This window comes from Schistocerca piceifrons, chromosome 8 (assembly GCF_021461385.2).
Source record: "Schistocerca piceifrons isolate TAMUIC-IGC-003096 chromosome 8, iqSchPice1.1, whole genome shotgun sequence".
In the NCBI taxonomy this organism is placed as follows: Eukaryota; Metazoa; Arthropoda; class Insecta; order Orthoptera; family Acrididae; genus Schistocerca; species Schistocerca piceifrons.
Window position 1 is genome coordinate 220,421,965 of NC_060145.1, and position 72,089 is coordinate 220,494,053.

Here is a 72,089-nt window from a genome sequence, read left to right on the forward strand (position 1 = left end):
TCTCCGTACCCGTACGCGTCCATTCGCTCGGTACAATTTGAAACGAGAGTCCTCCGACCAGGCAACGTTTCCAGTCATCAACAGTCCAATGTTGGTGTTGACGGGCTCAGGCGAAGGGTAAAGCTTTGTGTCGTGCAGTCACATCAAGGGAATACCAGTAGACCTTCGGCTCTGAAACCCCATATCGATGATGTTTCGTTGAATGTTTCGGGTGCTGACACTTCTTGGTAGCCCAGCACTGAAATCTGCAGCAATTTGCGGAAGAGTTGCACTTCTGTCACGTGAACGATTCTCTTCAGTTGTCGTTGGTCCCATTCTTGCAGGATCCTTTTCCGGCCTTAGCGGTGTTGGAGGTATAATGTTTTACCGGATTCCTGATATTCGCGGTACACTCGTGAAATGGTCCTACAGGAAAATCCCCACTTCATCGCTATTTCGCCCATGCTATGTCCCATCGCTCGTACTTCGTCTGTAACACCACGTTCAAACTCACTTAAATCTAGATAACCTGCCGTTGTAGCAGTAGTAACCGACCTATGCCAAACACTTGTCTTATATAGGCGTTGCCGACTTCGGCGTCGTATTCTGCCTGTTTACGTGTCTTTGTATTTGAATACGCATGCCTATACCAGTTTTTTGGCACTTTAGTGTATAGTAAAAAAAATAAAATAAAATAATTTCTGGGTTTCATATCCATGTAAAATCAGTATTTAAATTTAAAAAACGACATATTGTAACCACAACAATTGGCAGTAGAGTGCGTGATTACCATATTAAGACAATAAACATTTTTTAAAATAGACTAATATTTAAAAACAACATTTGTGTATGTGACTTTCGAATTTGCAGCTAAAAAGCTCACGGTGGCCTCGTGAAGTGGGTAGAGGACTGGCGGGGTGAGGCAATTAATGCGCGTATCCAGGTGCTTCGACGACAGACTGCGATGCGAAGCATGGGATTCCAGGCAGGTGCGTCCACAGGATGTGCTACGGAGAGGGGAGGAAGGAGTAGGGAGAGAGATAGAGAGAGAGAGAGAGAGAGAGAGAGAGAGAGAAAGGTGTGATGAGTCACACCGCGCCCGCCGCTAACAACGTCAGCCAATTTCATGGGCCCCTTTGTGACGCAGTGCCGTGTATGATGACGGCCCTCTTCTCTCGGTTGCTTTCTCCTCCAGCAGTTACAAAGCCAATAATATAATCGCCGCCGAAACTAGCGATGACGACTCGTTGCTTCGCAACCAGTGATGACACAGGTAACAGTATTCTGATCGAGTCTTGGAGAGAAAATAAATGATCTAAATTCTGAGGATCTTAGAAAATACCAAAGGTTTGCTCTCAACTTGTTTGAGATACCTAACTAGAGACGAATTATACTGAGGAAAAAACCGAAAGAAAGGAAAATTCAGAATTGTAAATCTACCGATACCACGCTCAATAGTGACAAGCAAAGATACACTGACGGCGACGCAATGTCACACCACGAAGGAATTGGCCGTACGTTGTCGAACTAGTACTGCATTATTTTCATGTATGTGCGCTATGCTGATCAAATTACGTCCTTATACCAACTTGTTTTCAGTTTTTTCGGTACAGAAAAAGACATTCCTATTGAAGAATGCAGTGAGCTCGTGATGCGTATTGGGTATGTTGTTACTGGAACATCGCAGGTGTAGACTGCAATCCAACATTTCTAGAGAAAGCGCACGTGCAACTTGTCCAAAACTTTCAGACTCTGAGAAAGATCGAATCATTGGCTTCATGAAAGCATCATACCGTCAGATCGCTGTTGATTGCAGTGCAACGACTGCATAAATTGTGACGAGATAGTCTCTGGACAACAGTGTCGTATGAAGAGTAGACACGGATTCTTTCAGAAGGACTAAAACATGAGAAGATCAGATAGTTGGACTATCTCTGATGAACAAACTGATGACAACAACTGACTTGCGGATAGATGTTGCAGGTGGAATGTAACCATCAGGAAGAGACTACTGGCAGCTGGAGTGAGATGACCAGTTGCTAAGTCTCGTTTAAAGCTGACACCACACCACAGGCAACAGAGACTTGTGTTGTGTAGAATGAGGCTCAGCTCGGACATTGAGTGGAGTTCTGCAGTGGTCATCGGAGAACCTCTCTCTTCGTTTTGTGTCGGTCAGATTGGTGTCAAAGCATTCCTAGATGGCCTGTTGAAAGGTTACAGAAAGGACACACTCTACCCATACCTCTGCAACGCCTGGATTCGTAGTGCGGGAAGCTCTTCGATATGAAAACATGGCGGATTTTACGATTTTTAGGGGAAGACCGGATATGGCAAGAATGGTACCATTGACGACCAAGTTACCAGGCTAGTAAATGGTGTATTCCATCAGGATAATGCGAGACCCTGCACTACAGTTAACGCAACAAATGTGTAAACGGCATTTGGTGGCTTTGCGCCTGTGGCGGTCACACCTCATATTGCCGTTGATGGTCATCCATTTTGAATGCAATGGAAGTTTAATTATTTAACACCCATTGTGTAGCGAACATATAAAACTTCATATATTGGACTGGCACATCGTGATGTAACACTTTCCATTTCTTCAATGTTTTATTCAAATTTTAAAACTGTTTATAAAACTTACTGATGTTTAGTCCAACTCTTTAAGTACTCACACTGACAATCTTTCCAACACTAACTCTGCTGTCGGGAAAATCAATCCATCGTCAGACTATAAGGACAAAGAAGAGCTCCCGTGTCCTCATGACGAAGGATGCACGATCTAGAAATGCACTGAATTCTGCCATTTGTCTACAGTGACAAGAAAAAAATCCTCCCATGCTAGGGCTCTCTCTCGCGCCACAGTTCATGATCATAATCATCATCAGCATCTTCATCATCATTGGTCATTTAACATTCACTGCCAGATACAGATTACCTCCAGAAGTTTTTATATGTTTTGGGTCTGAGCTGCACGCATACACATAGTTCTTGCACATTATGGTGTCACCTTCTTGGCTGCCATTAGGTTGTAGCATCAGTCCTTTCCTGTCTGTTAGCGTGAAGGGACGTTCATGGTACACCAACCATTCATTCGCCTGGTTACATATTCTGCAAACCCTCATTTCATTTTCATTACAATCTTAATTAAAAATTCCACTCCGTTGTACTCCCCAATCCACTGGTTTATTTTCCTGTCTCTCCTCGGAATTTTCAACTCCCATCATCCCTGCGCAACTCTTTGGTTTTGAGTGGCTTTCGCACTGTAAGTCCGTGTCCCACTGGCATGAGACAAAACTGCTCATAAACCCTGAATGTAAACTTTTCTGTTCAGTCATATGGTTTAGGTCTGAAAACCTTTTTTAGTTCAGAGCTTCAGACCACTGTACTCTTCTATTACTAAGGTTTGTGTCTCTGTCCATTCAGATATTGTGCTCAACTGCCAGAGAGATAAAAACACGTCCAGTGGTTCTGTGAATTTGTTATTAATTTATAATATTATCTTCCCGATATGTTCGTTGTACTCTGTTTTGTGAAGTGGAACGTGGGCAGTGAGGTCGAAGATCGGGTTCTACAGCAGAAACGGAATTTGAGGGAGGTCATGGTGGATACCGTCGTTTTCAGTTGAAGCCCACATCTTGTGTGGATTTTTTAAAAATAATTTACGTTCCATGAATATAACATGTTTCAAAGCACCAGCAGGTTGAGGAGCTCTTGAAGATGCGACTTCTTGTAATAAAATGACGAATTATCATTCTAACAATTAAAGGATTCTTGTATTTCATTGTTATCGTATTATAACTTGCATGTTATGAAAGTAAACTATTTCAAGGCAATGACACACTGAAGATTTATCAAAAAGACTCGTTTCTGGTAAGATCTACCAGCTCTAAATATTGTCTATTCAATTTCGCATTTTCTAAAAAATTCTGAGACTTTCCTGTTGAATTGACATAAATATGTTCTGTAATATTCGATGTTTTGCATATACTGGACCAACGAATTGCAAGATTGTTTTCTACGTCGTTATCTAATTCGATCAAAATTCAATATTTATTTACTCATCTTAAAACATTTCCCATTTTTATGATACATATTGTAAGCACCCCACTATATGTTTCTGAATAAAATTTTACCCAAAATCATCTCCCAACCTATAAAAAGTCTACACGTTACCGAAACTATGTACTCATCCAACTTAGACTCATATGCTAACCTTTGACTAAACAGAACCTAATTTGAATTGAACTGTAACTGGTATGAACACTAGTTGTCTTTACATTAAATGCGCAACTGAAGTAAAACAATTATCTGCCCCTAATCAAATTTCCAATTACCTCATGTCTTGACAACATTTTTGGAGATTTCTCAAAAGCACAACAGCAAACAACAAGCAGGCAGCGGCTAAGCTATATTTCTATTTATAAATAAATATTCAAACTGTTGCATACGTTGACACTTGTTGATGGTCCAGCATTGAAATCTGCAACAATTTGCGAAAGTGTTGCCCTTCTCTCAAGTTGGACGATTTTCAGTCGGCGTTGGTCCCGTTCTTGGAGGATCTTCTTCCGGCCGCAGCGATGTCGGTTTGATGTTTTATCGGATTCCTCAAATTTATGGTTCACCCGTGAAATGGTCGTACGGGAAAATCCTCACTTTATCACTACCTCGGAGATGCTGTGTCCTATTGGTCGTGCGCCGACTATAACACCACAATCGAACTCACATAAATCTTGATAACCTGCCATTGTAGCAGAAGTAACCGATCTACCAGCTGCTGCAGACACTTGCCGTCTTACTGTACATAGGCGCTGCCGACCGCAGTGCCGTATCCTGCTTGAATACGTAGATCTGTATTTGAATTCGCATGACTATACCGGTTTCTTTGGCGCTTCAGTGCATATTACTATATAGGTTTTCTATGTGGGATACTGCAGCTTCATCTACGTATAGTTAAACATTTTTGTTTACATTTTGCCATAAAATCTTCAAAAGCTGTTAATCCTTGTTTATTATGGAATTGTGGTACAACAATGGATCGCATCTTCAGGTTAAATCTACGACGATATTGGCTACTATGAAGGGGATAGAAAAGCACTCACCAGGCCGGATTACATTAAGCCATTGAACCAACAGAATCTCCCAATGTTCTATAAGGCACATATACTGGCATCATCAAATGCAATGTGTGTTGAAAGATTCATTAAAAATCTTAGACAAGTATATGTCATCATTGAGGGACACTCTAATCTGCACCTGAAAAATAGGGTAGATAAGCGGAGAACACGAAACTGTGGCATCAGAATCGCGTGAATGTAATACGGAAGCTACTTTACGAGTTTCTTATCTTGATCTGTCAATTTAGTTCGTAAAACGACTCTCAACCGTCAAAAAATTAGGTACCACGGCCTTATACCAACCTCGTGACCTCCACTGGCATCTACTAACACATGTGCGGTTACTACAGACCACTGCCCGTGTCGGTTTGCACTACGAGTTACTAGCGCGCGGCGTCTGCACACGATATTATCATTTCTTCAACGTAGCCGATACAGCTGCTTTTTGTTTTTTAAATACTATCAGAAGGTAAACAGTGGTAAGTTGGTACCGTACTATAATTTCGTGATTCTGATGTCACACTGTCGTGCTCTTTCGTTTATCTGCCCTGTTTTCCAGGTCCAAATTAGAATATCCCTAAGTGATGGCCCGTGATTAACTAAGATTGTTGATGGATCTTTGAATATTCATAGCATTTGATGATGTCAGAACATGTACCTTATAGAATTTTTTAAAAAACACACCGCCATTTGACTGCTTTTTTGTTTATTTAAGTACTACCCAGGTCTCGGCCTTTAATGCCATTTCCAAGTATTTGATTTTATGTCTTTAACACATGTTGCAGGACACTGAACGAGTTTGTCAAGCTCAAAGTTGGACATAAATTAAGAAAAATATTGGCTTATGACGAGCTACTCGACCATTATACCCCCCATTTTCTTCGGCTCCCTAAGCGGAGTCATTATGGTAGCCAGATTGCTGGCTGCATTTTGGAACTCATGAGTGGTTCTTTGCGCTGATTTCGTGAGATTTTTTTACAACTACCGTCCGGAATACTCGTGTACCCCTGTCCGTCAGTGTATGAGGTCTGCTTGGTCTTTGTTTTAGCCTTGGTTGTTCCTTCATGGTTCCATTTCACAATCACGTCACCAACAGTCGACGTGGGCGGATTTAGAACGGTTGAAATGTCACTGATGAATTTTTTACTCAGGTGACTAGTCCAGGTTCGAATTCACGAGCTCTCTTGATCGATCCATTCTGCTGTTGCTGTTTCCCTAATGACAGCGCTCTCCGCCCCATTTAATACCGGCTCACGTCATATCTAATGGTTAATTCCGCATTACATACCGATGTCCATATACTGTTGATCAGATTATATGTGTAGACAGGTAGGCGTCAAAATTGGACTTTACGTCGAGAACACTGTGATGTACAGGAGTTCGCATCAAAGATGAATTTGAGATGGAATGATTTGGTAGGGCAAATATGAGAAATGGTTAGGTAGGGTAAAGATGACAAATTGAGCTAAATGGAGCTAAATAATATGAACTTGTAAGAAAGCACGAAATATATGACAGAAAGAAGCAAAGAGATAAAGTAACAGTTGTATTTGTTGGAACATTGATGCATCTATGAGTGAAATGATTAAGAGATGCACAAACTAAAGGATGAAATATAGTTAGATAGCATGCTAATTACTGACCATGTTGGGTATAATAATTAGCTGACGTTTGTCCGCATAAAGTATTCTTTGATGTGAACCTTGGTTAATTCCTAATCCATCTTTTTCCTAATTACGTGTTCGTTTTCTTCTTATCTGTGTGCATGACCACGATCCTCATGTGTTTATTTCTTACTTTTGAATGCATTATGGGAACAGCAGTGATCAATGTCTTATAAATAATTACTATTAAAAACAGTCTTGACCACAATTTATTTAATAAGGTGATTCTCCAACAAAGAGGTTCCTACTCAATGGTCTGAAGATGACCACAGTAGTGGTCGAAACCGGTCACCTTATTAAATAAATTGTGGTCAAGACGGTTTTTAATAGTAATTATGTTTATTTCTTGTTTGTGATCGCTATCCTTATGTGTCTCTTTCTATCGTACTCACCATACTTTTGCGTATTTCACTGAAATACACAAATACATATTTATTCGAATAGATTTAGAATTTTCTCTAGGTCATTCTGTACACATATAACAATTGTTTCTTATCATGCCTATTACTGTACACAGTTTCATATGATTTATCTGTCTGATGTTTCTGAAATCTATTATTTTAAAACCATGATGCTATTTTTTTCTTACTTAAATCTGCTCTTAACATCACACTATACTTTCATTTCGTATGTACAACTATGTAAAATCTTGATACTCTTGTCTTAATATATGTAAACGTATATTATAATCGTAACAAATTGTAACTGATTAACCATTCACCACAAACGATGAGACTTCCCAGGGGACAAGAAATACGTCTACTAATTGCATACTGAAATATTCCCTGCCATATGTTGGAATACTTCATTGATACAAACTACAAGTGACTATTATAAGAATCTCTTCAATACTACAAGATGGTTTTGGAGTTACCAGTGAATCTACATTCTGCTTCAAGCAGATAATACTATGTACTTTAATGTGTGTATGTGTGGCACTGTCAACTGAGAACTTTACTTCGTCTCACTGAGTCTGCTTCCACATAACTTCCCGCAATAGTTACATAATTGCAACGAGCTAAAGAAAGTTTGGTCGTTTCTGACAAGCACTCTTCACCTACATTCAGCTCGCAAATTACTACTGTAATATGTGACTGAGCTTCAGAAATGTAGGCCTTGTGTGATATGGACACTGTAACCTATTTTTTTGTATGCGACAGAAACATTGTAGATCATCAATGCTACTTACCACAATACAAAAATGTGACGTATAGGCTTTCAGAATAGCCCTGTGCAGAACGTTCTCAAAGACATCATGAAATATGATAACATAGCAGCTGTGAATTCTATTGATTACTTCATTCACATCTTCTTAAATTATGTAGGTATTTTTTACTTGTAGTTCTGTAACTCATACTCTTGTACAGCGATTTTTCTCTTTGTATTTGTGTTTTGTATGTTCTTGTCCTTAATATTTAGAATTTTGTCCTCGTCTCGTTCCTGCCTGAAATGACACACATAAAAAATTCCGCTCGGGAAAGGTGGAGGACATGTAAGATGGGTATGTCATTTTGACTTTTTTTAATAACCGCCATTTAACTGTACAACAGGTGTTATTCCACAGTCTAGATTTCGGCTTTAAGCCATTATCAAGTGTTACAAGTATTAAAAATCATTAGATTATTTTTAACGTTTGTAACACTTGTTTAAGTACTAAGGCCAAAATCTAGATTGTGCAGTAAAACCTATTGTAAAGTCATATGGCGGGTTCTGTTACCGTTGAACAATATTTGGTCTAGTTGTGGCACAGTTTTTGCCTCTGCACAGTCTGACACATTCTTAGTTGATGTGTGGTAGGTGATGAACATATTTCTAGTGCCGTGTTGACTTGTGATTGTTAGATGAAGAAAGATTTGTTATAAGAGACAGCAAGGATGAATATTATGTATCTATTGGAAGGTGAAAAGAAAATAAATTTTCAGTAGTGTTGTTATTTTTGAAGAGGAGAAATTTCAGGTAGGACTGCAGCACTGGGCAGCTAATTTTTTACAAGAATGACTGTCAGCTAGTTAACTTGCTCAGAGCTGAGAGAGAGACCACCCCACTACCCTGAATCATGCGTTAAAGTATCAATTGATTAAGCTGTTTGGTTTTTATAGATATCCTCTGCTAATAATTTTTCCATTTGCTTAGCATAGTATTGTTCAAACCAATGTCATGGGCGAAGGTCAAGCGAAATTTTTTAATACATATTTCATTCTAAAATCATTGTGTTGGAACATTATTTCATGGGGCTAGATACTTTCCCCACACTACAGTTTAAAGAAAGTTTATCATTACGCATTACCACAATGCACGACACAAAGCTTTACGCCTCGCGTCGGCCCGTCTACACCGCCAATGGACTGTTAATGACTGGAAACATGTCGCCTATCGGACGAGTCTCGTTTCAAATTGTATCGAGCGGATGGACGTGTACAGGTATGATGACAACCACATGAATCCATGGACTCTGCATCCCAGCAGAGGCCTATTCAGGCTACTGAAGGCTCTGTAATGGTGTGGGACGTGTGTAGTTGGAGTTTTATGGGACCCCTGATACGTCTTGTAACCACTCTGACAGATGACACGTATGTAAGCATTCTGTCTAATCACCTGCATCCATTCATGTCGATTTTGCATACCGACGGACTTGGGCAATTCCTGCAGGACAATGCGACACCACACACGTCGAGAATTGCTACAGAATGGCTTCAGGAACACTCTTCTGAGTTTAAACACTTCCGCTGGCCACCAAACTCCCCTGACAGTATTGAACATAACTGGGATGCCTTGCAACGTGCTGATCTGAAGAGATCTCCACCTCTTCGTACTCCTACGGATTTATGGTCAGCCCTGCAGGATTCATGGAGTCACTTCCCTCCAGCACTGCTTTAGACATTAGTTGAGTTGATGACACGTCCTGTTTCGGCACTTCCGCGTGCTCGCGGGTGCCCTACACGATATTAGGCAAGTGTACCAGTTTCTTTGGGTCTTCAGTGTATATTACCAACAGTGAAGTAGGGATGAGTCAGTGTTACGGTATGGGGGTGTTTTCCTTAGTTACGGTGTGGTCCCCTTATTGCCATTAAAAGACGCTTAATGTCGAAGGACATGAACATATTTTACAGTGCTTTGTACGATGTACAGAAGAGGAACAGTACGGAGACGATTGTTTCCATCAGTATGACAGTGCACCCTGTCATAAAGCAGTTGTGCGAGGCAATGGCATGTAGATAACAACATTGCTGAAATAGATTGGCCTGAGCAGAGTCTCGTCCTGAACCCAATGGAACCTATCAGGCACTAGCTAGAACATCGACTTCGCTCCAGACCCCAGCGTTCCTCATGACTACTATCTCTGGTTTCGGCTCTTGAAGAAAATGGGCTGCCATTCCTCCACATACATTCAGGCACCTCATTGATAGTATCGTCAGCAGAGTTCAAGTCGTCACGAAGACGAAGTGTGAAGACGCCCTGTATTAATGTCCACTAATAGAGGTATCTGAATGTAAAGAAGACTGTGATCATGACGCAAGGATACACAGATATATGATTAAGTAAACGAAAGAACTGGCAAAGCGGTGAACACTTCCGAGAAGCTCTGCACAAGAGTATGGGATAACAAACACCTTACGGTGCCCACAAAAATGCTCGTCTATCAGGCATGCGTGCTGAGCACTCTCTTGTATGGTGCGGAGATTTGGACGTCAAACGCCAGACAAGAACGTAAGCTCAACACCTTTAATCTGCGGTACTTACGAAACATTCTAGGCATAACATGGAAGGACCATGTGACAAATGAGATTGTCCTGAATGCTACGACTCTACCGACCTTCACCGCCGCTCTTAAAGAAAGTCGCTTGTGGTGGCTAGGACTCTTACATCATATGAACCACTCCCGTCTTCCCCGATACGAACTCCTGCTTTGCGCTTTGAGGACTGCGTCAAACTTGATATGAACGCGTGTAATATTGACTGCAACAAATGAGAGAATTTCGTCGAAGACGGCAGCAGATGAAGGAAAATCGTCAAGGATGGCAGCAAGTTCCACGACGGCACCTGGCTCAACAACTTAGCTACAAAGCGAGCGTCTAGACAAGTGCCACAAACGAAACATTGCCCCACACCGGACTCCTGATTCACCAAAGAAGGTGCTTGCATGATGCTATTTGAATCATCCGTTAGGAAGTACAGGCTATTGATTGATTGAGTAGGTGTCTGGGTAGCTTTGACCAGATGTCGTCATTTCTTAAGAGGTATGCGAATCCGAACTGTGTCCGGTTGCACGCCGCTGTGTCCGGGCCCGCCGCTGGGGCCGGTTGCGGGACCCGGAGGCTCTGCGCCGGAGGCCACAGCACGCGACACCGCCTGCCGCCTCCCGCGCTAAATGTCAGGGTGAGCCGTGAGCCGAGGGCCCGGCGATCAGCCGCGGAATGCCGGCCGAGAGGATGACCTTTCTGCCAAAGACGTCGCCCGCCACTGTCCTTACAGTGCTCTCTTCGGGACAGTCTGTATGCAGCAGCAGTGCAAGATAAAACCTCTGGATATGCCTTACGCAGCCAAAATGAAACAGCCTCAGCTTAACGAAGTGTTTATCTCAAGTGAACGTGCTGGTTGGACCATATGTGGAGTTCAGCCTGTCTCTGACTTTTGTCATTGTTAAGTTCCAGCTGTCAGCCCATTTACAGTTCAAGTAGAGAGCTGATGGATACTGGTGCCGCCCTCAAAGTGGTTCGAATTACTCAACTCAATTAGAAATCGAACATCACTATCTCAACATTAGACCCGACAGCCATCCTACAGATTCTCCAGTACTCGTATGCTTACGAAAGATACATACTGGCACGTAAAGCTGAAGGTCGAAATGAACTTTCGCATTATGTGTCACTTCCATGTAATGAAGCTCGATAAAACGTGGACTATATAGTGAAGTCTACAGTATAGTGCACGATGTAATTGCAAGGTAATTGAAAGAAATACGCAATTAGACGAACAGAAATGGCATTTTTATTCAAGAGTCACTGCAATTTATGATGGTCCCCCAAACATTACGAAAGACGAATCATGGTTATTAATAGTAATGGGGTAGAGCCAAAGCTGGAACAGTGTGCATTCTTGCCAAATTTTTCAAGATGGTGGCAGTCCCCCCACCCCCTCACTCTGAGGGATAGATATGGTGACGTCAGATTGTTGACATCACCACCATCATTCCTCCCCTCCCCCACTTCCCCTCCCCTCCTCTCCCATTCTCAACTTCTCCTCCCCTACGCCACTTGTGAACTGTTGGGAAAAAGGCCCAATCTGTGTTGGAGAAGAAGGATGTAAAGTTGAGTCTTTATTTACTTACACTTCCCGCGCCGCCCCGCCCTCCCCCCTCCCTCATTCACTTTTTTCCGATTGCGCGTGTTTCATCCATACATGTATTTTTTCATCATTACTAACTTTTCTACATGAGCGTGTATACAATGTAAAAGGCATATTACTATACACATAACTAGGTCTACTGGGTCTTCGGATCTATTCCACAATGCCAGGTCTTGTAAGCGATGACATCTTGGTCGGCGAAAGATTCAAGTCCAGGAAGAGAGGCGTTTTCACAACGAACGATGGCTAGGGTAAACCAACCACTACCAGAATTTCCAGTCCGAAGACCAGCTGAACTATTTCACCATACCACCACCAGATGGTGCTAGAAAAGGATTTGTCCCATAGGAACCAATAGGAATGCAGCATTCCCCCTCTCCTCCACTTGAGGATGGCCAGGCAAAATAGCTCAATCTGTGTTGAACTACTCGAGAGGAAGGATCTAAATGACGTGTTCAATTGAAGAGATGCTGGTGTTTGACAGAGAGAACTTAAGTAAGTGTATTAGCCTGTAAGCGTTCAGCTGGGGGCTGTGACCTTAGTCTGCTACATGAGGAATGGAAGGAAATGATAATGGATGAGCATAAGGGGAATACTTCTTTGTAAATAATATTTACGCAGTGGGATGGACTGAAGATGCATTTCTCAACTTATGGAGCTGTTCATGTTTTCTGAAATGGCCAGTCAATCCACATTGTAGGAGATAACTTTTTCCTATTAAAATGGTCAAGGCGGAGTAACTGCTCATCTTGGTGTATGGAGCTTGACTGAGTTAGTTCACAAAACTGCCACAGAGGGCGCTTTGTCCTCTCTCCCCACCACTGTCCCCTGGGAGCTATGAGAACACATTATCATCACCCCCCCCCCCGCCCATCCACCCACCAGATGGGATACAAAGTTGAGGTGGTAGCCATACCATTCTCAGTCACATTCAGTCATTCAGCAGAAGAAGAAAAATCATAAAGCGCCAACAGCAAGTGAGATCATCATCAGTCACCCTGTAGAAGTGGAGAAGTAAGTATACGAGGGTCACTACAAAAGAAATGCACACAATTTTTTTAAACCCATCTTTTATTCTACATGTTTGAAAGTTTTACAGTGTGTAGATACATCATTTAGGAACAATATTTTCATTTCTCCACATAATTTCCATCCCTCTCAACTGCCTTACGCCATCTTGGAACCAGCGCCTGTATACCCGCAGGATAAAATTTTGGATCAACCTATTGGAGCCACTGTTTGGCAGCGTGCACAAGGGATTCATCATCTTCAAACCTTCTTCCACGAAGAGAGTCTTTCAGTTTCCCAAAGAGATGACAGTCACATGGAGCCAGGTCAGGACTGTAAGGCGGGTGTTTCAGTGTTGTCCATCCGAGTTTTGTGATTGCTTCCATGGTTTTTTGACTGACATGTAGCCATGCATCATCGCGCAACAGCAAAACATCCTGCTTTTGCTGATGTGGTCGAACATGACTCAGTCGAACTTGAAGTTTCTTCAGTGTCGTCACATATGCATCAGAATTTACGGTGGTTCCATTTGACATGATGTCCACAAGCAAGAGTCCTTCAGAATCGAAAAACACTGTAGCCATAACTTTTCCAGCAGAAGGTGAGGTTTTGATTTTTTTTTTCTTGGGTGAATTTGCATGATGCCACGCCATTCATTGCCCCTTCGTCTCTGGTGAAAAATTATTGGGCTATGTTTCATCACCTGTCACAATTCTTCCAAGAAATTCATCTCCACCATTCTCGTACTGTTCCAAAAGTTCGCTGCATACCGTTTTTCTTGTTTCTTTGTGAGCCACTGTCAACATCCTGGGAACACACCTGGAACAAACCCTTTTTAACGCCAACACTTTCAGTATTCTGCAAACACTTCCTTCCCCTATTCCAACGTAGCGTGATAATTCGTTCACTGTGATGCGTCTGTCAGCAGTTACCAATTTGTTAACACTCTGCACATCGTCTGGAGTGCTTGTAGTACGAGGTCTGCCGCTGTGAGGATAATCCTTAATATTGCCGTGCCCGCTTTCATCACGTAACCTGCTTGCCCACCGACTAACTGTACTGCGATCGACAGCAGCATCTCCATACACCTTTTCAACATCTTGTGAATGTTTCCCACTGTCTTGTTTTCACAGCACGGGAATTATATGCAGCACGTTGATTCTGACGAACGTCAAGTGCAGCAGCCATCTTGAAGACATGCTGTTACGGCGCCACTCACGGGAACAGGTTGAACTAAGTTCGAAAACAAGCAGGAAGGATGTATCTACACACTGTAAAACTTTCACACATGCAGAATGAAAAGTGTATTTTTACAAAAATAGTGTGCATTTCTTTTGGAGTGACCCTTGTACATTGCATGTCATTGATCGTCCCTCTGACTTGTTCAACTCTGTGTGTGTCTGTGGTTGCTTATTGTTTCTTCTTCTTTGTTCAGTGACCTCTGACGCACTGGAGGTCACAGGCAGCGTGGTGCAGGTCAGTACTCAGCTCTGACATAGGCGTCATTCCAGAACATTCTGTTATTACTGCAAGAACAGAGTGTAGATGTTGTGGATAAGGTGCTAATTGCTCCCACTGCTCTACTGCTTTTCAGTTCAACTTATAATTTAACAGTTAGCGGTTCAAAGGGCTTAAATACTCATATAGAAGCCGCAAGAAACACTGATGGATGTTTTGTGATGGAGATTGAAAATGTGACGAAGACTGTTAAAGTGTGGTTTACTGGTTGGGATGAATCACTACTGAATATTATCCATTTCTTTCACCCATGGACATTTACTGTACTGGTCTGATGCTGCCCTTCATAAAAATGTACGATGATGCTGTGCTCTGAGTGAAATCAAGGAACATGTCCATTTATGTACAGCACTCCACTGTTATGAACTTATTTGGACTAAGGGTGGTGTCATCTCTTGTGTTGGTGAGACTGAACCACTGGCTGCCGTGCATTCAAGCTGTGTACAATAACGTTGTGACCTACGCTTGTGTGCATAGTGTACATGTGGATGATTTAGAACAGTGCTTCAAGTGCCAATACAATGCCGGAGTCGACCCAATAGACATAGATGCCATCCATTTCAATTTATGGGTAGAATACCTAAGTTTTATGTTGCACACATCAGTTTGAGGCAAATATGTGCTGAATTTTGGGCACACAAGTGTAAACAAAATATATTATGGAAAATGTTTTTTTTTCCTTAGTTCTTAACCCTGTCATTATACTGTAGCCATGGTGATTCAGTCAACTAGTTACTGGTTGTCCTGTAGTGGCTACGTATATAATTTGTTTTCTGTATAAGTCCATTGCACACCAACTCCTGATGTAGTCAGTATCATAACCGGGTGGTTGATGTATTTCATCTCAAGCACTTTGTTGTAAGCGACTGATCCGGTGATGATGCTGAAGAAGACCAGAAGAAGAAGAAGAAGAATCTGATATTCCTGCCCGATAATATATGAGATATAACTGTAAGTCAATCCAGTGTGACAAAGCAAATGTTCTCTTGATGCTGATAACACAAACAGATGGAGCCTGCTTTCAGCACGTATGCGTATTTTCAAAAACTCTCTTTCAACCCAAATATCAGCTCCTGCAAACGACCTAAAGGTATAGATGGTTAATGTACGGGACATTCAGTCACAGCTGTCGAATCACTCCACCAGAAGAAGTGAAACCGAACATAGTGTTCATATTTAACTATGTTGCTTTGGAAAACCAAGATCAAATTCAGATTCTAACTGGTTGTCGTATCGGTGTTGACGTATTTTATTTGACTCATACATGTTCCAGAGCCCCGAAACAGTTGGTGTGGGACAATGCAAAACTCACTACAGCTTTCAAACAAGACAGTTTGAATTTAAAACATATTTACAATGCGCACGTATGAACTGAAACGCTATTCAATGATTTCATAAAGATATGTGCAATTTACTGAAATTACACACAGTATGAGTTTCTCGTTATTGGCAAATAAAGGAAACTAAATGACAGTAGATACAGACCGAAATCCCAGGAGTTTCTTTATAAACAGCTACGAAAATAATGATAAATGTAAATGTCGTGTGACTAGGGCCTCCCGTCGGGTAGACCGTTCGCCTGGTGTAAGCCTTTCGATTTGACGCCACTTCGGCGACTTGCGAATCGATGGGGATGAAATGATGATGATTAGGACAACTCAACACCCAGTCCCTGAGCGGAGAAAATCTCCGACCCAGCTGGGAATCGAACCCGGTCGCTTAGGATTGACAGCCTATCGCGCTGACCACTCATCTACCAGGGTCGGATAAAATAATGATGAGTACATTAGTTTATATCACACTGTGGATAAGTTCGCGCATATGTCAGGCACTCAGGCCAAGAGTAAAGATATGCATAGACAGAGAAAGCATCTATATGTAGACAGTCAATTTCAACCTCTCGAACATAAAATTAAGGAACAAGAAGAACACAAACTTAAGAGCCTTGAGACATGGGCCTAGATCCTTCTCAGAATGATCAGTGACTTAGATACTAGGGTTGAGTAACTAGAGATATATACATGGATCATTCTAAGAAAGAGAAAGACGACTTAGCTGTAAAGGTGATGGAACTGAAACGAATGTACATGAGGTACTTTAAAGGTTGACAGAACTGCACGGAGCACACGTAACTTGCCGTCCGTGAAGGAGTCTGCTTGGTGCATAACAATATGTTGACTAAGCATAAGGTCATCGAGGCACGGAGAGCTGTTTGGGAGAAACTGTGGCTGCTAAGGTTAGGACATGTGGATCGAGAGCAGAAAGAACTCTCGCTGGAACTTCACAATGATGATGAGGTTGTTGGTTTTATTAACCATCACGCTGATGCTGGGATAGAAAAAAATATTGTCAGTGGTGTAAAACCATACATGTGAGGCATGCAGGCTGTAAGTGTAAAAGAAAAAAACAGTGCAGATAGATGATAGGGGATTTCAAAGATCACCTGATATAATGGACCTCTTAGTTCTAAATCTGGCAAAAACAGTATATTAATCACCCAAAGATGTTGAGATGTATTCCTTAATCGGTGGAAATACTTTTGGCGGAAGATCTTATTAACTGCGATGGCGGCTTTCTACTGGATAAGTGGCGGGACTTTGTGATTTCTGTAATGTGCAGAGAAAGGAAACATTTTATTAGTAGTGACACGTCTAGTGGCAGCTAATTTTATTAATTTACCATCTGCACTTTAACTCCGCCGATAGAGAGCGCGTATGTTTTATCACCATTATGCAAGCGCCTGCTCGTCACAAATAAGGCAATATTCGAAGAGGAAGCGAAACTCGACAGAGGTCGCTCAAGTAGCGGCTGCTTTTGCGCACGCGTCTCCACGTCAAAATTTTGGTATAAAGTTGGCGATGTGAATTAGCAATCTCCAGTGCTAAACACTCAGTTGAAGATGGTTGAATGGTTGTTGGTCGAAATATCGTGGTAAGAAGTCGACATCATCCCGCTGCAGTCTCAAAACTCCATGGAATACTCTGTACCCCGGAAAAATTTCGAGAATCCCATGTCTGTCGCTAATTTCCATGTAGTTAAATTAATCTCTTGACTAGCTCATTTAGTTCCAGTTCGCCAGAGATGCTTGCTAGATTTTTATTTAAATTTCATTTCTCAGATGTATGAAGTTTCTGAAATAGTGACTTCAGCGGTAAGTTGTACTCTTTCCCATCCTAACTGTTTTTTTCCGATCAAGCAGACAATTTTACACATGGGCAGTCGTAAAGTGTAGTTGAAATGAGTTGACAATTAATTTAGGTTTTGGTTCCACACTTGGTTCAAGTCTTTTCTTTTTCTCAGCTGGTTACAGTAGGCATAGGAATATCAACTCTACCGTGGATGTTTTCGTAATATGGTCAACCATAGAACAGTGGTCTTCTCATTAAAGGTAATTGTCATATTTAAAACCTTCCTGTACGTCAGTTTTTAAAAGACGTATTTCCGTTTTACATTACTTTAGTGTTGTCATGAAACTATAGGTGTCAAATACAATGGGAGCTGTTTTCACTGATACATCAACTAAGTGGGCGCTCATAATGTATTTTGAATTCGAATTTCCGAATATCTGAGAGCATTTCTCCAGTCTCATACATGATATACAACAGCTTGAATATTCAGTTCGTTGCTACTTCTCCAGATTATTCCAGAAATTGCGAAGGAATGTTATCTACGTTATTATTAACTTTAAAATCATTCAGGTGATGTGCTATAGGGAAAGAGGTCGCAGGATGGATCGGAGAGTACTGTAGAAAATAATTTCGTGCAATAACAAGTAAGGAGTTACAAGCAAAAGACCACACTTCGAATTTGGAAGAGTACATAGAAATGCGTCGGTGATGGAGTGAGGTTATTTGGTCCACGTCACAACGCATTTTATTTCGTCAGGATCGCCAGAGCAAAAACGATGCAGATCATCACAAACTGCAGTGCCGCAATTCCAGACACCTGGCGTGTGTAAACTAAGCTGATGAAAATGTAATTAAGGTCGTGAAGCTGCCCAAAGTCACATTTACTAGAGTCACATAATGGAGTTACTACCTTCTAGAAACTGTTAAGACGAAACAGATAAACTTATCAGAATTGTTTGTACATGTGACATAACGTTAGGATGAATAAAGCTAACTGCTCAGATGAATGACACCATTGTGTTTCTCTTTTAATTCTGTATCTCGTCATTTTTTTATTTTTCCGTCTTTCCGTTCTTGCTTCTATATTCTTTCAGATGTGGTTCATCTCTGCAGCTAAATGAAAGTTTAGTCCTTTCGTGACACTCGGTTTCTTTTCATTTTATTTACGTATCTTCAGTAGCTTCTAATAAATCTCTGTTTTATGTATATAATAATTGCGTTACGTAATGATTACAGATATGTTACTATATTATAATATCTTTGTTATTATCTTATTGTTATGTAGGCAATAACATTTTGGAACGCAAGTTTCGTAAGGTTAAATTCCTGTTTCGTTCTACATACGATTTTGTGATCAGATTGTACCATTTGTGTCGTCATGTAATTGTACTTAGTTCGCCTGTGTACGCCATGTATCCAATTTTCGGAATTTTCGAACACCTTTAAATTGAAAAGTTCACTCTGGCGGTATATGGGCTATGTGTATCTACTGTATACAGCGTTTCCAACTTTCTCTGTGTGGTTTTATTCGTCTTTTGTTTGTATTGTGGTATTTGTTAGTAGCTTCAGAACAGTTGTTTGGTAAGTGTGTGTGTGTGTGTGTGTGTGTGTGTGTGTGTATCTTGTAGTGTTTGATGGAGCCTCCTCTGAGAAAACGAGAAAGTTTGAGTGGAAGGAGTCGCAAAATGTCTGTGGTGGAAGATTAAGTTATTATTTAATATAGTTATGTTGTACATTTGTTTGGTATGCTCTGTTTGTTTTGTATAAGCTTGTTTCTTCAGTATATCTGCTCCTCTGTGTGTTGATTTGTGTCTGTGTGGACACAGATCAGCACACAGAATAACAAATATGCTGAACAAAAACAAGAATTACACACAACATACAGAACAAGAAACACACTCCTGTCACTTTTACAAAGTGGTGGTGATTAAGACGGCTACTGTAGGTGCAATAACGTGAGGTGCCCTCACGTGTCTGGCTGTTTCGGTAAGCACAGCTCGTGATGTGCTCCTCCCTCTCCTAAACTGTCCCGCCTCATGATGTGTCGTACTGTGATACTATTTTGCGGGTATATTCAGCAATATATGTGAACACTGTCTCTAAATGTGTCACGAATACAGTTGGTAGAAAATAAGTAATGAATTAAAACGTCAGGCAGTTTTACTGAATGAACAGCGAAAATGTAATAAGAAATAAGTTTTGTTTCCATTCATCATTTTGTGGGGGTAATACCGAAAAAAATACTTATAGAGGTTTGTAATTCTGTGTAAAATTTGCTGGGTGGGTACTCGAGCGTCGTGGGCCACACTGCTTTTTAACCTCCTCCACCACCCACTGATAGGGGTGATCCTTATTCCCACAGCGTTTCTTTCCAGGCAGTAAGTGATATATGTACCAGCTTTGGCTGAAATCGGTCCAGTGGTTTTCGGAAATATGGCACACACATACATACATTTTTATAATTTGTGATATAATACGAGTAAAATAAAATGGTTCAAATGGCTCTGAGCACTATGGGACTTAACATCTGTGGTCACCAGTCTCCTAGAACTTAGAACTACTTAAACCTAACTAACCTAAGGAGATCCTGCCCGAGGCAGGATTCGAACCTGCGACCGTAGCGGTCACTCGGTTCCAGACTGAAGCGCCTAGAACCGCACGGCCGCACCGACCAGCAATAGAATAAAAGTGATGTTGTTATTCAATGGAAAAGTTGGATTTTCAGATTTCGTTTACTGTTTTATCAATCACAATTGGCGTAAGAGTCATGGATTGACCATTGTCATAAAATATTGCATTATGAAATGTGAATAGTTTGTACTTGTAGTTCCTCGTGGCTTGAAGCAATCACAGCTAGCGTGCTACTGATTAAGAAATTGCATTATCGTCTTTCTAATTGCTTCATGATTGTAGATGCGATCATACCCGGTCGTGAAGTTAATTTCCTAAGGGACCAGAAAGTTCTTAAGGGCGCAAAAACAACTGTAACGTCACACAAAAGGGGAATTCAATAATGAAGCTGATGCAAGAAGACGATAAATCAGTTGTTTTTTTAATGTAACACGCACATTGGACTGCTGATCTTGGTGTCTGTGATCTTAGCAAAATGCGTAATTAAAATTAAAATAATACTGAGGAGATTATAGGAATGAGTACTGCTAAATGATTCAGTATTTCCAGAACAAATATTTGTTATAATTAAAACATATATCGTACCTTATACTTAGTACAACAATGACGGTAGATTTTTATGTTCGTTTCATGTCCATTGAGCGCTCTTTTATATAGACATTGTCCTCTTGAGTCGCCCGTGCGTCGTCACGATAAGTTATAACAGTTCTTCTTTTTACACTTCACTCAAACTTAGACGGTACACGTTTTTATACATTTAGTAAAAATTAGATCTGACCACCACAGATCTGCGTCCGTCTTACTTAAGAAAAATAGCACAAGTGTTTAGCGCTCAGGGCTTCATTTGTTCTCCAGCGAACAAAATAGTGAAGGATCGCATATCGATCCGTATTCTTCTGCTTATATTGCCACCCAAAGACGACGAATTACATTATTTAGGAAATTCCACCTTCGCTATGCGACGCCTTATTGTACATTAATCATTCTTAATAAACAAGTATTCGCCTTCTGGCTGAAAGTGTTAACTATTTCCTGTTTTAATGAAGCCAAAAATAGCGAATATCACAAATTTGTATGAATATCTTTTTCTCCGCGATCCAGTTTTTCATTAAATATAACCTATTCGGTGGCCCTAGCTACGATGAAGTTATCAATAAAAATCCCATGTTCAGACGGACTGACTAGAAAGTTTTTAGTAAAACTTTAAATCACGATATCTATTTTTTTATCCTATTTTGATGAACTAAAGCCTACGCGTGCCCCAAATTATGCTTAAGTTTCCTACGAAAAGTCCACGAAAATTCGCCTAATAGTTTTAGAGATAAGCACGTTCATAGACGAAGAGACAGACACGACTGTTTTAGAGATTTATAATTAGTATAGATTACAGGGTGTTCAAAGTATTACAGGAGATGTTCTTAGCGTCCACCACTGCATTCAGAATACAGCTCTGCCCCTCTGCACTATGATTGCCGCACATGTTGGAAAATCTGAGACATGCATCGGCTCGTATTTGCAGCAGTCACTATTGCATTCCACAGATCTTGTCTTGTGTTATGCCTATGCAATTTCATGTGGTCCAAACCCAGAAGTCACAGGGTGTGTGATCGGGAGTTCGTGGTGGCCATGCCACAGGTCCAGGCCGGCTCCAGGGCTAATATTCATTGAAATAGCGGCGCACAACATGCTCATAATGTGCGGTGGTTTTATCATGAAGCCACATCTTCCGTCAGTTCATGTTTTGCTAGTAGAACATCTTCCAGTTGATCAGGAAGAACAGTCTGAAGAAGCTGCAAGTAGATGAATGTCTTGTCGTCCAGAGGGTCCAAGTAAGTAATGATCAGCTATTCCTGCCGTAACATTGATGGGGAGCTGATGATGATAAATATCTCCAAGATGACGTGTGGATTTACGTCAGCCCAAATTCTTCTGACAATTCCATCTCTGGTAAATGTTGGTTCGTCCATTGCGAGTATTCCTCTGCGGTTTGTCAGTTCAGCAGCCAATCGCAGAATTTTTTGCGGCTCCGAAAATCAGCATGTGGGTTTGGCTGCTACGGAGGCTGATAATGGAAGGGATTCAGTAATTGCTCATGTACTGTTCTCTTCACAGACTGTTGCGGTAGTTGATGGCCTGCAGTTAGTCTCCTAGAACTGACATTCACTGAGTGTTCCACAGAACGCAGAAATGCCTCCTCCACGTCAACTACCTAACGACTTCGCGGTCTCCCAGCTTTGTTCATCACAAATGCATAGCGACCTGTCTCTCTCAAAAGACGAGTTATCGGCACAAATGTTCTTGGAGCGGGACGTCCTCTGCCAGGAAAACGTGCAGCAAATGTATGAGCAGCAGCAGCAGTATTCTCAAGTTCCTACACGGAAATCGAAATCATATCGGTCAGTTCATCATTCCCGTACTCCATCGTTTTTCTCAGCCACAGCAACTAACTGAATGAATATTTGCAGTCCCGGCCAGTGAGCCGTAGCGATGTGTTGCACTAGTGCACTAGTGCCATATCTCATAAACATAGCGTTTCCGGCAATAATTTGTAATGATACGTTTAGACTTTTAGTCTTTTCAAGAAATTGTAGAATTACGGATAACCCCGTATACAGTAAAATAATAATAATAATAATAATAATAATAAAAAGAGAGAGAGAAAGATCGACGCACCACGAAGGAAATATCGGGTGGCATGGACTGATAGAGGTGTTGCAATGGATTGATAGATTTGTTGGCTGTCCTTTAGAGGGATATCGTGCCAAATTATGTCAAACTGGCGCGTTATATCGTCAAAATCCCGGTGGGAGTAGAGGGCCCTACCCACAATGCTCCAAACTTTCTCGATTAGAGAGAGAACTGGCAACCTTCCTGGCCGAGATAGGGTTTGGCAAGCACGAAGACAAGCAGTAGAAATAATTTTTTCACAATGTGGGGCCACGGTCATAATATATTTCTTAAGTCAGTACCGCCATTAGACTGTTTTTTATTTGCAGTGTTACATTTACACGATCATGATTTCGGCTTCAAAGTGCCATTATCAAGTGTTTTAATGTTATACGAGGGCTATCCACAAAGTACATTACGTTTTGGAATTAAAAATAAATAAAGTATTGGAAATTTTTATTATTATATACAGATGAAAGCCACTCTTAAATACTACTTTTCTACATAGTTGCCATTTAAATTAAGGCACTTATCGTAGCGATGGACGAGCTTGGAAATTCCTTCGTCGTACAATTTGGCCGCCTGCGCCTTCAACCACGTAATGGCTGTCTTTTGGGACAGAAAAGGTGTGATTTTTGTAGATTTCCTGGAAAGAGGCACTACAATAAACTCTCAAAGGTACTGCCAAACTCTGCACAACCTCAGAAGAGCAGTACAAAACAAGCGCAGGGGAAAGTTGGGCTCAAAGATCTTGCTGATTCACGACAACGCCCGGGCCCACACGGCAAATGCCACTCGTGAAGTTCTCGAATCTTTTAAGTGGGAGTTGTTTCCTCATCCGCCGTACAGTCCCGACCTGGCACCGAGCGACTTCCACTTATTCCCAGCAATGAAGAAGTGGTTGGCTATGCAGCGTTTTGATGACGACGCACAGCTTCAAGAAGAGGTAACCACGTGGTTGAAGGCGCAGGCGGGCGAATTTTACGACGAAGGAATTTCCAAGCTCGTCCATCGCTACGATAAGTGCCTTAATTTAAATGGCAACTATGTAGAAAAGTAGTATTTAAGTGTGGCTTTCATCTGTATATAATAAAAAAAATTTCCAATACTTTATTTATTTTTAATTCCAAAACGTAATGTACTTTGTGGATAGTCCTCGTACAATACCTAAGATGACATATTGTCATATTGAAAATTCACTATTAGATGCATTAGACAATGTACACTATTAGACACATTAGACAATGTGTCTAATAGAGTATTTTAAATAAGACAGTATGCCATCTTAGGCACTGTATAACATTAAAACACTTGGTAACGGAAAAAAAGGCTCTGAGCACTATGGGACTTAACATCTGAGGTCATCAGTCTAATAGCGTTACTGACTTGAAGAAGAAACCATCGCCATGTGCGTACGGCCATTATCTTGCAGAAATATAAGCCCAGGATGGCTTGCCATGAAGGACAACGAAACGAGGCGTAGAATATCGTTGACGTACCGCTGTGGTATAAAGGTGGTGCGGATGACAATCAAAGCGGTCCTGCTATGAAAATAAATGAAATCCCAGACCACCACACCTGGTTGTCACGCCGTATGACGGACGACGGTAAGGTTGGTATCCCACCGCTGTTCAGGACGTCCTCACACACGTTTTCGCTATTCGTCGAGACTCGGTTCGAAGCAGAACTCATCACTGAAGACAATTCTGCTGACTGATCGGAGTATATACGTCACACTCATCTCAGATAGACAGCAATGATTCTCTAACAACTAACAGGACCTTATTTCCTTCTATCCCGTTTGAATGTTAACATTCTCCACAGCTATTGGAGGGAATACCTTTTTCGTCGGGAAGAGGATACGGTTCAACACCATGCTGCATCATCCCACTTTCACACCGATATCCGTGAGCACCTGAGAAACACGTACTTTCATCACTGGACTGAGAGGAGAGGTTCTGCCTCATAGCTAGCGTCATTGTCGGATCTGACTACCATGGATTTCTTCCTGTGGAGTAAATGAACTCTTTGACGTATGAAATCCAGTGGAAACAGAAGAGTACCTGGTCGGTAGATTCCTAGCTGCTTCTCTCATTTTACAGTAGACACCATGGATTTCTACTAGAGAGCAGCAAAATTTTATGCGCTGTAGTAACGCTCGCATTGCCATTGGAAACTGTTGCTTCGAGCATTTCTTGTGAGCTAACGTTTCTAAATGGCTCTGAGCTTTATGGGACTTAACTTCTGAGGTTATCAGTCCCCTAGAACTTAGAACTACTTAAACCTAACTAACCTAAGAACATCACACACATCCATGCCCGAGGCAGGATTCGAACCTGCGACCGTAGTGGTCGCGCGGTTCCAGATTGTAGCGCCTAGAACCACTCGGCCACCCCGGCCGGCAGCTAACGTTTCTACCCTAAGGTGTAAGCTGTACGTCCCGCGTCGGCATGGCTAAAGAAAATCTTATCAGTTTCCAATCTGCGTCATTTCGAATTAAATCTTTCGGGTGGGCTTTCGACAGCTGCCCCTCCGTCGTCATCAGGACAACGTCTGACTCCTCGGGCTGGAACGGTGCTCTGCTACCATAGGCGAGCCCCTCCTCCGGTAGTATCCAGACGCTGCTGCCTCGTCTGCACGTGCGGAATCCGTTCTAGTCCCAGCAGGCAGCAGTTTTACTCCTGATAACGGTGATGCCGGCAGCTGTCAAAAGCGCAACGACTTTTAGAAATGTCGTGCACTGAAAACCGAGAAGATTTTCTAAAGTCTAGTTTGATTATGTCAAAAAAAAACTTATTTTCCAGCCATTAGGTCATTATCTTAAACTTTTCATCTTAGAATGCTTTACCAGTTGTATAATTTCAACCGTAAAGCCGTCTGACAAGTGCATTGCAGGACATAAACGAAGACTAGTTCCTCGTGCTGCGATAAACCCCTTACAACGCAGAGATACTGGCGGTATTGCGAACCCGTTAAGCGGCTTGCCTGCGCTGTAATTGAGAAGGGGTATTGCCTTGTTAGCTGCGCAACATACAGATTTCAGATCCTTCCACGCCTGATCCGCCAAAGCTTGTTTCTTAGCCTGTAGAAACGACCTTAGCTACTGCAAACGTAAGCAGAGTTTCGGTGTATTTCATTACTTACATTCACGGACTGGCAACAGGACAAGTCCAGCCTTCAAACTTATAAGGAAAACTTATAAGGCACTGATGTGTAAACAGAGCTGCGCTCTATCAAAACTACATAAATGGGATAGTAAATGGTAGGATTCCCTTTAGTAGTGGAAAAATTATTGGTAGGGAAAGAAACATAAATGAATGTCTAACAGAGAAACTGCGAGCCGGAGAATTCTCTTTTTTTCCGTTTGTTTTGCACATACTTAGAACCGCACGTCATTCAGTATTCGTCCATTGCGTATTTCACACACTTACAGAACATAAATTGCATTTTATAAGTCATGACGGTTAGCTGATCACATAACTTCTGAGCTTTTATGTAAATACATCGCTCACTTTTGATGTAAATACGGTTTACAAGTATAAACATCAAAAAGTATACAATTATTGTTGTTGTTTTATGTTCAACAGAATATTCTTCGCCATGAACAAAGGCAAGAGTTTCCTGTTATTATTGAACAATATATATAAACGGATATAAATTGCGTTTTTTTAAAATAGGAACCCCCATTTTTTATTACATATTCGTGTAGTACGTAAAGAAATATGAATGTTTTAGTTGGACCACTTTTTTCGCTTTGTGATAGATGGCGCTGTAATACTCACAAACGTATAAGTACGTGGTATCACGTAATATTCTGCCAGTGCGGACGGTATTTGCTTAGTGATACATTACCTGTGTTTAAATGGACCGTTTACCAATTGCGGAAAAGGTCGATATCGTGTTGATGTATGGCTATTGTGATCAAAATGCTATGTATGCTGCTCGGTATCTTGGACGACCTCATCCAAGTGTCCAGACGGTTCGCCGGATAGTTACGTTATTTAAACACGTGAAACGTCAACCACGACCTGCAAAAAATGATGATGCCCAAGTAGGTGTTTTAGCTGCTGTCGCGGCTAATCCGCACATATGTAGCAGACAAACTGCGCGAGAATCGAGAATCTCAAAAACGTCGGTGTTGAGAATGCTACATCAACATCGATTGCACCCGTACCACATTTCTATGCACCAGGAATTGTATGGCGACAACTTTGATCGTCGTGTACAGTTCTGCCACTGGTCACAAGAGAATTTACGGGACGATGACAGATTTTTTGCATGCGTTCTATTTAGCGACGAAGCGTCATTCACCAACAGCGGCAAAGTAAACCAGCATAACATGCACTATTGGGCAACGGAAAATCCACGATGACTGCGACAAGTGGAACATCACCTATCTTGGCGGATTAATGTATGGTGCGGCATTATGGGAAGAAGGATAATTGGCCCCCATTTTATCGATGGCAATCCAAATGGTGCAGTGTGTGCTGATTTCCTACGTAATGCTCTACCGATGTTACTACAAGATGTTTCACTACATGACAGAATGGCGACGTACTTCCAACATGATGGATGTCCGACACATAGCTCGCGTGCGGTTGAAACGGTATTGGATAGCATATTTCATGACAGGTGGTCGTGGCCCGCACGTTCACCAGATCTGACGTCCACGGATTTCTTTCTGTGGGGAAAGTTGAAGGATATTTGCTATCGCGATCCACCGACACGCCTGACAACATGCGTCAGCGCATTGTCAATGCATGCGCGAATATTACGGAAGTCGAACTACTCGCTGTTGAGAGGAATGTCGTTACACGTATTGCCAAATGCATTGAGGTTGACGAACATCATTTTGAGCATTTTTTGCATTAATGTGGTATTTACAGGTAATCACGCTGTAACAGCATGGTCAGAAATGATAAATTCACAAAGGTACACGTATCACATTGGAACAACCGAAATAAAATGTTCAAACGTACCTCGGTTCTGTATTTTAATTTAAAAAACCTACCTGTTACCAACTGTTCGTCTAAAATTGTGAGCCATATGTTTGTGACTATTACAGCGCCATATATCACAAAGCGAAAAAAGTGGTCCAACTAAAACATCATATTTCTTTACGTACTACACAAGTATGCAATAAAAAATGGGAGTTCCTTTAAAAAAAAACGCATGTCCGTTTGACATATGGCAGCGCCATCTAGCGGGCCAACCACAGCGCCATCTGTTTTTCCTCCTCAAGCTAGACAAGTTTCGTTCTTTGTAGTTTTTTCGTTTGACGCTTATTTCGTGAGATATTTGTCCCGGTCATGATCAATTTTTCTTTTATTGTTACTGCAATATCCCTCTGTTTCAAGTTACAAATCAACAATTTTCGAATAAAACCTGAATTAAACATGGACAATTTCAATTTTGCTATACATGCTGGTTATCTTTAACTAACAAGAGGGAGGAAAACTGCGTAGAAAAAAAGGTTCAGTAGGTTACCCGCCCCTTTATGCAGGGCGTTTCAAAATGAATATACAGCTTTTTTGGCTTTGTACCATTCATTACATTCAATTTACACTTTTAAGACATCAGATGTAAAAGCAACTCGAACAGTTTTATTTGTATATCTGTACACAAAGAGAACAATTAGGAACAGACTGAGATTGACTAAAGAATGCTTTGAACGAGTAAGGGTCTTTCAGGCGTAGCCCCAAGAAGTAAGATAGGAAGGCTAGTCGTGAATTAGCAATTCCAGTGACGTCTGTTCAAAATCAAATGGCTCTGAGCACTATGGGACTTAACATCTGAGGTCATCAGTCCCCTAGAACTTAGAACTACTTCAATCTAACTAACCTAAGGACATCACACACATCCATGCCCGAGGCAGGATTCGAACCTGCGACCGTAGCGGTCGCGCGGTTCCAGACTGTAGCGCCTAGTACCGCTCGGCCACTTCGGCCGGCGTGACGTCTGTGTAGAGACTTTTAAGGAGACGCTTACGACTACGTTCTTACCGTCTGCAGTTGTTACAAGCTCTAAAACCTGCACCCTACAGCTTACGTACCGACTTCGCAAACGAAATGGTTCTGCTTGCAGATTTTCTTGGTCGTGTCGTGTCCAATGATGAATCGACATGTCATCTAAATGGAAATGTGAATACACATAAAGTGCGCATCTGAGAGTCAGTAAATCCCCACGAGATGGTACAGTTGCAACGACGAGACTCCCCCCCCCCCCCCCCCCACTTCTTTGCGTACCATGTCCCAGTGGAAAGTTTATGGGCCTTTCTTTTCCGGTGAAACAAATGTAACGTGTTTCTTATCTTAATGCGCTGTAACTATGGCTTTTTCCTCAATTGGGAGAGGCTGAACCACAGAACTTTGTTTGACAGCAAGATGATGCGCCGCCTCACTGGCATAATTCAGTAAGCGATTGGTTAAATGACGTTGAACCCGATCGCTAGATTGGCCGCAAGAGGTCAAATGACAGAGCATGTTTAGCTTGAGCTCCACGTTCACACACGATCTAACGCCACGCCATTTTTACCTTTGGGGGTTCATAAATGATCATGTGTATGTGCTTCCACTGCCAGCTGATCTACCCGACTTTAGAAACAGCATTATTGCAACAATTTCTTCAGACACACTGGTCAAGCTTTGGGAAGAACTCACCTGTCGTCTCGATATGTGACAAGTGGTGCTCACACTGAACACTTGTAAAGAAAAAAAAAACGTATCTGAGTTGCTCTTTCGTTTGATGTATTATTTATAATTATAAGTAGAATGTTATAAATGCTACAGTGTCTTAAAAGCCGTATATTCATTTTGAAACATCCTGTATATCCTCACTCAGTTTCTAGACGGCTCACCGCTTCCGATTTTTGGGTGGATGTAGTAATGCACTGATCGCATACATAAAGAAAGCCACTGTTGAGAGTCAACGCACGACAAGTATGAAACACAACGTGGAGGGAATGCTGGTAAGAGCTTAACTGACCAAAGACACTAGGAAAACATCCTAGTCTACGCTTACGTGTGGTAGTCTGCAGTAGCCCACTGTAATTTTACAACTCTTCAGGTAAATGATGAGAATCACAAATCAGTTACAAGTATGTCAATTAACAGTTTACTCTACATGGCAGTGCTAAGTGTACATGCACCATTAAATAGTGGGTTGCGTTTTTATGACTCACAGTGTGACATGTAATGGCCGTGATATCCGGCGGGCGCTCAATAAGTAACGCAACACATTTTTTTCTGAAAGCGGGTTGGTTTTATTCAGGATTCCAATACACCATATTATTCCTCTCTCTTTTGTCTACGAAATCCTATTTTTTCAACATAATCTCCGTTAAATGCAACGGCCTTACGCCTTCTTACCGGGAGGCCTGAAAGTTAGCACGGTACCACTCTACTGATCGACGTCGGAGCCAACGACTTGCTCCACTTTACAGACGTACTACTTCCCGCGGGGTGTATCTTTCATTGAAGCAAGCAGGTAGAAGTCGGAAGGTGCGAGATCCGAGCTGTAGGTTCAAAATGGCTCTGAGTACTATGGGACTTAACATCTATGGTCATCAGTCCCCTAGAACTTAGAACTACTTAAACCTAACTAACCTAAGGACAGCACACAACACCCAGTCATCACGAGGCAGAGAAAATCCCTGACCCCGCCGGGAATCGAACCCGGGAACCCGGGCGTGGGAAGCGAGAACGCAACCGCACGACCACGAACTGCGGACCCGAGCTGTAGGATGGATGAGGAAGAACAGTCCAACGAAGTTCTGTGAGGTCATTTCGGGTGCGCAGCCGGCCACTGTGGCCGAGCGGTTCTAGGCGCTTCAGTCCGGATCCGCGCTGCTGCTATGTTCGCAGGTTCGAATCCTGCCTCGGGCATGGACGTGTGTGATCTCCTTAGGTTAGTTAGGTTTAAGCAGTTCTAAGTCTAGGGGACTGATGACCTCAGATGTTAAGTCCAATAGTGCTTGGTGCCATTTGAACCATTAGGGTGCGCATATTTGTGAGAACCTGCATTCTCATAGATATGGAGAAGTTGGTTTGCATTTCTGTGGCGACGAACACACTGAAGTCGTTTCTCCAGATTCACAGCTATGTGCGGCTGGCAGGCACGCTGGTGGTCTGAGACGTTTGCGCTGCCATGCTGCGATGACGTTAGACGCCTCACCCAATCACTCGCCGTGCTTTCGTTCAGTGCCAGCTCTCCGTAGGCAATCTGCAGGCGCCTATGAATATCTGCGATGCTCTCGTTTTCCGCCAAAATAAACGCAATGACAGCTCTCTGCTTGGAACGCATTTATGTTGGCGACGCCACTTCGAAGGCTAGGTCTAACGCCTCCACCTTTCGGAGTTTCATGAAACTATAGGGGTTGAATCGGGAATATTTCACGATGTCCCACAACAAATCCCGCATTTTTTTCAATTGAAACTGACCGAGAAGAAAAAGTATGTTGTATTACTTATTTAACGCCCCTCGTAGCAGAAAAAAGCAGCTGGAATTTGCGGCGTACGTGCTCGTACAAAATAGATACGTGTTTCAAAGTTTTACTGACTTTCGGAGTAGTCACCAGCATTGTGTATAACCCGTTGCCAGCGATGTGGAGGTCGTAGGATATTCTTAGCAATGCCAGTTGTGTTGACAGTTCGAGCGGCACGGTCTATCGACCGACGAATATGTAGCAGTTCTGAAGCGAATGCCGTGAAGTGTTTCCTTCAGTTTAGAAATCGAGCTAAACTTACGAGGGCTTAAGTCAGGGGAGTGCAGTAGGTGGTATAGCACCTAGCAGCCCCATCAGTCAAACAAATCAGTAACAGCTTGCACTGTACGTGCTTGAGCGTTGTCCTGCAAAATGATGGTCAGGTCCTGCAGAAAGTGTCATCACTTCTGTCTCTATGCTGTTCATTTTTGGAACACAACCTACGATATACGGACAACAGTAAAACAAGCAAACCCTACGATATGACAACATCCTCCCGTTGCACCAGATTCAACATCAAGGGGTCACATTTCTTCTGGGAGTACAGCTGCAAATAACAGGATCAAATATTTCCGAGAAGACCGACAAGAGGATATAGAATAACGTGACAAGTTTAACACATATTGTCACAATGTACAAGACTGCGAAATAAAGTAACTGAACTTGAAATTCTTGCAAGTTATACTAATGTGTTGTCAGTCATGCATTTGCTGTGTACTAGTGAATACTGTCGAAGAGAGTGATAATTACCTTATCAGTGTATTCAAAACTTCAGACTAGTTCACCACTGTCTCAGAAAAAATTACAAGGGTAGTGGAACTTGTATCCACATAAGAAATAGCGTCAGTTGTGATCCTTCCCATCTTAGTGAACTGCATTTCTGAGACAAAAACATTGAATTATCTGGGGTAGTACTTGCTGACCCAAATACGTATATAAAATGTGTATATAGATCACCTAGTACTCTAGTGTCTTCCTTAGAAACTTTGCATTATTACTAGAAAAAACATTTTATAATAACTCGAAAAAGGTAATAACATGTGGTGATATCAATATTGATTTTCTTGCAGAATCTGATAGAAAGTCACAATTAGTAAATTTAATTATGTCATTCAACTTCAATATAAAAGTTATACCTCCAACGAAATTAAACAGCTGTGTTGAGCAGGTAGCCACTAACACTGACTACACGGTAAAGATTATAGACGTTGGTTTTTCAGATCACAGTCCACTTACCATACATTTTAAACCACCACCCAATGTACCCCCAATAGGAAAAATAACTATGAAATGTGGAAGCTACATGACAGTAATATAAATAAATTTGTACTTAGCTTAAAGAAGAAAGACAAGGCAAAGTGTATTTACTTCTTCAATTACAAATGAAAAGTTTGATAATTTTGTGCAGATGTTTGAATATTACTTTAATTGCTATTTTCCAGAAAAATCAAAAACTGTCACTAAAAGAAAAAATTGTGTTTGCGTCACAAAAGGTATTAAAACTTCATCAGAAAAGATGAGGCTTCTGCACCGACTTAACGAGGTTGGGCTTGTGTTACCCATTAGTTTAAGTCATGCAGTCTGGTTGAAAATGCAATTGACGCAGTTGACGCCAGATGTCAGGTCGCGCCTGTTGCTGTCTACGATATAGAGGCTCTGTAGAGCAGACGGTTCTTATATCCGCAGCAGGTACGGGTACTTGGCTGGAAGACAGTACCACCAACAACTGCACGAGCAGCTTTCAGCCACTGGGAACAGGTTGGCCGAGAGCTTAGACCATTGATACATGTGGACACCGCACGCCACTATCTCTGCTGTGATTAGGTTTGAAATCAACATGTAACTCATGGGTGAAAAGTTAAAAAGCGAAGTTTCTGTCGTCATGCGCAATGATGGATAGTGCCAACAGTTCGTTTCTCTCGTTTGTAACTGAAATCAATAATTGATTTTAACTATTTAACGACAGGTTGTATCAGTATCAGTATTGCACATTTGGTACTATGTTAACCAATTTTTTCCAAAATTCCCGGTATTTACTTGATGGTTAACTTTTTAAATTTGTCCAGGAGCGATGGTAACAAATAGTTTGAAACATTGTATTGACTGCTGTTTTTTTTGTTTTTGATTTTTTTTACAAGTGACAGAATTACAATTTTTTATGGTGATAATGATGAGATATTGTATAATGTACATATATATTGCTGATAATATCAAGAATAAAATTTACACTGGATACGTACTGACGGCAATTATGTTTTACCGACATTGATGCGGGTTGGAGAGAGAGAAAAAGTAAATGATCATCGTCGTGTCGGTTCTCGATTGTGTTCAGGAAGAATGAAGTTTGATTACGTGAAGGTGGTTTGGACCTGACATTTCACCCGGATTGCCTTCACTCAATCTGAATCTTTGATACAAACACTTAAGGGACCTAACTAAATATTAAAAGGAAATGAATGCACGAAAATGGAATTTTTGGTAATGGTTATCAAATCTGAGGTTGAACACATTAGTCGTCTCCGGAAAACAATCAAGATACCGCTATAAAGAGCTGACCTGTAACATAGCTTTCATACATCGGAAAATCACTCAGGATAGTTAAAGAAAAGAATAGGATGGAGAATACTTCGTTATGAACTATCAATTCATACTTAAAAACTCCATACTACTAAACAGGTACAAATATTCAAGGAACATGAAACTTACATGTGATATTGCTTTCGAACATTGCGATGTTCAACAATGTCTTTTCTTGCCTGTCCAATAGTTCTTAAAATTAAATGTCCTTGTGTGTGCTCATTTCATTATGTCACACGCTTTTCGAAGAGTCTGTTCGATGATTTAGACACTTCATTACTGAAAATAAAATATAACTTGTAGCGATGCTAACATCACTCCTTAACATGTCGGCGACCAAACAGTAAAAGGTAATCAAGTCTCTAGAACTATACATAACAAAAGATAATTTTTTATCGTTCCTATGTTTCGCATTTTATTAGGATCGAGCGCTGCGGCAATGATTTAAATATCTGCGCCCAGCGGGTCATAGTGTTTATTTGAAGCAATTAATGCTGAACGGGTGTCTTTGTGTAGACGCACATTACAAAAATATAACATTTTACCAACTACAGCTCGATGGCTCCTCTTCTCTTTTATGACAAATATTCCTTATACAGAGCATCGGAAACCCAATAATATTACAAACCCATGTGTGAAAAGTAAAAAAGCGAAGTTTCTGTCGACATGCGCAATGAGGGATAGTGCCATCAGTTAGGGTTTCTCTCGTTTGTAACTGAAATCAATCATTGATTTTAACTATTTAACGACATTTTGTATCACTATTGCGCATTTGGTACTATGTTAACCAATTTTTTCCGAAATTCCCAGTATTTACTTGATGATTATCTTTCTACATTTGTCCAGGAGCAATGGTAACAAACAGTTTGAAACATTGTATTGACTGCTGTTTTTTTTACAAGTGACAAAATTACAGCTCTGCAGTGAATTGCTGTACTTTTTGCTCTGTGAGTCATTTTGTTCACCGCTTCCGTAGGAAGGGAGCATTAATTTTTCTGACGATTTCTCGACAACGTGTCTAATATGTTCTACTGTGCTTATGCACAGTCCAGTCACATTAATATGACCACCTTTCAGAAGCCTGACTAACGAACTTTTGCAACGCAGACAGCTGAGAGACGTGCAGGTAGAGAGTCAGTGAGACTCTGGAAGGTACCAACAGGGATATGGTGCCAAGCCAACTCCAGTGCCTTGCCCAGCTGCACTAGGTGTCTCGGTTGAGGATCCACAGAACGAAGAGCCCGATTGAGATGGTCTAACAGACTCCTGATTGGGTCTCAATGCGGGGAGTTTGGTGGCCAGGGATGTACGGTAAACTCATCCTGATGCTCTTTCAACCACACATGTACACTGCGAGCAGTGTGACACATCGCATTGTACTGTTAGTAGGTACCATTGTGTGCTGAGAAAAACCAAACTGAATATGGTAGTGGACACGGTCCTCAAGGATAGGTACATACTTCTGTTGATCCACTGAGCCTTCCAGACAGGTGAAATCACCCATGGAATACCACGAAAACACTCTCCAGACCGTAACATTCCCTCCTCCAGCTTGGACAATGCAAAGACCATCCGGCTGATGGAGCATTAATCGTGATTCATCTGAAAAGGCCACCTATCGCCACTCAGTGGACATCTAATTGAAGTATTGGCGTGCAAATTCCAACCGTTGTCGCGGATGAACAGCAGTCAGCATAGGTGCATGAACAGGAGGCCTGTATAGAGCAACGTTCGCTGAACGGTCATTGAGAAGGCACTGTTGCTAGCCTCTTGATTCATCTGGGTGGTCAGTTGCTCAACAGTTGTACGTCTATTTGCCTGTAAATATCTCCGCAGCTGTCATTCACCCTTGTCAACTACGAACCGTGGTGTACGACAGTTGCATAGGTGCCGGTTTTTGAATAGTCCCATTTTGCCAAGCGTGGTATGCTCACGTGATTTCTACAGCCACAGAATCGAAAATTTCCCTCGCATTTGCACACTGTTGTAAATAGTGAAGGAGAATATGTTATTGGATGTGTATCTGTTGTGTTTTTTATGGAAAATCCTAATATATATATGTCGATGGAATTCTCCAGGAGAAATGATTTTGTATTTCACTTAAAATTTGCTTTGCTACTTCTCAGACATTTTATGTTGGTGGGCAAATGATCAAAATTCCTTTTCTGAGCCACTGATAACTTTAGTAATGTACAGTGAAGGTCATTTTACCGCTAGTGTTGTACATAAGGACATCACCGTTCTTCGCAAAGTGAGATGAATTATTTACGCAACGTCATTAGCGAAAAATGTTCAAATGTGTTTGAATACCTATGGGACCAAACTGCTGAGGTCGTCGGTCCCTAGACTTACACGCTACTTAAACTAACTTACGCTAAACACGACACACACAACCATGCCCGAGGGACGACTCGAAACTCCGGCGGGAGTGGTCGCCCGATTCGTGACATGGCTCCTCTAACCGCGAGGCCATTCCGCGCGGCTGTCGTTAGCGAATATGTGTATTGTGACGGGGAGGTTAAAATGTCTATCTCCTTGAAGAGATGCCTACATGGCGTCTGTGGATGAACACAACATATTATTCTTGTTGCTCGCTTTTGTGCAAGCAACAGTTTGTTTCCAAGGGATTAGTACCCTGGAAAATGACTCGATAAGACTTTATTGAGTGGAAATGTGCAAAACAAGTGAGGAGGCTGATCCGTTTGTTTCCAACATTAGCAATTATGCAAGATCAAAAGTAGATGAACATATTAATATTGTCTGAGAAGCTCAGTAATATGTTTCTCCCAGTTCAGATTTTCGTCAACATGCGCACCCAAAAATTTGGAGCATTCTAAAGTTTTTACTCGCTCATGTTTATATGCTAAATCAATTGCTAGCACTAATATTTGGTGTACAGATCTGAATATAGTGTGCTTTTTCAAAATTTAGGAAGAGTCCATTTACTGGGACCCACTTTATAATTCTTTGGAAAATACCATTTACCATCGCTTTATTTGCTTTCTCTCTAATGGGCTTTATTAAGACACTAGCATTGCCTGCAAAAATTACCAATTCTGCATGTTGGATGTTAAGTGGAATGTCTTTCACGTATATAGGGAATAGGAGTGGTCCCAAAATGAACTCTGTGGTATTCCCTTTGTGATTCCTTCCCAGTAATTTGCATTTTCTACCCTTCTGACACTATTTGAATTATTCAGCACAACTTTTTGCGTTCTGTTTGTTAAGTATGACTCAGGCCAGCTGTGCACAAAGCCATCAACACTTGAGTTTTTCTTAGAGAGTATCTTGATATGCACAATCAAACTCCTTGGAAATATCACAAAAACCATCTGACGATTTTTTGTCGTTTAAGGCTTTTACTATTTGATAATTGAATATATAAATAGCATTGCAAATCGAGCAACCCTTCTGAAATCAAAACTGTAACATGCTAAGTAAATTGCTTCCACTTAAGTGTGAGACTATTCTTGAGTACATTACTTCTTAAATCATTTTGGAAAAAGATGTCAGACAGAAATAGTATCATTCAATTCGTAATATTAAGCGACAAAGAAATACTCTCTAACTTCAGTCCGTAATCTCACTGACTTAATCTGAAAACGTGTTTGCAGTTTTATTTTGTGTGTTCTTTTAATCAACTTTATCTGTGTAGCAAAATATTACAGCCTTTCACATATCTTTAGGTGCAACCAAACGCTGCATAACATTTCACCACTGTAATAACCTTAATTGAAAATACCATAATTAAGATAAACTGAACAGTATTCTGCAGAAACCAAATGTATGCCGTCACTATTCACTTGATCGAGACACTGGCTTCAGCATCATGACGTCGTGGGCGGTCTATATATATCACCAATGGCAGTGGTCGTCAAGTCAATATTGATTTACACGTATGTGGCCCTACAGAGGTTCGCATAAGTATCGATCTCATTATAAATTAGTAACCTACAAAAATTGGTATCTTACATTCCCCCATTAGGCCATATATATAGTTATGGCGCGATAAGTTCGTTGGCGATTCCCAAGTACTGATTGTTAAAAGTCAGTACCATCCTGCATACTTCGTGTCGACTGTTTTCTGTTTCAAATTACTGCCAACCTCGGTAGCCCTAAAGTTGTGACAGTTTAATTGCATGAAGAAAAGTTATTGTGTTGTCTGCGTAAGCGGATGATTAATTGATTAATAACAGTAATAGTACTTATATTTTAATACACAGTGCAGTATGAGAAACGATCACAAATGTCTACCGAATGTTTTGACTGTTATATTTCTTCTATTCATTGCTCTGTATTACGACAGCCTAAATGAAATTTCATATTCCATGCTACAAATATGTCCTGCATTTGAAAGTGATAATCTGTGTAATGTACATTCTCAAATTCATGTTTGTTCCGTTGAATTTACCTTAGCAGCCGATCCATATGAGGCACACACGCCCACAAGTTGTCAGCACTGGAAGACAAACAAGAAAATAATTCCGCTCTCTCAAATCCTCTAACCCCACAGTGACCGAACTCCTTACCCCATTGCCCCTGAGGTAAGTGGCCAACTTTATTTAGATCACAACCGAATTCATCAACGTCAGTTAAAGTTAAGCACAGCTAAAATATTATTGGCCATGCAAGTATTTTTGTTTGATAAGGGGTAGGAAAACTACAATCTTAACACGCTCTTAACGTTAGTTGACGTTTTTGGATTCAGCTGTTAACCCAGATGTGCAATGATGCACATTATTGTAAAATACAGGCTGACGTACGCAGGCCGCAAGAATATTCGGGGCGCAGTTTGACAACTGATCTGTGTTGTAAGTCCAAGAGATATCACTAACTTTTTGCAGTTGATACTGTTAGTGAACTGAAGCTTCCCGTTTCGGCTTTAGGGGTATTGGTCATGAGAATTCTTGAGCGACGTCTACAATTTCTGACCTACACATTCGTTAGGAAATTTTTATATCGTTTGTTCCGTTTCTGTTGTGCGGGCTCTTGGACAGATGGTGCCCAAATAATTGTTACGATTAATTACTGCTATCAATTGTGACCCCTTTGCCAACTCACCTGATACTTTACTGTCAAGATTTGGGCTTTACATTGGCTCAGATGCTGAAACATTAAAAACGTTTGCTGTCGACGGTAATGAATAAATAACACTCTGGCCGCATCATCTCCTTGTGAATAATTGAAGCAGCAGTAAAAAAAATTGACGGAGGCAATGGCATGTTCGTGTAAACAGCGGCAAAAACGTAGTTGACTGTTGTTTTGGCAACTTAATCATGTGGTACCAATAGGAATAGTTTCTGAAAATCTGAAGTTAACTATTATTTACGGAGTACCTTACTGAGTTCTTCAGTCATAATAAAGGTCAAAATTTGCATTCTAGTGGAGATTGTAGGCAGCCCTTCCTTTTTCGAAATAGTATAGTTCATTTAATTTGAAGGCAATCGAATCTCTCTAAGGGAGACAACTCACAAACAGATCATGTTCAACAAAGGTTGAATCCATGTGCCTGCTGCCATTGAAATGCCTGTAATTGTCACACAACGTTAATAATTGGTGACGACAAGGATCCTGTGCAACCAAAGACGATTTCCAATGACTAAATTTAGACTGTTAATCTTCAAACAATTCCAGAGGAGTTAAAGTTTGTTCATGTTGGTTCAGTACGAATCTAATTATAAATATAGGCCGCCTATAAATTACTTTCCGAGCCTGTGTCCCCTATAAATTATTTTCCGAGCATGTGCCCATGCTAACATTGGGTATTCATATGAACCACGTAAATTGATGGTTGGCCCTATAAATTTAATTCTGCTGAACAAGAAATACTCTCGAATCCACACATTCTCATTAACTTTTATGTCAAATAATGTATCTACCCATATAACTGCTTAAATACTCTCCACCTTAACATTCATGTGTATATTTCTCGTGACTCTCTCCCAGGATGTTAAGTCACCGACCCAAAATCCACTACTGGACAACAAGTGCTCCCTACTACAAGCACTACCGGTGAGATACAATGCCCCAGACAGCAGGAAATACGCGTAACAACAAGAAATACTACTGCACAACACATACAGTTCTCAATAATACTATCATTCGTCTTAGCATCGCCTGAAGGCTTTTACCACTGACTCATGATTAATTCACATTTAATTCTACGAAATCATACTGTGGGTGACGTGTTTGTGATAATCGACAGTGTGCCATTGCCCTGAAACAGCATACTTTCGTAGCACGCGAGTTAGAATACCAAACCAAAGAAATACGACGAAACCAATATGGCGTCTCAAAGGTTGTCGACTTCCATTGTCATTTTGATGTCAGTTCTGAGTAAGCCAAACGTTTCACGAACGCGACTCTCACTGGCTAGCTCATGCTAAGCCAAAGAGTCCTAGTGCCAAAGACACTGTGACCTTGTTGTTGTTGTTGTTGTGGTCTTCAGTCCTGAGACTGGTTTGATGCAGCTCTCCATGCTACTCTATCCTGTGCAAGCTTTTTCATCTCCCAGTACCTACTGCAACCTACATCCTTCTGAATCTGCTTAGTGTATTCATCTCTTGGTCTCCCTCTACGATTTTTACCCTCCACGCTGCCCTCCAATACTAAATTGGTGATCCCTTGATGCCTCAGAACATGTCCTGCCAACCGATCCCTTCTTCTGGTCAAGTTGTGCCACAAACTTCTCTTCTCCCCAATCCTATTCAATACTTCCTCATTAGTTATGTGATCTACCCATCTAATCTTCAGCATTCTTCTGTAGCACCACATTTCGAAAGCTTCTATTCTCTTCTTGTCCAAACTATTTATCGTCCATGTTTCACTTCCATACATGGCTACACACCATACGAATACTTTCAGAAATGACTTCCTGACACTTAAATCAATACTGGATGTTAACAAATTTCTCTTCTTCAGAAACTCTTTCCTTGCCATTGCCAGCCTACATTTTATATCCTCTCTACTTCGACCATCATCAGTTATTTTGCTCCCCAAATAGCAAAACTCCTTTACTACTTTAAGTGCCTCATTTCCTAATCTAATTCCCTCAGCATCACCTGACTTAATTAGACTACATTCCATTAGCCTTGTTTTGCTTTTGTTGATGTTCATCTTATATCCTCCTTTCAAGACACTGTCCATTCCATGCAACTGCTCTTCCAAGTCCTTTGCTGTCTCTGACAGAATTACAATGTCATCGGCGAACCTCAAAGTTTTTATTTCTTCTCCATGAATTTTAATACCTACTCCGAATTTTTCTTTTGTTTCCTTTACTGCTTGCTCAATATACAGATTGAACATCGGGGAGAGGCTACAACCCTGTCTTACTCCCTTCCCAACCACTGCTTCCCTTTCATGTCCCTCGACTCTTATAACTGCCATCTGGTTTCTGTACAAATTGTAAATAGCCTTTCGCTCCCTGTATTTTACTGCTGCCACCTTTAGAATTTGAAAGAGAGTATTCCAGTCAACATTTTCAAAAGCTTTCTCTAAGTCTACAAATGCTAGAAACGTAGGTTTGCCTTTCATTAATCTTTCTTCTAAGATAAGTCGTAAGGTCAGTATTGCCTCACGTGTTCCAGTGTTTCTACGGAATCCAAACTGATCTTCCCCGAGGTTGGCTGCTACTAGTTTTTCCATTCGTCTGTAAAGAATTCGTGTTAGTATTTTGCAGCTGTGACTTATTAAGCTGATAGTTCGGTAATTTTCACATCTGTCAACACCTGCTTTCTTTGGGATTGGAATTATTATATTCTTCTTGAAGTCTGAGGGTATTTCGCCTGTCTCGTACATCTTGCTCACCAGACGGTAGAGTTTTGTCGGAACTGGCTCTCCCAAGGCCGTCAGTATTTCTAATGGAATGTTGTCTACTCCCGGGGCCTTGTTTCGACTTAGGTCTTTCAGTGCTCTGTCAAACTCTTCACGCAGTATCGTATCTCCCATTTCATCTTCATCTACATCCTCTTCCATTTCCATAATATTGTCCTCAAGTACATCGCCCTTGTATAGACCCTCTATATACTCCTTCCACCTTTCTGCTTTCCCTTCTTTGCTTAGAACTGGGTTTCCATCTGAGCTCTTGATATTCATACAAGTCGTTCTCTTATCTCCGAAGGTCTCTTTAATTTTCCTGTAGGCGGTATCTATCTTACCCCTAGTGAGATAGGCCTCTACATCCTTACATTTGTCCTCTAGCCATCCCTGCTTAGCCATTTTGCACTTCCTGTCGATCTCATTTTTGAGACGTTTGTATTCCTTTTTGCCTGTTTCACTTACTGCATTTTTATATTTTCTCCTTTCATCAATTAAATTCAATATTGCTTTTGTTACCCAAGGATTTCTACTAGCCCTCATCTTTTTACCTACTTGATCCACTGCTGCCTTCACTACTTCATCCCTCAAAGCTACCCATTCTTCTTCTACTGTATTTATTTCCCCTATTCCTGTCAATTACTCCCTTATGCTCTCCATGAATCTCTGTACAACCTCTGGTTCTTTTAGTTTATCCAGGTCCCATCTCCTTAAATTCCCACCTTTTTGCAGTTTCTTTAGTTTTAATCTACAGTTCATAACCAATAGATTGTGGTCAGAGTCCACATCTGCCCCTGGAAATGTCTTACAATTTAAAACCTGGTTCCTAAATCTCTGTCTTACCATTATATAATCTATCTGATACCTTTTAGTATCTCCAGGGTTCTTCCATGTATACAACCTTCTTTCATGATTCTTAAACCAAGTGTTAGTTATGATTATGTTGTGCTCTGTGCAAAATTCTACCAGGCGGCTTCCTCTTTCATTTCTGTCCCTCAATCCATATTCACCTACTATGTTTCCTTCTCTCCCTTTTCCTACACTCGAATTCCAGTCACCCATGACTATTAAATTTTCGTCTCCCTTCACAATCTGAATAATTTCTTTTATTTCATCATACATTTCTTCAATTTCTTCGTCATCTGCAGAGCTAGTTGGCATATAAACTTGTACTACTGTAGTAGGTGTGGGCTTCGTATCTATCTTGGCCACAATAATGCGTTCACTATGCTGTTTGTAGTAGCTTACCCGCATTCCTATTTTCCTATTCGTTATTAAACCTACTCCTGCATTACCCCTATTTGATTTTGTGTTTATAACCCTGTAGTCACCTGACCAGAAGTCTTGTTCCTCCTGCCACCGAACTTCACTAATTCCCACTATATCTAACTTCAACCTATCCATTTCCCTTTTTAAATTTTCTAACCTACATGCCCGATTAAGGGATCTGACATTCCACGCTCCGATCCGTAGAACGCCAGTTTTCTTTCTCCTGATAACGACATCCTCTTGAGTAGTCCCCGCCCGGAGATCCGAATGGGGGACTATTTTACCTCCGGAATATTTTACCCAAGAGGACGCCATCATCATGTAAGCATACAGTAAAGCTGCATGCCCTCGGGAAAAATTACGGCTGTAGTTTCCCCTTGCTTTCAGCCGTTCGCAGTACCAGCACAGCAAGGCCGTTTTGGTTAATGTTACAAGGCCAGATCAGTCAATCATCCAGACTGTTGCCCTTGCAACTACTGAAAAGGCTGCTGCCCCTCTTCAGGAACCACACGTTTGTCTGGCCTCTCAACAGATACCCCTCCGTTGTGGTTGCACCTACGGTATGGCTATCTGTATCGCTGAGGCACGCAAGCCTCCCCACCAACGGCAAGGTCCATGGTTCATGGACCTTATAAGATGTATACTTATATGAATATGGTGTCTGTTCTTTCGGACATGTGGGTCTCGCAGGATGCATGCGCAAGATAGTCCCTGCAGTCACACTCTCCTCTGTGCCCTCGGTGGCTCAGATGGATAGAGCGTTTGCCAGATAAGCAGGAGATCCCGGCTTCGAGTCCCGTTCAGGGCACACATTTTCACCTGTCCCCTTCGATATATAGCAACGCCTGTCAGCAGCTGAAGGTATTAATTTATAATTCTAATTTCGTTATAAGATGTATGTAAAGAGACAGACTGAAAGGTTAAAGAAATTTCTTGTAAAGGCTGTTACTGTTGCACAGTTCTATGATATATGTCTGTGACTGTAGCAAGAATTTACCAGTTAACCAACTCCACATTCCTGCCACGAGAAACTATTCAGTGGCGACTGGCCAGACTGTCATCCTCTGCCAATGGCATCATTCCGTTCGATCTGGAGGGGCATGGGTATCACACACTCCTCTTTCAGCTCCTGTCACCTTCCCAGACATTGGATCCGCCACTTCTCATTCAAGTAGTTTCTCAGTGCAACCAATTCTAGTCTTCCCACCTAGGAAAAATCTCCAACAGTGTCAGGAATTGATTCCAGGTTAGAAATTAGACACACTGATCACTTAGCTACAGAAAGCTGTATCGAGTAACCACTGAAAATCAGGTAACATGGCGTCAACCTGAGCATCATTACCTGCTCTGCCTTCTGTATCTCTTGGATGACCAAACCATGCTGAGTTTCACGAGACTGCTATTCACAAAATGCATGATGAGAGACCTACCTAGAGAGTAGTTTGTTTTCCCTCCAGAATGGTTACAATACACAGGCATAAAACCTTATGCTTCTTGTGAAGTGAAATAAAGAAAAAGAGAAGTTATGGACACCGAAACATGTGATTGCATCAATAATCTTAGAAACAGATGAGAGAAGAGAGAAATTATGGATTAACACTTTTAATAATCAGAGATGATATCACTTATCAGCTATTAGTATAAACGTATGTCTTTTTGGACTTCAGCATTAGTGGTTTCACTGACCAAAGCGTCCCTGTGATGGTGTGAAGTATCTGCAACAGATACAGCAAAGATATTTTGGCCAATAATCTCATGTAATATGGGTATGTTGTGTTGTGCCCCATCATAATAAAGTCGTGTCACTCAACACCATGTCATTTATATTCATGGCATTCATTACTATGAAAATTAAAGTTTTATTTAACTCTCACAAGCTTCCCTCTCATATTTGACCCACGGTAGCTTTAGTTTGACATGCTTCATCTGAATCCATATGAACATACTGTGTTCATATCTTAGTTTCTCCCTCTTTTTTTCAATCCACAGTTCTCTCCATTACCAAATGAATTTTTCCTTCATGCCTCAGTATATATCTTGTTAATCTATCCCTTTGTTTAGTCAAGTTGCCCATAAAGTTCTTTTCTCATGGATTTGATGCAGTAACTCTGACAGAGTGTAATAGGAAGAATGACCTTGTAGTATTACTCAGTTCTTTCAATTTGAGCTCTGTCATTGATTTTACTACTCGGATAACAAAGAACAGCAGGACATTGATAGATAACATTTTTATAGACCAAGATAAGTTTAAGGACATAAATGCTTATCCTGTTGAGAATGGTCTTTCAGATCATGGCGCACAGCTAGTTACAGTACATGACATAGCTCCATGCAGTATATCAAATCAGAATTTCAAAGCAGTGCGTTCAATTAACAATATAAATATTGCAAACTTTAGGGAAAGCCTACAGCAGCTAAACTGGGATGAAGTGTATAAGGAACCCGATGCAAACTTGAAATATAACTTATTTCATGATACATTTTTAAGGATATTTGAAAATTGTTTTCCCAAGAAAATATATAAAAAACCTTGGCTGACTAACGGAATAAGAATATCTTGCAACCATAAAAGAGAACTGTATCTAACAGCAAGAGGGAGTACTGACCCCGAAATTGTTCAATATTGTAAAAACTATTGTGTGGTATGAAGATAAGTTATTAAAAAGTCAAGAAGCATCTGTATCATGTCTGAGATCAGTAACTCTCATAATAAAATTAAAGCAATATAATATTATTGAATATTATTGAAAGGGAAACAGGGCAACCAAGAGCACAGGAAGACTTTAGTGCCATAAAACTGAATGACAATTGTACTAACAAACAATCAGAAATTGAAAATATTTTCAATAATCATTTTTTAAATGTTGTGGAGACAATAGGATCTAGATCTTCACTAGAAGAGGCAAGGCCACTAATAGAAGAGGCCATACCTGTGCAGTTTGAAACAACTGTATTTCCACCAACCTCTCCCTCTGAAATCAGTAAAATAATAGACTCACTGAAAAGTTAAAGCTCTTACGGAATTGATGGCATTTCCAGCTAGGTACTTAAAGCTTGTTCCCCATAGATAAGTAGGATTCTCAGCCACATATGTAATAGCTCTTTGGAGCAGGGTGTTTTCCCCGATAGACTGAAATATGCCATTGTAAAACCATTGCATAAAAAGGGGGATACGTCGGATGTCAACAACTACCGCCCAATCCCTCTTCTGACAGCTCTATCAAAATTTTTTGAGAAAGTAGTGTATTCAGGAGTAGCCTCCTGTATTTGTAAAAACAAAGTACTAACAAAATGTCAGTTTGGTTTTCAGAAAGGCTTTTCAATAGAAAATGCTATACACGCTTTCACTGATCAAATATTAAATGCTCTGAATAACCGGACATCACCCATTGGTATTTTTTGTGATCTCTCAAAGGCCTTTGATTGTGTAAATCATGGAATTCTTTTAGATAAGCTTCATCATTATGGTTTGAGGGGGGCAGTGCACAAATGGTTTAATTCATACTTAACTGGAAGAATTCAGAAAGTTGAAATAAGTGGTTCATGTAATGTTAAAACAACAGCTGAGTCCTCAAACTGGGGGGCTATCAAGTACGGGGTCCCACAGGGTTCGGTCTTAGGTCCTTTACTGTTCTTGATATACATTAATGACTTACCATTCCACATTGATGAAGATGCAAAGTTAGTTCTTTTTGCTGATGATACAAGTATAGTAATAACATCCAAAATCCAAGAACTAAGTGATGTAATTGTAAATGATGTTTTTCACAAAATTATTAAGTGGTTCTCAGCAAACGGACTCTCTTTAAATTTTGATAAAACACAGTATATACAGTTCCGTACAGTAAATGGCACACCTCCAGTAATAAATATAGACTTTGAACAGAAGTCTGTAGCTAAGGTAGATTTTCAAAAATTTTAGGTGTGTCCATTGATGAGAGGTTAAACTGGAAGCAATGCATTGATGGTCTGCTGAAACATATGAGTTCACCTATATATGCTATTAGGGTTATTGCAAATTTTGGTGATAAGAATCTCAGTAAATTAGCTTACTATGCCTACTTTCATTCACTGCTTTCGTATGGCATCATATTCTGGGGTAATTCATCATTGAGTAGAAAAGTATTCATTGCTCAAAAACGTGTAATCAGAATAATTGCTGGAGCCCACCCACGGTCATCCTGCAGACATATATTTAAGGATCTAGGGATCCTCACAGTAACCTCACAGTATATGTATTCACTTATGAAATTTGTTGTTAATAATCCAACCCAGTTCAAAAGTAATAGCAGTGTGCATAGCTATAACACCAGGAGAAAGGATGATCTTCACTATCAGGGTTAAATCTGACTTTGGCACAGAAAGGGGTAAATTATGCTGCCACAAAAGTCTTTGGTCACCTACCAAACAGCATCAAAAGCCTAACAGATAGCTAACCAACATTTAAAAATAAATTAAATGAATTTCTAGATGACAACTCCTTCTACTCATTGGCTGAATTTTTAGATATAAATTAAGGAAAAAAAACCAACTTAAACATTAGTGTCATGCAATATTTTGTGTAATGTAATATCTTGTACAGACATCTTTTATTAACCTGACACATTCCACATCATTACAAAGTGTCGTATTCGTGATCTATGGAACAAGTACTAATCTAATCTAACTTAATCTAATCTTATCTAATCATCCAATTTATCCAAGTTATCTTCAGTACTCTTGTGTAACAATTCAAATGAAGTAAACATAGATAAGATTAATACCCATCAACTTTGCCTGCAGCATCATTTAGCTCATCAAGTGACCACTACTAGCAACAATACATTGCAGATTACAACATTGTCTGTTCAAATGTCCACTGCAGTTGTTACACATGCAATCTCAATTGTCTTCTAAAGCTCTTGCAATGTGTCTGCACATAACATTTTAGTAATGTTGATCAGTCATACATCTTAATCCACCTCACAGATGACTTTCATTGACATAAGCCTATATGTGTTATTAGTTGGTATTGTGTCATAATGATGGAAGTTATTTAACACCCTCACATAGTAAGAAAGTAAATAATCCAGTAGATGAAATCATAGAGAAAAAGGCACTAATGTTGCAAATTAATTAAAAATCCATTGTAAAAGTGTATGATGTTGACTTGGTTTACTTATCTTTCACTCGCAACAGTCATCTAGGGGCTCAAATAATTCATCCAAGCTTTTCATTATTCAGGTCTGCATTCAAGAAAAAGACTGAAGCACACTTCATACTTTTGACTCTTTTAATTTATTGTGTTGTTTGATTCAGATGATGTTATCATATCTAGTTTCATTCACAAAGGAAGGTTCACATGTATTGCACTCGAACTTCCAACAGTACCACACAAATTTGTCTCTACACCATGTCTGATGCAGAATAGTAAATTTTGACATGACCAAAGACATTAATATACAATACTATGATTTAGAACTGATAAAGAACTTATAAATGTAAATTGTGTTACTAATTGTATAAAATAAAAACAAAACTTGTCTGTCAATGTGTGATGTAAAATTATTTTAACTCTCAAAATTTGGGTTTTATTTCTTTATATTTCACTGACATATAAAAGTATAAGGATGACAGATTTCTGAAGCTTCATAGTCTTGCATTCTGAGTACACAAAATGTCCTCATCAGCCTCAAACAGGAAAAGAAATAGCAATGCCAGAGAAGTACATCAAAATAGAAAGCTCCCCTGTAAAAACTGAAAATGAAGAAAATTTGACCAAAAGTAGCATTGGAACAGTCAATAGAGAAAGTGGCATTGATGATTCAGAAAAGGAAGTAGCAACCTATTTATTTACATAAAAAGCATAAATGGCTGATAAGATGGATGGGTGCAGTGTGTTTGGGCATACCTGGATACTTGCTGTGTCTTTGATTAAAGAATGGATCAGTTAGGTTCCTAGATAACAATCCAACCCAAAGATTAAATCCTAAAAAATAGACTTCCTTTTCAGTGAAATGTACTGATCATCTTTAGGTCAAGCTCAGTACTCACACTTGGGTAAGTATGTTACTGTTTTAATTGATTTAAACTTCACCAATTCAGATCAACCTTTATCTCCAGATCCAGAAATAACTGAAAGTACTGTGGTCTCCAATCAAGGTTCCCTTCATTTAATGCAAGCAGTATCTTGGAATGTGTACATTAAATAGTAATGTTTCAAGATTGGTTTACACTGATACTGTTAACTATAATCACATATGTATATTTTACAATAAACTTTTTGAATAGCAAGCAGTCTGTTGCAATGTTCTAATAATGAAAGAAGGGTTTGTTTTGTGTATGATGCCCCACAACTCTTGAAAGATTAAATTAGATTCGCTGTACTTAGATTCAGTCTCATGCTTTTAGAAGTGAGTAACAAAGTTACTTTGATAGCTAGAAATTGCAAACTTTAGCTAGTTATAGTAATTTCCTTAGCACAAAGAAACAAAAGAAAAATAGAGCAGAGAACTGAATGCCATAGAACCTATATTTTTCAATGAATAATACTGCTGACCATGTCCACTAATGCACTTACCATCAGCTAATTTATTTCCCTTCAAATCCTCTTCAAGTTCCTCAATCTTGTGCCTGACCTTTTCTGGACGTGTCCAATACATTCCATTTTTTCAATTTTTGTGTCAGCATAAGGTTTGGAGCCACAAACTTTATGGAACCCTTTTAAGTCTCCATCTCCTAGGTGAGACATCACACCATAGTTCTCCACTGACCTGTGAAATATCTTCACAACACCTTCAGTTCCATCCCTCCATTAGAATTAGTAAAATTAATCAAACTTTTATGATTTTCAGTTTCACTAGTACAACCGTGACAGTATTTGGTAATACATTCCACATCAATGACTTTACCATTGCACAAAGAGATAGGTGCCACTACACCATGTAGGGGACCTTATTTTATTTATTTATTTATCTCTTGTTCTGGTGATCCATGTTGTGACACTGTCACAGGATATGGAGCGTGACAATTTTACAAGCTTTTGGCCAGAATTTATGGTAACACATAAAACAAAACAAAACAGTAACGTAGGTCTCACTACAAAAATACATTTTAGAGATAGATAAAGATCACAAAATAATAAGTGTTACAGACAAATAAATATTGCAAAATATATGTTTACAATAAAAATATTCGGTACTAAAAATACAAATTTGGGCATACATTTACAATTTAGAATACAGTATACGTTAAACACTGTAGTTCAGGAACTCTTCTATTGTATAAAATGATCCTTGCAATAGGAACTGCCTTAAGGTTTTTTTTAAACAAGAGATCATCATCTACCAAACACTAAATTCTTGAAGGGAGGGCATTAAAAATCTTTCAGCCACTGAAATGGACTCCTTTCTGCACCATACTTAGATTTGGCTGTTCATAGTGGACATCATGTTTCCTTCTAGTATTGTGACTGTGATATGCACTATTCAGCTTAAAAATGGATTTTTCTTTCCTTATGAAGCACATCAACGAGAATATATATTGCACAGTGGATGTATTTATTTGAAGATTCTTAAAAAGATTCTTGCATGTGGCTCTAGGATGGACTCCACACATGATTATTATGGCTCTTTTTTGTACACACAGTACTTTTTTAGCCAAGGGCTGATTTCCCCAAAATATAATTCCAAATGCCATAATTGCATGAAAGTAACCATAATAAGCTGACTTCATGGTTTCCATATTTCTATAAGAAGAAATAATGCGCAATGTATATGTTGCTGAACTTTTGCACAGATCCATGATGTGGTTTGACCAATTCAGTTTGCTATCAATATACAAGCCTAGGTATTTTGAGGAATCTACCCTGGTTATTGTCTGCTCACCTATTTTTATTACTATTTCCTCATCTTTGGATGTTTTGTGGAACAGAATGTAGTTTGTTTTACAGTAATTTAAAGAAAGACCATTCATGTTGAACCAGTTCACCGTTTCCTTTAAAACCTTATTTGATGTTACCTCAAGTTTATCTGCTGAATTATCAATAAGTAGTGTAGCGTAATCCGCAAAAAATGGTGAATCTACAATATTCCGTAAAGAGAGGGAGATCATTTATAAATATAATAAATAGTAGGGGGCCCAGAACTGAGCCCTGTGGCACTCCACATGTGATGGTACCCCATTCTGAAGATACTGGGACACCATCTTGACTATCTACTACAACTTTTTGTTCACTGTTTGACAGATATGAGTCAAGCCATTTCCCAGCTGCATGACAGAAATGAGTCAAGCCATTTCCCTGCTGCACCACTTATACCGAGATGTGCAGCTTTTTGTAAAAGAATTTGGTGATTTACACAGTCAAATGCTTTTGTTGGGTCACAAAATATGCCAATCACTTTCAGTTTTTTGTTGATAGATTCCAAGAGTTTGCCAGCAAATGCAAATATTGCATCTTCTGTTGACAAACCTTTCTGAAATCCAAATTGACTTTTGCTGAAGCTATTGTGTTCACTGAGATGCTTAACGATCCTAGCATGCATTAGTTTCTCCAAAACCTTCGAAAAGCTTGTCAGTAGTGATACTGGCCTATAGTTAGCAGTATCCATCTTATCCCCCTTCTTGTGCAGTGGTTTTACAACTACATACTTAAGTCTCTCAGGAACTATTCCTTGCTTAAGTGACACATAAAAAATGTGGCAACGGACTTTACTTACATGGCTGGAGCAGCATTTTAATAATTTGTTAGAAATGTTGTCAATTCCAGCAGAGTTTTTACTTTTCAGGGATTTAATAACTCTTTCAATTTCTTGAACAGTGACTGTTTTTACCTTCATGTGTTGTACTGAACCAGGTACTCTAGCTTTCAAAAGATTGATGGCTGGCTTCATGGACCCTTGTAAACCTATTTTTTCTGTTACTGTTAAAAAATTGTTGTTGAATGTGTCTGCAACTGTTTTTGGATCGCTAACGAGATTACCCTCACTTTTGATTTGGATATTTTCACTACAAACTGCATTTTCCCCCGTTTCTTTCTTTAAAAATGTCCGGATAGTTTTTACTTTATTGCTTGACTTGTCAATTTCTGCCTTCAAGCACATGTTCTTTGCTGTCTGAATGGTCTTATTCAGAACTTCATTGTAGATTTTATTGTGTGTAATCCTACTGTTATCATTTGAACTCCTGGCTGCAGCATATAGTTCTCTTCTTGTTTTGCAAGAGATTTTGATGCCTTTAATAATCCAAGGCTTGTTTCCAGATTTGAACAGGTTTTCCCTCACTGTTTTTTAGGAAATGCTTCTTCAAAAAGGCTTGTAACTTCATTGATAAATGTATTAAATTTTGAATTAACATCAACTGTAGCATATACAGGAGACCAGTCCACAAGCCGTAATTGCTGGTTAAAGGTTTCAGTGGTGTGTCTGTTTATAATTCTAAATGTTTTCTAAATGAAATTTTCTTTTCTTTGTACATTCATTTTTTTGTTTACAGTGAGGAATTGCCCTCCATGATCAGAGAGACCATTTATAATATTTTTCATGGTTAAATTATTGCAAATATCCTTATCTACAAATACATTATCTATTAAAGTGCTAGAGCTGGCAGTTACTCTAGTTGGAGTGTCCACCACTGGTACTAAATTGTAACAGTACATTAAGTGTTCAGAGTCTGTCTTGTTTCTGTTTTCTGTTAAAAGGTCCACATTGAAGTCACCCGTAACGATGCTAGATTTTGTTTTCCTACATAGATGGGCCAGAAGTGATTCAGTTTGTCTTAGAAATACATTTATATATCCAGCAGGTGCCCTGTAGACAGCCAGAACAATAACAGTTGCACTGTCTGCTGTTAACTCACTGCCACACACCTCAAAATGTTATTCGTCACAGTATTTGTGGCCTCTTCATTGCCAGGATGCATCCAGAGATGCAGACATACATGTATTGCTGTAATTGATATCCACACTTTCCTGAACAGCAGTTTTTATACTATCATTTGCTACTTCTTCTAAAGCCTGTAGAATAACTGCATTGTACCTGTCAAACCTAGTAGATTGTGATAAGCCCATAAGAGCACAGAAAATTTGTGCACTTCTGTACCCTTTGCCTATATACCTCATAGCATGAGTAAGTTTAATATTTGTGTAATACACTCTCTGTTTAGTTACACCACAATTATGACCACATTTGCTTAAATCACAAAAATTGCAAACAATTCTTAATTTTGAGGCACAACCTCTTCTAGCATGTATATCCTCAACTATTTTCACACCACTTTTTGCAACATTTTTTACACTGCAAAGCTTTATTTATTAGTTCAGATAGAGCAGAGAGTTCAACAATAATACAATCTAAATCAATATCTGGAGTCCCTATATTATCAGCATTAATACTGTCAAGCCCATTGTCCAAATATTTCAGTTTTAGCTTTGAAGCACTTGGAGAAGTTGAAGCTGATTCAAGTGTTGTATCACATTGTATTTCAGTATTAGCAGGGTTAATCCATTTGGTGAAACAATTTCCATAACACCAGACTTTTTAATTCTTCCCATTGCTTTCAAGTGGAATAAGAAACTCATGCACACAATAAGAAACTCACACACACAATTACTTCACTGTAAACAACATATTTGCACCAAAAAAACAGCAAACAATGACTAAACTCTCTGTATAAACAAAAGATAAGCAACTGTAAAGCTACTGCAGGTTATCCAACTTAAGGGGCAAACAAGTCATAAAAATGAAACAAATGAGACCAAAACTTTATTTTTAACAGAGATGACTGTGTGCCATGGGGCCATTGCGGTGCATGTAGCCACTTTTAAATTCCTCTAATTTTTGTACTTTCTGTGATCCATTTTCCTGGAAGTAAACTTCTTCTCATTCAGAAAACTACAGAGAATTTTTTAAGACAAAAATTAAAAAATAAATTTTTTGACTGTAATTCACATACAAGACCCCTTAATAAAAATGCTGATTCTGCAGGCACAGGAAGGTGGATGTTCATTTTTGAGTATTATGTGAAGCACAATTAGCGAAAAATAGATATGAACTGTGTTAAACTGGAAATATTTTGCAAAACCAACAATAAAGTCTGCTGCATGAAACTTGGCAACATGACAATAAATGTTCTCTAGTGGATAGAAACCATGATTATCCAAAAAGAGTTCAAATGCCAGTAAACATTTCTTGGGTGAAGGAAAGCCTAGAACAAAGTCTCACAAAGTCTCTTCACGGTATATCGGGGCAAATGGGAATTAAGACATCATTGTAGAGAAACGTTATAAAACAGGACTCGCATCTAGTATCCTCAGTTTTTCACTTCTTCAGATGAGGCCTGGCTGAACCTATCAGCATGTATGAACTCATAGAGCACACATCACTATGGATCAGAAAACCCTCACCAGTACTTTGAAGAGCCCTTGCATAATTTTAAGTTTGACTTTTTGTGCACAATGTGTGGTATCCATTTCCACCAAACTGTTAATGCTAACCAGGTTGTACAAAAACTGATTACTACATATGTGGATCAACTCATGGAAGAGTAACAGTATGAATATTTTCACCAAACTTGAGCAATAGCCCACACCACCTTGACAGCCTCGTAATGAGTGCACGAGGTGCTGAGCAAGAAGGAGACAATCAGCAGAGACCTTGCAATCTCCTGGCTATGTAGATCATCTGATCTCTCTCCCTGTCATTTTTACTTGTGGAGCAAGTTTAGGGGTGAAGTGTACTGAGATAATCTTCACACACTGGAAGAGATATGGCAGAACACTGAAAGGACTATTGATGCTATCCCTCAGAAAGAGTTGTTACCCTGTCTCAATGTTTCGTAAATTGAGAAAAGTGTTGCATCAATATCAGTGGAGGCTATTTCCAGCATTTTCTTTGATGTTAATTAACGAGGGTCAATGACACATCAGGCTCATTGTGAATATTTTCCATGCCAGTATTAATGTACTTTGTCCATCATGCATATTTAGATCCATACTCTATAAATATTGTGAAGTTTGTGTTAGAGGATACTCTTCACTGTACCAATTGCTAGGCCTACTTCAGTTCTTATGTTTGTATATTATTGAATATTTTGCACTTGTATAAATACCAGCATTACTTAATAATAGATATTTGTATAAATAGCTGCACACACTGTCCAGGAGATTAGTTCTATTCAGGCTGTATGTTTTGTTCATAATAAACATGCTTTATTTGATAAGTGTTGTAATAAATTTACAGTGCTACTTTTGGTTTTCAACTAGGGTATGGTTACAACATGATAATAAGGGTACCAACACAATTTTCTGGGGCATGAATGTAGTCTGTTGTCATCATCATCATCTTGGACATTTTCCAGCCTCTGGCCAGGTTTGTATGGAACATGAGCCTCTCCATTGTTTTATGTCTTACCTCCATCTGTCTGTCTTCACCTTGGTCCAGTCTTCTCCTTTCTTCTGTAGTCTATGGTACTTAGTCAAAAGGTTTTTGAAATTCAAGAAATACAGGATCTATCTGACTGCCTTGATCCAGGGCTTTCAGGATACCATGTGAGAAAATTATGAACTGGGTTTTGCATGATCAATGTTTTCAGAATCCTTACCAGTTGACATGCAGGAGCTCATCCTATTAAAGATAACTCATTAAATTTGAGCTCAAAATATGTCATAAAATTCTACAACAAATAGATGCTAATTTGCATTTCCCAAAAAAAGAGCTGCAGGATACCAATCACACTGATAAGCTATATATTGGAGGTGGCAGCCCCAGTCTTTTTGTGTTTTGAACCACCATTGTGCTAGTTAAGAATCATTTAGTGCTAAGCCTACACCGAAGGCACCAGTGTAATCCCTTAGACAGAACCTGTCTGGTTGGGTCACTGAGCTGTTTGGATACAGTTGCAACAAACATAATTTTGAAGAATAATATTGTTTCCACCAGGCTGTTGTTTTTAAAAAAAGTATTTTGTGAAGCACCGTTAAGCAGTTTAGAGCTTTTTTGTTACCAAGTTTGTATAGGTGTGGATATGTCGTCATTGTAAGTTGTATGAAACAGTCACATGATACGCACAGTTACACAAAACATTGCCAAAATCATACACAACCTTAGAATAAGGATCCACTAATCACACTTATACACAACTGTTTGCTATACCACCATGTAGATGCACGAGGGTGCAGCAAATTTGTAGATAGTTCCAAATTTTCCCATGCACACATGTACATATGTGACAACACTGGTACTGCAAACAGCCTGATGAAAATAATATAATTCTTGATATTTGTTGAGGCCATGGTGCCCAACCACAAGATGGTTAGTATATTTTTAGTATGTAAATACTGTTAGCAAAAATGTATAACTCTCTAAGATAAGTGCTGACTTTTCTTTGTGCTACCTACATAAAACATCCTACATCATTTTATGGCACTATTGACTGTCTTTGAAAAGGTTCCTATTTTGTGCAATAATAAGCAATATTCATAATTTTCTGAACTTATTCTCTAAAATATTAATCCTGTTAAAACAGTCAACAGTGCCACAAAATGATGCAGGATTTTTTGTGTAAGTAGTGCAAATAAACTCAGTTCTTTCCTTTAAAAGTCATTTATGTAATTTCTTATTTTGTTGTAGGGCACCAGTTCTATGAACCTCAACCACGTCAAAATCAGATATCTCTCATCCATTATAACTCAAATACAATTAGATACATGAAAACCACCTGATGTCGAACCCGTCAATTCAAAACTGGTAAAAGCACTATCTGTCCTTAATAAAGAACATTGATAACAGTGGCTAGTTGTTGTTTTTACTTTTTGTAGGAATTAATTTGTAATACTAAATTTACTTTTCACAAGTGAGTCTGAATTGTACTCAGTCCTTTAACTTACAAGTAGGAATGAGGTAGAATAAGCTTTGAGTGCAGATGATGAACTGCCATGAGCAATTACTCAATACTGTGGGAAAAAGCTGTGTAAAATTTACAAAATGAGATATGTACCAGTCAAAGACAAAATTCTGGATCAGTTTTATATTCACTTTCTTCCAGACACTAGCACCAAATGAAAAATGAACACCTCTAAATAAAAATATATGGAAATATCATATTTGCATGGAGTAATGTTAGAGAACAGTAAAGTACATAAATCAACATGATACTTATGGATGAAGTATGCCTTTAATGCACTTTCAGGTGTTTCTGAGTTGCTGAAAGTTGCTGAAAGGATAGTTTGCTGTTGTGAAGATCATGTAAATATTGTAGCTTGCCAGGGTAGTGTCACTGAGGGAAAAATGTTCAAGTAATTAAATTTCACTGAGATGGCTGAGCCTGAGGAAGGCTGAATGAGATGTCTGAAGAACTGTATGATGTGTTGGTTTTGAGCTCATCACTGTATATTTTTGTTGGTGCCAGTGATCAAGAAAGATTATATGGCAGTTCTCTGCTTATATGTAGTTGGCAACAACATACCGATTTATGCCTGGACCATCACATGAGGTGAAAAACTATGGCTATTGATATGAGGAGCACAGAGCAAATTAGGACTAAAGTTACGTCAAGTGTGTTATACTCGACCATTAGAAACCATTTGATTGAAAACGGGCCACGAGCAAGGGTACCACTCACCATGTAACCACTCACTCTTCCCAAATGCACAGCCCAGATCTAATGGCTTAGTAAAATACATGACTAGAAACATGAAAAAAATAATGTTGTTTTTATTGGTAACAGATTCTGCCTTGGATTTTTTAAAAATACAGTAGTGGCCAGGAGGCTAGGAACTACAATAACATATTAGGCAGCAACATACAGAACCAACACTAGGAATATTGCTGTGGGGAACCCAACTCTCCCAACTCTACAGTGGTCATGTACATTTTGGGATTATCATGGGAACACTGAATGCTGCAGGATACATCCAGAACACCATCCAGTGCCTTGTGTTGCAATTCTTACAATGTCAATAAGATGCGCTCTTCTACAAGGATAAAGTAAGTACATACATTTCCTGTGTTACCCAGCATATTTTTCAAGACAGTTCTCCAGCCTCATAATGCAAGTATTGTAACTAATCCTAATGGAGTAACTTCAGCACTTGAAAATGTAATTAATAATTATTTAAAGTTCTGTGCAAATGGACTGCTACTGAATTTAGATAAAACACAATCCATCAATTCAGTAGGCCTACTGCACATAGTCTGCTCTGACCATTAGAAATACTGCACGAGAGTAAATCAATAAATGAAACACAATACTCTAATTTCTTATGTGTCTGTACTGATAAGGACCTTAACTGTACCTCATATGTTGCAGACATTCTTAAATATCTATACTTTGTAACTTTGGTGTTATGCATAATATTAGACTTTGAAGAAAATTGACTTACTTTTGCTATGTTGTTCACTAATTTACAGAATTCACTAAGTGACTTAACAAACATCTTAATTAATTAAACTGTGAACTTTTAGAATTGTGCATGTGCAGTGTACAAACCAGCTCCAACAACTCTTAATATTATGCTTAGTCAAAAATCTTCAGTAACTTCAACAAAAAGATTGTTGGTGTAATAGATACCAGTACAAGGTGTAACCTTAATAAGTAATTTCAGTGCTCATGTTTGTGATATAAAACAAACATAAATTGAACATAACACATACTGAAATATTTCTGGAGCTTTGTAGGAAAAAAAAAAGAAAAAAATTATTTTGTCTATGAACCACAGTAAAGAATGAAAATATTAGACTCAATTTAACTAAAAAGAAGTGTATTATTTTATAATACTGTGGCAGTTCCCAATACAGCCCAAAGGAATTCCAAACTCTAATGTTTAAAACAGAATTTATATCTGTGTATTTAATTATGATTGGGTGGACTAGTGAATGAAGGGGCTTGGCTAAAAAAAACCTGGAGGAACTATTTTTAGTAGTGCAAAGTATGCTGCAGGGACCCTTAATAAGTATCTGACTGCATAATGTTAGTAGTGCTACTATTTCACCACTGCACGGAGCCTCTCCTTGAATAAAAGAATTAAAAGCTGAAATTCCATAGAATAAATGACTGTTGTGACTTGCAAGTGCTGATTATGATAAAACTTATATCACTTTAAACAAAATGTAACTGCTGCATGCACACTTCATCGGATCTCCCTCACTCCATAAAATACAAATATGGTAGGAAAGTAACCAGTTGGTGTAAATCTCAATTAGATAACAAACAATGGCCTAGTTTCTTTCTCTAACCTAATGTATAAGGCAGAAAATCAATACTTTCAGCCTACAAACCTAAATTTGTCAGTCCAGTCTGATTAAAAAGCAATGTCTGGCTTTTTTACAATACAATCTAAAGTTTGTTTTCCTTCAGACAACATGTGCTGCTCATGGAAACCGACTAACTGTATTCTTTTCTCATTACTTATGGTCATCTGGCATCTACATAATGTTTCCAGGTACCCAGCCTTCCAGTACAAACTGCGGGTGACATCTGAAATATTCTTTGCCTGCTGCTAATAATTGGTTAGTTAATGAATTGGTTGGTTGACTTGTTGACGGATCCAAGATACCGGGTGTTAAAAAAAAGTATCAGATACTTTGAGAGCTGCTTGTACTCATTGAAACAAGAAAAATAATTCCAATAAATATGAGTCTGCAAATGCATATTTTCCAAGATAAACACATGTTTATAGGAAGGGCTATTTGATGCTTGGTTGCTGATATTAGCACAGTCTTTGCATTGGCACTCCATCAAATGTGTCAGCAGGCTCCAACAGCCATTAGCTTGTCTGCAGCCAGTTGAGTAGTTTGAGATGTATTATAGGCTACATTAATTTTCACCATGTTTGTGTGCCTTATCGTACAGTACTGTCAACCCTGGGTATGTATCATAGTGTTTTACCTTCTTCCAAATGTGGATTCACTCATGTATTTACTGTTATTGTACTCTTTGTATGTACAAATGATGTAGTACATTTCGAATTTCTCTCTTCCACCACTTGTTAGCCATGGAAGCCTACTGCTCGAAAAGTGAAGTGGCAGATATGTTATTCTGCAATGGTTTAGCAAATGAACATAGCCTGTGAGGGCATGCCCTCCACGCTGAAAAGTATCCACAGTGCAAATTTCCCTCTGATAAGCTGTCTGGCAGACTTTTCCAGCATCTGAGAGACATAGGTACCCTTGCGCCTTGGAAGACTGACAGTGCAAGGCCCTAAACAGTCCGCATACCTCACATGGATGAGCATGTGCTATGTTTGGTGGGAAAAACCACCGGGACTGGTGTGTAACGATTAACAGCAGCAGAAGGTGTGTCTCATTCTCTTATCATGAAATATTGCTGTATCTATATCATCTACAGCACGTTCAGACCCTAAGGCCACAGGATCATCATGACAGATGGCAGTTCTGTCAATGGTTGTTGCAGAAATGTGCCACAGATTCACCACTCACCTCTAAGATTTTATTTACCAATGAGGCAAGGTTCACAAGAGATGGTGTTGTGATTTTCCATAATCAGCATGTATGGACAGATGGAAATCCCGAAGCAATTCAGGAAAGAGGGTGTCAACACCAGTTTTCGATCAACCTATGGGAAGGTGTATTTGGTGATAGATTAATAGGGCCATATTTGCTACCACAAAGGTTAACTGTGGCACATTATCTGGACTTTCTTATTAATGTATAACCTACCTTGCTAGAGGCTCTGCCATTGCAGCAACAAATAAAAATGTGGTTCATGCATGATGGCACACCAGCACACTTTTGTCATAGTGTTGATTGGGAGCGGAGGGGGGAGGGGAGCACATCTTAGTCTGCTCATTCCGTAGACCTCAATCCCCTTTTGGTTATGGGAACACTTGATGGAATTGGTCTATGTCACGCCAACTAATGATGTGCAGACACTACAGGAATGCATCTTCAATGCATGCCAGCAGGTACAACAACTGTATGTACTTCAAAGTGTGCATCATTCCTTATGCTGGAGGACAGAGTGGCGTATTGTCATGAATGGATGCCACGTTGAACACCTCCTGTAAACATGTGTTTATCACAGAAAGAATACATTTGCGGACCCATGTTTATTGGACTTATTTGTCTTGTTTTGATGGGTACCGGTATAAAAGAGCAGTGTGTTGGTGGATCTGTCATTTGTACTCATGTGATTAACGTGAAAAGGTTTCCGAGATGATTATGGCCACATGTCAGGAATTAACAGACTTTGAACATAGAATGGTAGTTTTAGATAGTGGCACGAGAAATTCCGTTTCAGAAATTGTTAGGGAATTCAATATTCCAAGATCCACAGTGTCAAGAGTGTGCTGAGAATACCACATTTCAGGCATTATCTCTTACCATGAAAACACAATGACCAACGACCTTCACATAATAGCCAATGGGAGTGCTGTCTTTGTAGAATTATCAGTGTCAACAGACAAGCAACACTGCATGAAATAACTGCAGAAATCCATGTGGGACGTTCAATGAACATATCCATCAGGACAGTGCAGCAAAATCTCATGATAATGGGCTATGGCAGCAGATGACTGACATGAAGACCTTAGGCAATAGTATGACATGGTCTGCAGTGGCTGTCCTGGGCTCGTGGCCATATCAGTTGGATCCTAGGTGGCTAAAAAACTGTGGCCTGTCAGATTGACTCCCAGTTTCTGTTGGTAAAAGCTGATGGTAGGATTTTAGTGTTGAACACACAAATGAAGTCATGGGCCCAAGTTGTCAGCAAGACACTGTGAAAGCTGGTGGTGGGGTTCTATAATGGTGTGGGCTGTGTTGACATGGAATTAACTTGGTCTCCTGGTCTAATGGAACCAGTCATTGACTGGAAATGGTTATGTTCAGCTACTTGAAGGCCAGCTGTTTATGGACTTCATGTTCGCAAAAAATGATGTCATATCAATGAGCCACTACTTTTCATGGTTGATTTGAAGAACATTGTGGACAATTCAAGTGAATGCCAGATCGCCTAACATGAATCCCATTGAACATTTATGGGACATAATTGAGAGGTCAGTTTAGGCACAAAATTCTTCAAGCACAACAGTTTCACAATTGTGGACAGGTATACAGGCAACATGGCTCATTATTTCTGCAAGGGACTTCTGACGACTTATTGTTGATGCACTACACCAAGCAAAAGGATATCTGACATGAAATTAAGAGGTGTCCCATGACTTCTGTCACAACAGTGTAATGTTTTAGTGGGAATAAAAGAAAGGATTTATATATGACAATGAACAAATACTGGAGAAGACAAAGTGAAGAATAAGAAATATATATTTGGGTCTTTCTTAGTGCTCCATTTTAGGTTCATTCTGTTTATATGGTATGTAAATTATTTGTGAAGTTCTCTAGATTATAAGCATTAGACTACAATAATGCCAATGACACATCTGGTATCTGTTGTAGAGACAGTGAGCCCAGCTAATTGAAGAGATTCAAAACTTTACTGAAAAAGCTCGAGCTCTCTTTGAAGGAGACAACGTAGGTCTAAACATAATAGAACCAAATATTATTCACTTTCAACTGAGTGGCCCAATAGGTGGATTACTGTGATTAATGAAATTCTGTCAAAAAATCTGTTCAGATTGTAATTTTTTGGGTTTATACATAGGTAATTGAGTTTCATGGAAGCAGCAAATTGAGCATGTTTGCAAAAAAAATATGTGTTAAGGAGATTAGCACCATTCCTTAATTATGAAACCCTAAGGACCTTCTGATTTGGACTTAAATACTCTTCCTTGTGTTATGGGATAATACTATGGGGAGGGATTTGCCACACTCATATGAAGAGGATTTTCATAATGCACAAGAAGGCCTTGAGAATCAGAGCAAAAGTAAAACAAGGAACATCTTGCAAAACCCTACTCACCAGATTCAATAGTCCCACAATTTATGCCATTAATTATTATTTTATTTTTGATGTTGTTGTTGTTGCCATCTTCAGCCCAAAGGCTGGATTGATACAACTCTCCATGCTCCTCTATCCCATGTGAACCTCTTCACCTCCAATTAACCATTGCAACGTACATTCTTCCGAACATGGTAACAGTATTCATCTCTTGGTCTCCCTCTATGATTTCTATCCTCCACACTTCCCTCCAATACTAAATTGGTGATCCCTTAATGTCTCAGAATATGTCCTATCAATTCATCCCATCTTTTGGTAAAGTCACACCACAAACTTCCTGTCTCCCCAATTCTATTCAGTACCTCCTCATTGGTTGTATTTCTTCTGAAGCAGCACATTTCGAAACTTTCTATTCTCATTTTGTCTAAACTGTTTATTGCCATGTTTCACTTCCATACATGGTTACATTGAACACTTAAATCTATATTCAATGTTAACAAATTTCTCTTCTTCAGAAATGTTTTCCTTGTCATTGCAGCCTACATTTTATATATACTTTGGTCATTATCAGTTACATTGCTGCCAAAATAGCAAAACTTGTCTACTAATCTAATTCCCTTAGCATCTCCTGTTTTATTCTGACTACATTCCATTATCCTTGTTTTGCTTTTATTGATTTTCATCTCATATTCTTCTTATAAGACAATGTCCATTCTCTTCAACTGCTCTTCCAAGTCTTTTGCTGCCTCAGACAAAATTACAATGTCATTGGCAAATCTCAAATTTTAAATTTCTTTTCCAAGAACTTTAATTCATACTCCTAATTTTTCTTGGTTTCCTTTACTGCTTGTTCAGTGTACATTGAATAACATCGGGGATAGGCTACAACCCTGTCTCACTCCATTCCCAACCACTGCTTCTCTCTCATGGCCCTTGACTCTTGTTACTGCCGTCTGGTTTCTGTACAACTTGTAAATAGCCTTTTGCTCCCTGTATTTTATGCCTGCTACCTTCAGAATTTCAAAGAGAATATTCCAGTAAGCTTTCTCCAAGCCTATTTATTATTTATTTATTCATGTAGTAAATATCTACAGATTGTGGTATATAATTTGTGCTTGCATATGTACACACACACACACACACACACACACACACACACACACACACACACACACACATTGATCTCATTTTAACAGCAGTAGCAGACTGTGCACATTCTTGCTTAAAGCCTGTTATACTTTACATGGTTTAAAACTTCTTTCACTGAATAGAAACAGTTATCTAGTAAGAATGCATTTATAAAACAGTGAAAATGAAGAAATAACTTTTACTTTACATGACAGACCTTGTAAATTTGTATTGTATATACTGGAAACTATTACGTAAGTGAAAGAAGACAGGAACGTCATGAGTAGGAGCAAGGAAATTGGCACAAAAAGACTTTCACATGGTCAGCAGAACACTTAACTTTAACAGCAGAGAGACGCTATGTCAAAGGAGCTGCTTTCATAATTTGTTGCCAAATCAAGTTAAGATGTTGACAGGTGTCCTTTTAAAAAGTGACTAAAGCAGTGACTCATTCAAAAATGCCCATATAACTTGGGGTTAATATTATTAATAACATAAAAAAGAATCCAGAACTAGAAACAAGTGTAGTAACTGTAGCAAAATATAAAATATTTGTTGTGTATAACTGTAAGAAATTTATAGACCACTAACAATTCCATGCATGTAACATTATGCATTATAAGTGGAACACCTAATACCATTATAACATGTTGTTGTTGTTGTTGTGGTCTTCAGTCCTGAGACTGGTTTGATGCAGCTCTCCATGCTACTCTATCCTGTGCAATCTTTTTCATCTCCCAGTACCTACTGCAACCTACATCCTTCTGAATCTGCTTAGTGTATTCATCTCTTGGTCTCCCTCTGCGATTTTTACCCTCCACGCTGCCCTCCAATACTAACTTGGTGATCCCTTGATGCCTCAGAACATGTCCTACCAACCGATCCCTTCTTCTGGTCAAGTTGTGCCACAAACTTCTCTTCTCCCCAATCCTATTCAATACTTCCTCATTAGTTATGTGATCTACCCATCTAATCTTCAGCATTCTTCTGTAGCACCACATTTCGAAAGCTTCTATTCTCTTCTTGTCCAAACTATTTATCGTCCATGTTTCACTTCCATACATGGCTACACTCCATACGAATACTTTCAGAAATGACTTCCTGACACTTAAATCAATACTGGATGTTAACAAAGTTCTCTTCTTCAGAAACGCTTTCCTTGCCATTGCCAGCCTACATTTTATATCCTCTCTACTTCGACCATCATCAGTTATTTTGCTCCCCAAATAGCAAAACTCCTTTACTACTTTAAGTGCCTCATTTCCTAATCTAATTCCCTCAGCATCACCTGACTTAATTAGACTACATTCCATTATCCTTGTTTTGCTTTTGTTGATGTTCATCTTATATCCTCCTTTCAAGTGCCTCATTTCCTAATCTAATTCCCTCAGCATCACCCGACTTAATTAGACTACATTCCATTATCCTTGTTTTGCTTTTGTTGATGTTCATCTTATATCCTCCTTTCAAGACACTGTCCATTCCATTCAACTGCTCTTCCAAGTCCTTTGCTGTCTCTGACAGAATTACAATGTCATCGGCGAACCTCAAAGTTTTTATTTCTTCTCCATGAATTTTAATACCTACTCCTAATTTTTCTTTTGTTTCCTTTACTGCTTGCTCAATATACAGATTGAACAACATCGGGGAGAGGCTACAACCCTGTCTTACTCCCTTCCCGACCACTGCTTCCCTTTCATGTCCCTCGACTCTTATAACTGCCATCTGGTTTCTGTACAAATTGTAAATAGCCTTTCGCTCCCTGTATTTTACCCCTGCCACCTTTAGAATTTGAAAGAGAGTATTCCAGTCAACATTGTCAAAAGCTTTCTCTAAGTCTACAAATGCTAGAAACGTAGGTTTGCCTTTCCTTAATCTTTCTTCTAAGATAAGTCGTAAGGTCAGTATTGCCTCACGTGTTCCAGTGTTTCTACGGAATCCAAACTGATAACATGGGTTCTATGAATTATTGATGGCATATTTTGTTAATAATTTAAAATGAAAGTGTGTTTAAATAAGTAAAGAGATACATCTGTAATAATTTATCAACTAGAACGAGCTTTTTATAGTGCACAGATCTGTAAGAAATGTGATATGGCAAGAATTACTCTTTCTTTCACACAAAGGACCAAAAGGTTTAATTGCAAGTAGGACATAAAGTCTGTCTCTCCAGGTTTCTCTTAAATGTATTGAAAAGGATGTTACTTGCCAGTCTTATTCAACTGAGGCATGTAGCACTCCGACACAACTTAATACTATAGCAAATTAATGAAGGCCTATTCTTTCATCATATTGCATAGAGTCATGATGTGATGGATATTTTTTTATGCATCCAGACTAGAATTCACAGCAAAACTGGACACCTGAGCTTGCAGACTTGAACAGAAGTGAATGATTCCTGCCAGTTACTAAAGTGTTGTCAGATCTTTGACACACAGAATGGATTTAAATGCTTTGCATGAGCTTCATATGTCTGGAGATTGGGGGTAGGTGTCAGTGCAGACCAAAGACTTGCAGACAGAAGGTGTGGATTCTGTCAGCATTTCACTGATTCATTTGACCTCTGTCTATGTGTGCTAGTTAAATGTTCATGTTGAAGTCAGATGTTTGTGGACAGCCAAGACCATCTTATAACAGGTGCATTGATGTAAAGGAGGTTGAATTCATCTTAGGTGCATCTTCAGTGACAGGCTTGTAGTATTTAGTGTATCATAGCATTGTGTTAATGTCATCATTGAGAGCTTCACAAAACTTCATAATACTTGACAGTACATATCTTCACTGATATAACTGCTTTTATATTTCAAGCTTATTAATTTCATAAGATAGTAAGAAGTTTCTTTATCTCTCTCTCTCTCTCTCCTTCTTTTTCTTTTTCCCCCTTGGAAACCTCAGCCCTAAGGACATTGTAGGTTTGCATATTTGCATATATTGTGAATTAAAACAGTATTAACAAAAAAATATATTTGTGTCTGTAATAATTACTACAGCTCTAAAGCTCAAAGTGATGAGATCCAATGAAATGTGCAATGCTATGCTTTAAAGAACAAAGAAAAGACCTTCCTTTGAGTTGAACAAAAATAATTTCAGAGTCTTAGACCACTGCTCAGATAAAAGTTTAATGATACCATAAAACGAAAATTCAACATTTAAACATCAGCTCATTCAGTTCTCGACAAATTTTCCAATCTAGTATGATAGCTCTTCTAATGGGCAATGTGGTGACACAGTCAAACGAAAAGGTTAGATTAGGTGTACTTTTTGTGCCCTAGATCCATAGTGAGGAGAGCTTCAAAGATGTAGTACATGCCGTAAAACAAGGATACAAAATACATATTTAGGAAAAAATTGATGAATATTCTAATGACCTTTCCACAGCTCACTAGTGAGGTGGCCCTTGTGAGTGTTGGGGGAAAAAATCAAATATATTTTCATTTAAGAGATAAGATGACACTTTACAATACTTAGTTATGTTGATCACACTGGTGCTCTGAAGTCCACAACTTGGTAGTTAATTTTTTTGTGACTGCTGAAAAATAACTGAAAATGTGTGTTCCTGAATAATGGGTACATTTCTGGACCATAGAAACTGATTTTGAAACTTTGTGAAGATTATTTTTATTTCTAGTATTGATTCCATGAACTGAGCTGGCAGTTTGGGAAAGACGTATGCTGTTCATGAAAAATTTCATAAAGGAGTAAAGATACAGGAAATAAGTAGCCATTATACCCAGTTCTTTGAAATAATTCATATTGCACACTTTTGGACCCAGAAACCTTTACCTTGGCCCCATGAGTTACTCCAAGAAATGATCATCTATGACATTATGGTACAGAAGTAAATGAAATATGCTACTGTAACTTTGTTATTTTTATATCATTTATACCTAACAAAATCAACAGAACAACTATGTATTTTTTAGGTGCATTTCTGTGGTATGTTCCTCCAAACTTGTTATCAAGCTGTAAAACCTAGAAATTGAAACAGTTTACCTGCTTGTCGTCATATTTGAGACAAGTTCTAGGTGGAAACCACTTATGCGTTCTAACTGAATATAGGGTATCCTTTCAAAGTTTAGTGACAAAGAATTGGCTAGCTATCATTTTTTAAAACTGATGAAACTATACTTGAGTTGCTATTTGTTGCAATATTACTGTGATCTGTAAACTAAACAAAACTTGTATTCTGTGGGACATGACACATAATTAGTTCCCAGACTGATGAGGATTGGTAGCTTATCAAAGGGGTATTTCCTATCAGTCACACTTTGTCTCTTATTTTTACACATACTGAGTGTGGGAAGAACGATGTTTAAATGCCTCCATGAGTGCTGTAATTAGTACAGTCTTGTCCTCATGATAACTATGAGACTGATACAGAGGAGATTGTGGTACATTTCTAGAGTGATCATTCAAAGCTGGAGATTACAGCTTTGTAAGTAGGTTTTCTTGGAATAGTTTACATCTGTCTTCAGCAGTCTGCCAGTTCGGTTTTGTCAGCATCTCTGTGGCACTCTTCCATGGGTCAAACAAATGTGTGACCATCCACTCTTCTCTGTACATGTTCAGGACACCTTGTTAGTCCTGTTTGGTACAGGTGTCACACATCTGAACAACATTCTAGGATGGGTCACCCAAGCAATTTGTAAGCTGGTTGGTTGACTGATTTGGGGGAGGGGAACAAACAGTGAGGCCATCGGTCCCATTGGATTAGGGAGGATGAGGAGAAAGTTGGCTATGCCCTTTTTGAAGGAACCATCCCAGCATTTGCCTGCAATGATTTAGGGAAGTCATGAAAAATCTAAATCATGATGGCTGGATGTGAGTTTGAACAGTCATCCTCACAAATGCTAGTACAGTGTGCTAACCAGTGCACCATCTCACTCAGTAATTTGTACATGATCTCCTTTGTAGACTGATAGTATTTCCCCAGTATTCTACCAATTAACTGAATCTGCCATTACCCATGACTGAGCCTTTGTGAATCTTCCATTTCATATCACTTCAAAGTGTTCCAGTGTTCTACCCAGGCATTTGTATGAGCTGACCAATCCCAGCTGTGACTTGTTGATATTGTAGTCACTGTATATTTTTTTTTAATTTTTTGACATGCACAGTTTTACATTTCTGAATATTCAAAGCAAGTTGTCAGTCTTTGCGCCACTTTGTAATCTTATTAAGGGCTGGCTGTATATTTATGCAGCTTCTTTTGGACAGTACTTCATTATAGATAATGGCAGCATATGTGAAAAGCCTGATCTTGTTATTAACATTCTCCACAAGGTCATTAGCAGACAACATGAATAGCAAGAACACCTCCCTGGGGCAGACCCAAATTTAATTGTACACCTGTTGATGACTCTCCATCCTGGACATTCTGTTGCAGCTTCCCTACCAAAAAATGCCCATTATAGTTACAAATCTCACTTCATAATGCTTATGGCCATTCTTTCAATCATAATAAAAACAATGTAGGGAAAGATAGAGGCTACTTACTGTAAAAATAACATGTTAAGTCGCAGATAGGCCCACTTAAAAGACATTTACAGATAAGCTTTTGGCCCCAGATTTCATTGGAAAAAGAGAAACACACATAATTCATTCTCACAACCAAGCACAACTCATCCACACATGACCATCCACTCCAGCAACATGGGCCCAAGCTGCCAGAGTTAGCAGTCATGTGTGCCTGAGGTGTACTTGCTTGTGTGAATGAATGGAGTGAATTCTTCTTATGATGGAGGTTGTGGCTGAAAGATTGTGTGCAAGTGTCTTTTAATTGTGCCCGTCTGCAACTTAGTGTGTTATCTTTACGGAAAGTGGCAATGTATCTTTTCCAACATTGTTTATATTCCTACCTGGAGTTTCCATTCTTTGAGTTTGGTTTTGATAATAATCACAGATGTTGTACTGAGTCAAATGCCTTTCAGAAACTGAGGACTACTCCATGTACCTGACTGCCTTGATCCAAAGGTTTCGTCACCTCAAATAAGAAAAGTGAGAGTTGGGTTTCACATGATCGATGTTTTCAAAAGTCATTCTGTCAGAGATCCTTCATTATGTTTGATCTCCGAATATGTTGTAAGATACTACAACAAACTGATGTGAAGGATATTAGATGGTAGTTTTGTGGAACACTTCTACTACCCTTCTTGTAGATGAGTGTGACCTGTGCTTTCTTCCAACTAATAGGCACAGTCTTCTGTTCCAAGAATACATGATATGTGGTAGTTAAGAGAGGGGCTAACTCAGCTGCAAATTCAATATAATATGCGATAGAGATTCTATTGGACCATGGAGCTTTGTTCAGTTTTAACAAATTGCATTGTTTCTCAATGCCACTAACAATAATACTTATTTCACTCACCTTTACTGTTGCACAGGGATTAAGTCTGGCAGTTAGTACCCTTGCCCTTATATGTACAAATATGCTATCAACAGCTCCACCTCTGTCAAATCTGACTGAAAAGTGATTGTTTAATGTAGGCTACATTGTCAATGATCTAGTCTACTTTACTTAAACTCATACATTTATAAACCTACAGTTTATGGCTAGGATGAGTCTGCCCTACTTAAATTATTCACAGGTAAACTGATAGCCACATACTAAACTCGATCAATGAGCTATAATGTGACCTAACACTGAAGAACTATTCACAAAATTTCAAGTGTGGTGAAGAAATATCTAACATAGTTGCAGAATTTCACTCTTAAAACATTGCCTTTCAGACCCAACACTCCGGTAAGTATGGACATGATATGCACAGTAATTAACACTGTTCGTAGCTCGATCCGGTGGGGACGCAGAACCACTGGCTCTAGCCCCAAATAACATCATCTCCCTACCACAGTAACAACAACTGTATCTTTGCCAGATCAGTTCTCTATAGTACATGCCCTATGCTACATGCATTGTGTACACACTACAAGAATAAAAATACTCATAGTAAGTGACAAGAGTGTGAGTGATTATTTATTGTCACACTCGCTCCCCACTACCTGCAATCCTATTTCATAGTTAGCAGTAGACATTATTGGAAAATCAACAATCTTCTTGAATTTAATTACAAATTCACAGTGAATCATTAAAAAAAAAGTCAATGAATCACTAATTAAATCTCCAGAGATGGAATTTAGATAAAACTTGGCATGTTTTATGACTTACAATTTGCACTAATTTGTCTGTGATACATTTCCCTGTATTCGTGGACAAAGATCTTCTGACTTAAAATGGATTTCAACATGCCTATTTTATAAGTTTACAATAATTGAAAGTATAATTGTCTTTTGTTGTTTGTCAGATTTTCACAATTTATAATTAGCGATTTACATTTGTGATTAACTCAGTAGTGGAGGGAGATTCATTATAATAAGGACTTCTTGACACAGTAATAATTTCTGCTGAGTTATGCTGATTATTTTGTATAAGTATAGGACTCTAAGACAGTAATAATGCTTTTAACCACAGATCTTAATTACTCTGAAACTAAATAATTGCAAGTGTTGCTAACATATTTGTGACTTTGGGTGCAGGGATACATTAGTTATTTATGCAGAATTTTCATCTACTTTATCAAGAAGGTAGTGACTGAGTATATGTTCACATATGAGCAATGACAACAAAATCTGAAATTACTGATATTTTGTAATTAACACTGTGTTCAGGCAAACTAGCTAGCTTATTAAGTACTGATAACCAAAGGAATATAACCAGATAATAAAGTTATGTCAGACTAGCCCTCAGCCATTTTTAAAAATTTTCAGGTACTGCACAAGTGTCCTATAAATGACACTGTGTGAACACTGCTACTTGAAGTAACATCTCTGGTAGCTGACCTGGCAACAATAACGTGTAACTCCATCAAACATTGGAAGATAAGAAACAGTGTAATTCAAAATCTTGTGCAGGAACCTATTTCATTTGCAGATGGGG

General features: G+C 39.4%; 1 long non-coding RNA gene across 1 annotated transcript; it reads left to right on the forward strand.

Annotated features, from left to right (window-relative positions):
- Positions 1-38,599: 38,599 nt before the first annotated feature.
- Positions 38,600-57,065, forward strand: LOC124712034. The gene is made up of 3 exons (XR_007005565.1): positions 38,600-38,661; positions 55,440-55,545; positions 56,806-57,065. It is a non-coding gene; the product is annotated as an uncharacterized LOC124712034 (long non-coding RNA).
- The last annotated feature ends 15,024 nt before the right edge of the window (positions 57,066-72,089 follow it).